The sequence below is a fragment of the Crocodylus siamensis genome, chromosome 15, assembly GCF_052110815.1.
Source record: "Crocodylus siamensis isolate JL-2025a chromosome 15, ASM5211081v1, whole genome shotgun sequence".
Classification (NCBI taxonomy): domain Eukaryota; kingdom Metazoa; phylum Chordata; order Crocodylia; family Crocodylidae; genus Crocodylus; species Crocodylus siamensis.
In genome coordinates this window covers 27,480,556-27,541,503 of record NC_143409.1, presented here as the reverse complement: position 1 = coordinate 27,541,503, position 60,948 = coordinate 27,480,556, and the positions used below count along the sequence as shown (strand labels likewise).

Here is a 60,948-nt window from a genome sequence, read left to right as displayed (position 1 = left end):
TGATCTTATTTACAAAAATGCATTCATTCTTGTTTCTCTGAACACAGTCAAAACAAATGTGAGCAAGTAGTTTCTTTGTTCAGAAATCTGGAGTCTGCCATGCCTGTGAGCTCAGTGCCCAAGCAGCCCTGTTCCTCTGTTTCCTTTGAGGGTCACTCTCACACTTCTGTTATTGTGCTCTCACAGTTTGCAGCCTATATCTTAACCCCTGCATTTGCACCTAGGAAACTATTAATTTATGCAGGGTGGCTCTTGGGTTATCTATTCTCATTGTCTATAACTGTACAAAGGAAAAATATTGTGCCTTACATAGGGCCCAAATGGGTGCTTGACACAGGTGTTTGTTCTGTGGAGATCTATGAGTGTCCCTGAGCGGCCATAAACTGTTTACAGCATTACAGTACTGCTGTTGACATTACGGAAGCCCTTTGGAAAACAGGGTCCCAGTTGTGCTTGGAAAGTATCTGACAAGCCACACGCTCCTTCTCTAAGAATAAAGGGAGAGGGAGTGTTTCCATCTGAAGCAAAAGGACAGACCAGCCTTCAGAAGAGGAAAGGGACTGAATGACCCAAGAAATGCTACATAGAGGTGTCTCTTATTCCATAGTAGTATGCATTTCTTAAAATCACTGGTCTTGAAAAACTCTGCGTGTGAAGTGACCTCATCGAGGCTTCAGAGGTATTAGACGGGTGCTAGCTAACTGGTGGAGTTCACACTTTTTTGTTGCTAGGATCATATGGCTGCAACCCATTTCCTGCTTGGTAGGGTTAACCATGAAGCCACACCTTGGTTCACGCTGTGCAATCTATCTTTGAAACAGAAAAAGATTAGGAGACAAGTCCCAGTTTCAATTCTGTTGAGTTATATATAACACTGCAGCTGGAGGTAAGACTGCAGCCTAGGTAGAGGTACCCCAGTGGCCTTAATTTTGCTAGGGCAAGTGTGAACTGCAATAATCCCACTTTTAGGATTATGCTTTACACCTGGCTATAGTGGCTGGATGTTCCAGTTTCTCAATAGCCAGTATAATTAATACAGCTAAAGAACTGGTTAGTTACACTTGCATTTATCAGACAAGCACATATTTTAGCTGTAACACTAATGAACAGGAGCCATTTCAAATGTTACCTGTAATGCCTAACCATCAGTACTAGCTCCTCATATCCTGAGTCTCTGTGAAGGTTAGGAAAAGCCTCGGTACATCCCCCTGGGTTCTTATAGGTCCCTCCACTGCTTGCTGTGGTTCCTGCTGAATTCTGCAGCCACTCTTATGAAAAAAAAAAAGCATGTTGCTTCCTGTTGCAAAGAGCTTTCGAAGATGCAAACCGCATTGCTTCCCCTGTTCCTTTGCCTTGCAGAGGTGTCCCAGCCAAACAGCTGCACAAGGTGTGAACCTCGCTGCACGCTACCCTGTTTGCATCAGTCAGGTGTTAACTCTGCAGCCTACGTGCACAAGCTCCAAGGCACTTCTCACAAGTTACTGTGGGAACCAAAGCCCTAAGAAAGAGGAGGGGGTAGGAGCAATTGGGGGATGACAATCTTCACTGGTAACTGTACCAGGTACCCCGGCTGATGCACAGATTAACGCTCAATCCCTATCTAACCCGCAAAGGGAGAAAAGGATTTGTGCTTTTTGTTGTTGTTGTTGATTCATGTTATAATGAAAGGAAGTTTGAATAACAGGGTTTTATTCTTGACTTTTTTTACCTTAGTTGATCCAGAATTATTACCCCCTGTATTACTTGTAATTTCGATGGACTCTCCCTGGAGGGCTTAAGCCCAGTGATTCTCAGCCAGTGTGCTGTAGCACTCTGGGGTACCTCGAGATCCTTTCAAGGATGCTACAGGGTGCCATACAATGTTAGCACTGTTAGGTGAGCAAACATGATTCACAAGAAACAAAGATTTCAAGCAGAAATCCATTGTACTGAAACCATTCAGACTTGTTTGGTCTTTCTGAATTCTTTGTGACAGAAGAATTGCTCTATTATCTTTCTGTAGTAAAAAAAATGAGTGAAAGCTAAAGACCTGGCATTTTCTGAGGCATACCTCAAGTCTAAATAGGTTGAGAACTACTGTCTGAAACCCTGTCAAGAGTAGGATTTAGAGGTTGTTACCTAACCAGTGTTAATTGCCTAGTGCAGACAAAGCAATGGACCTGTGGCCTTGTCTTTATTGCAAGATGGAGTACAGACTTAAATTCAAAACTGGCACCTTTCTTCAGCTGATAACATGACTACATGGTTAGCTCTACCTGAGTGCAACAGATCCTCCAAAGCCTTCCTATACTTCCCTTCCATATGCCTAGAAAGACCAGAGTAGTTCTCCCACAATTCACTGGGAAAGATTTCATAGATTATTTTACTGAAGCATGAAAAACCTGGGATGAGGCTCCAGAGGTATCAGCATTATGTGTGAATGAATACAGTGCCAGAACAGAATCAGAAACTCAGGTATAATTTTACAACATAGTTTCTCTCTCAAGCTAGGCTAATTTAAGAGAAGTAACGTTAGGATACATAACTTGGGTCCACTCTACAGTGAAGATACCCTTTAACACCTACTAAACTGACCAAGTTCCTAGGCTTTCCCTCCACCAGTATAACTACCCTGTCAAAGCCTCATGGAATTAACATGTTTTCAGTAGGCTAATTAGCTGATAATTAATTTGTTCCAAATCATAGTCTAAATTATGCTCTTAGCATGGAACCAGGGTTTTCTTAGCTTTAAACTAGGACCCCCAATCTTTAACAAAGAGAACTTTAGTTTCAGGCATGAATTAAACAACTGCTCAAAAATAATTCTTAACAAAGGAGCGTTAACAAAAATATTGTCAATTAACCAGGGTTATCTTACATGCTGTCTATGATGTCATAATTGTACTAATCCCCGTGCACATAGATATTTCAGGAAACACAGGATAGACTGAATCAGAATTTATAAATGTCAGCAAAAAATAAATGACATAAAAAACAGCAATTTGAAAAATCACAGCAAATGTTTCAGCCCCAGTGTCTTCATATACTTGGCAGAAGAGAATAAAAGGGACAGACATCTAATTTACTTCACTCATTTAACTCTTACAAGTGACTTTCTGAGAGATCCATCAATTGCTGTCTAACATACAGTATGTTACCTTTCTCTGATCTGAGTTGTTAGCCAAAAAGTTTTGGCTAGGAAGAGAACTTGAGGACAGAGATCGTGTTCTCTGATGCAATCCTCTTTGCTTACAAAAACTGTACAAAGGCCTCTTTGCCTGAACATAGCAGGAAACAGTTCGTTTGCTCACAGCTCTGGGGCCCTTTCTAGCCAGCACTCCACCCAAAAGCTTTCCCTCAGAGCCGGGCTGCCAATGTTTCTGTGGCTGGCTGCTTGCGGGGTTTCCTTTCTGCCTACTCCTTCTGCTGCTCTTGCTATTTTTGCCTCTCTTCTAACCATAACAAAATGATACCCAATATCCATATGTACCTTGCCTGTGTTTTTATTTTGGTCAGTTTATTATGTGTTGGGAAGAAGCTGTTGTTTCAGCTAGATGGTTCATAAAGGAACTTAACTGTTGTTTATAGTTATCCAAATGAAGTGTGGCTTTACTCCATCAGTTTTAAGAGGCTTAACTTGACCCATAATATCATGTTCTGTATGTAATAAACAGCTACCTTTAAAAAGCATTTATTAAAGCTACCAAGCAACAATTACACAAAGGATCATGCACTGGCACACTGATGTCTAATTTTGTAACAGCCATAAGACAGGGCGGGATTTTATCACTTAGAAATAAATGTCAGCCTGAATTGTTTTAGGCATTTCTTCTTTACATATTGCTAATCATCCCACTGTCTGCTCGTGTTTTCCCCTTCCTCCCTCCCCTGTGCTGTGCATTAAGCTCTACTTTAATGTATAATTAATTCCTTTGATTTGAGGATTTGCAAGTGCTTTACAAGCATTAACTAATTAGTCCTCTCAACAAATACCCTCTTAAAGTAATTTTGTAATCTGTCATTTTTGATGAGGAAATTGAAGCAGCGAGAGGGTAAGTGACTTATTGTATGGGATTGGAAGTCAGTAATTGAAACCAGAAGTCCTGACTCCTACTGTAACCATTAGACACTTTTTCTTTAAAGGATGCTGACACCTAATGCATTTTCTATAGAGTAAATTGTCCTTACTCAACAATAAGAGGTAAATTTGGCTCTCAGAAAGTGAGTAACTGTGTATCAGTATAAATGACTACGGTATGTGTTCACTTCCTTAGTGGGTTCACTGCAACTAGTCTTTTGTTCAATGCAAACTGGCTTTCTGCCACCTAGTGGCCACACATTGCAATAAACCTGATACAGACAGCCAGCTAGGGGGAGTAAAAAGTGGGGTAAAATACTCTGTAGCAATCATGTGTCATATCTGCACCCAAAGATCCTGTAATGCATGGTGAAGACCTGATCCAAGTCTTCCCAGGTGATGTCAGTGAGCTTTGGCTCTGATCCTATGTCAGTATCATAAAAGCTTTATAACAATCTAACAGTATAAAGACATGTTTCATAAACATAAGCATCGCTCTACAGTCATTCACCAGCATGAGAAAACACTGCCAGCCTTATGCTACTGCTGGTGGCAGGAGACAGGATTAGAAGCCATCTGACCACCCCTTTGCCAGCAAAATTCCTACTGCTACAATGGAGCACGCTACCAGGATATTCCTGCTACTTGTAAGGCTGCAATGCTCCCTCCTGCCCTTATCCCCAGCAGCTCTGGACTCCGCAGGGTCTGATCCTCAGGAAAGAAGTGAATGTGGGAAAGTTCAGAAGTTTTAGCGTGGAATCGATAAGGAAACCACACATTTGGAGATAACCTTTCCCTCAGGCTACACCATGTGAAGGTTGCTCCGAATGCAGGAAACACACTCTATGCTGACAGCCTTAGATTTGACTGACATTAGTTAAAAATAAACTCAAACTCTAGGATCTGTAAACAAACTCCATGGAGTGTACAAGGAAGGGCACTAACCATACCCCCTCCCCAGGTCATTCCCAACTCCCTCAGGTGACAGGTTCATGTTTCATAGGAGCAGGTTGAACTGTAGGGCCCCGACTAACATCACCCCAGGTGTTAGCGTCAGGATTTCCCAACTTCCTTGTACCATGCAGTTAATTTTCCATCTGAAGAGGGGTGTCAAAGTTAAGTGCAACTTTAGTTTCCCCCAAACAGCTATCCCATACTTTCCACAATGGCCAAATGTGTTGATCCCAAGCTCTGGTGCACCCACAGGGTGATGCCAAGAGTTCACTTTGGTTTCCATTTGGTGTTTAAATCCTTAGCCATCAATAGATACCAAATGGCAAAGACGCATTCAGGGCCATGAATTCTCTCTCTTTCGGTCACATATTTTCCTCCAGTGGCATTAAACATACATTCAAATAAATTTAGAGATTGCAAATCAGGCACTAAGATCAGATCCAAAGAAAAAGACAAACAGCTCCTTGGATGTACATTAGGAAGTGTCTCACTATATGCCAGTACAGAAATATAAAATTCTTTAAGACGATGACTCTTAACAAAAAGGGAAGGTGGGAGCAGCTGCTGTAGAAGGTTTTCAACAACAGTGCCCTTCTTTTAGTTCTTAAAAGATCTCTTCCAGAAAGAAGCTGGGACCATTCCCATCAATTGCGATTTTATACCAGGCCTTCTCTGACTCCTATGTGAAGATGCTAAGCCTGGAGCAGATGGGAGAATCTTTATCCAGTGTCTTTAAAATTATTCTATAGAAAATAACCCAGGACTACTGGCTTTGTACTATATAACTTCCTTTGTTTATGAAAACCCATATATATACATGGATGGCACAGGGCTCTAGCACACTCTTATATATATACTTGGCTTCAGTTCCAGAAGGTCCTGATACCAATGCATCAGGTTTTGGAACCACAGCTGGGGGCACCAAGATACATACAAACACTCATTCTCTCAGCTGAAGGCAGCGCTTTGAAAGTTCATGCCATCCCATGTGAGCTCTTGCTGGTTTCACACTGAAAAAGCTATCAAGGAGGAGGAAGATATGCAACTGACATCAAGGGATCATCTCTGTGTTGGCAACTCCCTCTCTGAAAAGATCATCTTCACCTTCTCCACAATGGTCCACACTTCTGCCATGGCACCTCGACCTGGAGAGCAAAATTACACATACAGTGAAACCCTGGTACCAAGGACACTGCACAACTGTAACACCTAATGAAATCCAGCACCACAGCAATAGAGTGGGCCAATGCATTTTCCAAGAAGTTTTTTGTAGTGAGTTGCATCAAAAGCACTGGCAGAGCACTGCAAGGTCAAGTTCCATTGTCAAGTCCAACAGGCCAGTCACTACCTTAAACCGTGGGCATCAGGAATGGCTCAAGATTCCTAAAATGGCCTCATTATCACAAAGCAACTGTGTTCCTTCCCACATCCTGAGTAATTTCTATGGAATAACATGAAAAATACTGCCTCACTGGTCCTACAGAGTATGTATGCCCTTACCCAAAGGAAGGATGTTGTGAGAATAATACATTAAAATGGGAGGCATTCAGGAACTACAGCAATAAGTACCTTTGATAGCTAGATGAAGGAAAAGATGAGAAAAGGAAGGCATAGTGATCCAAACAGCTTTTTGCCTTCTCCCAAAATGCCTTTGGTTTTAGCTTCTCTGGGTTGTTCCCATTTAGAGTAATCACAGATATGCAAGACACCTGATGTAATACACTGTAAGAATTCCAGTGGAAATGCTATTGTCCAGTATGTTTTAACCAAGCTGGAAGTGATTTAAATGTATTTAGCCAACCATAAACACTTATTGGAACTCGATTCCAAAAAATGCTTTTGTTTTGTAGAGGTGAATTGTATTCCTGAAAGATCAGGAGCAGTGGAAGCAGTCCCTAGTGAGGAAGCATAAAGACAGTTTCTGAACATCTTATTTTCCTCATAAACTGTGCTTGTTATTGACAGTTGTAAAAATATTACTATACCTATGCTTGCTTAAACAAATTATATTTATAAACATTGCATTACAGGAGCTGATTTCCTATTATGAATAGAACTGGATTAAATTTTTCAGCTGCAATTATTTTAGCAAAAATAACCAATTTTCAGGTACTAAAACTTTCTGCGAATTCATGCTGGTTTTGCCTACCTGTTCCTATCAGAAAAAAAATTAAAAAGTTGATGCATTTCAGTGTGAAACAACTCATTTAGAAAGTATACTGCTATTACATCAAAAATGCTTGAAAATAAAATGAAACATTTTTGTTTCAGGTCAAAAGAAATCCTTCATTTGCTTGCAATGAATTTTTATTCAACTCCTCAATATGCCAAAATTTTAAATATTTTTCATTGAGGGTTGAGCTAAAATAGATTTTCTGTTCTTGGAAGAACAAAACAAAATTGTTATTCACACAAGTCTAATTAAGGATAACTCAAAAGTATTTAAAATACACACAAAACAAGCTTTCTTCCTCCATTGATACAACTGGCTCCACTGCTATAGTATATGAGCATCTCAGTCTTCAGTGCAGTTAGCCTAATGCACAGACACTGTGCAATAGGAATTTGATTCACATTTTACAGATTGGGAATTTGAGTCCTAGTTAGACTAGCCCCAGGGCACAAGGGAAGGCTGTGGGAACTCAAGCTAAGGAAGTACGGGCAGGATGAATGGACTTCAAGGTGGATAGAAAACTGGCTGGAGCATTGGGTTAAGAGGGTAGTAATCGATGGCTCAGTGTCTAGTTGGCAGCTGGTATCAAGTGGAGTGCCCCAGGGATTGGTCCTCAGCCCAGTTTTGTTCAATGTCTTCATCACAACCTGGAAGATGGCATAGAGTGTACGCTCAGCAAGTTTACAGATGACATCAAGCTGGGGGGAGTAGTAGATATGTTGGAGGGTAGAGCTAGAATTCAGAATGACCTTGACAAATTGGAGGATTGGGCCAAAAGGAATCTCATGAGGTTCAACAAGGATAAATGGAGAGTCCTTAGGATGGAACAATCCCATGCAATTAGCTGGGGACTGCCTAGCTGGGCAGCAGCTCTGCAGAAAAGGACCTGGGGGTTACAGTGGACAATAAACTGACCATGAGCCAGCAGTGTGCCCTTGTTGCAAAGGCTAACAGCATACTCGGCTGCACTGGTAGGGGTGTTGCCAGCGGGTCTAGGGAAGTGATTAGTCCCCTCTGTTCAGCACTGGTGAAGCCACATCTGGAGTTCTGTGTCTAGTTTTGAGCCCCCCACTACAGAAAGGATGTGGACAAAATGGAGAGTCCAGAGGAGGGCAACAAAAATGGTTAGGGGCCTGGAGTACATTGCTTCTAAGGACAGGCTGAGGGAACTGGTGTTATTTAGTCTAGAGAAGAAGACTGAGAGGGGATTTAATAGCAGCCTTCAACTACCTGAACGGGGGTTCAAAAGAGAATGGAGCTAGACTGTTCTCAGTGGTGCAGATAACAGATCAAGGAGCAACAGACTCAAGTTGCAGGAAGGGAAGTTTAGGTTAGATATTAGGAATAATTTTCTCCTAGGAGGATGTAAAGCACTGCAACAGGTTATCAGAGAGGCTGCAGAATCTCCATCTTTGGAGGTTTTTAAGACCTGGCTAGCTTTGCCTGGGATGATCTAGTTGGGGATGCTCCTGTTTTAAGCAAGAGACTGGACTAGATGACCTCCTGAGGTCCCTTCCAAGCCTAATTTTCTATGATTCTTTGAACTCAGCAGAACATGGAACAGAATCCTGGCTGAACCATAGAACCATTCTTCTTGTCCATCCTCCTATCCTACACTATGAGCGTGGTTATGTGCTGGAACAGGCAACCTAGAGAGGTTGTGGGATGTCCATTGCCAGGAATTTTTAACTGGTTAGAAGGTTAGAACAATGTTTGTGTTGGATGGTTTAGACAGGAGCAATTCTGCTTTGAGTAAGAGGTTGGATTAGATGACCTCTTGAAGTCCCTTTTGGCCTTTCTTTTCTATGAATCTATGGGCAATGGTTAGTAACATTTACTTTTCGTATATTAGGCGGATTTGAGTTTAGGAGGCTACGCCAACTTCTTGACCAGTAATCCTGACTCCTGGTTCTGGTTCAGACTCTTTATCACTGAGAAATATCTACATGGATTTTAAAAATTGGTAAAATATTGTTAAGTATTTCTTCCTGGTTTCTATCAGAACTTCTTTCCAATACGTTTTACTAAACTTTGGCAATGGCACTTCTTTACATAATGCAGCACTCTTAAGTTCATAGGGCAAGAAGGTTTTCTCACCCTGAGAGTATCAACTACACCATGAACTTCATGGGAGAAAAAGCAGCTAAGGACTGACCTTCATCCCCACATACCAGCTTCTTTACCACACAAGGGATCTCTGTGTAGCCAAAGCCCTTCAGTCGCTCTATCTGCTCAGCTGTGATAGGATGTTCCCACATCGCTGTGTTCATCGCAGGGCAGAACAGCAAAGGTTTGGTCATGTCCCATGCACGGATGACACAGGTCTGCAAAAAGAAGCCAGGACTTTAAATGCTGGTGTCTTTGCTGCCTTCCCTAGTTTTCTCTCTTCACCGTATTGCTGGATTAACCCCTTTCCAAGGCTCACCTTCATTTGGGCTGTGGTGCTCAAATCTAGCCTAGTCACACTGGCAATGTGTTGGCAGCCTCCATGGATTTGCATTAGATGAAGTGAGACTGCAACAGCTTCAACTCTAATAGGAAAAGACTGGCTGGAGAGCTGCAGAGAGAACGGGTCCCAGATGAATCCATCTGAAGCCAAGGGAGCAGCTCGATCACTATGCACATGAAACATCTGCCTGTGTGGGCTACCTCTTCACAGTAAATGTAAAGGTGGCCACAGACCATGTTACAGAACTCCGCGGACTGCATTTCAGCTACACCCACCATAGAGTGTAATATCAAGAAAAGGCAAGTGAGTCATTTTGCCGAAGTCAGGGCTGTTCAGTTCCTTAGAGGCCAGGGGACCATGTGCCCTGTGGGTCATACCAGCAGGAATCGTGTGTTGTGGGCTCCAAGAGACACTACCAGTGCAGGCCACAGGGCCCCACAGCACACCTCTGATTCACTGACCGCACAAGTGCTCCCTGCTGCACTCGACATGTGAGTGCTTCCCTACTTCTACCTGCTGCACTCTCTGTGCCAGTGTAAAGAGCCAGGGGACTGAGATGGATCAAGGGCAATGGACTCCTCCACTGCACCACACCCTGCTAGGACCCCATGCATGAGTTTCCCTGGCACCATGGGCTGTGCTGTGCTGCTCCACCCTGCCCTCTGGGGCAAGGCAGAAAGAAGCCAGACGGAGACAAAGATTAGAGCTTCTGACCATTACTACTGCAGCCAGAGCAATGGGGTAAGTGACAGTTGGGCGGCATGCGGCCCATGGGCTACCAGTTAGGTAGCCCTTGCCTAAGGGGAGCATTACCTGGATGTGTAACTCTTGTCAATGAATGAAGTATCGCATCTTTTACTAATATAACTAGCGCAGAGTATGATAAATATATCTGGCCTGTTAGAAAACACGTCAAGTATCAGGTAGCTGCTCTGTACTACAAGGAAACCTACAGCAATACACAATTTGGAAATTACTGAACATTAATCCAGTCTGAAAGAGATAGCTGATGGTCATTTCCAAACATGCTTGTCAAAATAGGGCTCAGCCAGTTCTATGTCTGGCTTTCAGAGCTGACAGAATGTAATGAGACTCAAGCTGGTCAAGTTTGCTATAGCATCCTTCCAGGTATTTACACTTGAAATAGGATCTCTGTTGGAGTTGCATCTTGCTCAGTCAACTTCCTGCCTGTTGTTTTGTGCTGTGCACCATGCATTTTTGCCAGAACAATTAAGGTTTTATCTGCTTAACTTGGATTCCCAGCTATCAATATTTTGTCTTATTCCTCTATAATGTCCCACAAAAAGACTAACAGTTGTGGAAATGTAACCGCTCTTTGCCTCTAATGCACAGGGAGATCTTCATGGGCTTTACACTGTTACTAGTGTTTATGTTTCTATAGTAACATAACCAGACTCCACAAACACTGAACAAGAAACCAACCTGGGCCAGCTCCTACTCCACCAATTAAGTGCCTGAGTGCACTTCGATGCCTAAGTGCAATTCTATCCCACACTACTCAAGTCCTTAATAGTAAATACTGAAGATGGACGAACTCCCTTTCCCTCTCTCTGCTGTTCTGTGACTTGCTCTTATGGCTAAGATGAAGGCATGTTACAAAAGTAGGAAAACAGATGGATTTTCAGGGACTTGAGCAGGGTGAAATAGGATTGTACTTGAGTGCTTAGGTCTACTTAAGTGCCTAGGAAGGAGTCTGGCTCTCCTGTCCTTCCTAAGGCTTCCTGTTGCTCTGAAATAGCTGGAAATATTTTACCTCCTCACTTAGGTGAAAACCACCCCTGCAGCTTTATTTTAATCATTTATGGTGGCTTTGTTTTTTCTTAACAGTGGAGCTCAGCCAGTGAGAGCTTGGAAATGCTTCTCACGTTTCTTTAGACGTATACCTGATTTCACCCACTCTCCACTCATTACAGGGATTTGACGGAATGGTTTGCATTACTGGCTACACATGCAGATCTCTATGCTCTTCAAAGAGTCCTAAAAAACGTGCGACTCTTCCTATTTAATGACAACCTGTCCCTGGTCCCCAGGCACTTGGGTACACAGGAGTTCCTGATCAGCCTGTCTTTACCACATGAAGAAGATGACTCCCTTTTTCCACCCTCTCTGACCAGTCTCTTTTCCACACCTTCAGCTTAATCTACTCTAAGTAGCAGAAAAACAACATTGCACAAAACCCTCTGTGGCTGAAACTGGGAGGTAAATACATGTGCAAGTGTGCTGATTTGGATGTCTGTGTTATGCATTTAGGTAAAGAAGGGAGGGCTGGCAGGAAGTAAACAAACTTATCTGATCTCATGGGTGTCTTTCCAGGCTGTGTCTAAAATGACAAGAGGAAGGGCAAACTGACAAAAGAATGTATGTGCATGCAGGGAAGGGGGAGTGTAAAGGGCATGGAGAGGATGTAGATGTAAGGGAGGCTGGGGGGTTGGAAATCAGCCAACAGAACAAAGAGGAGGGGTACAAGATTGTAAGATGGGCCAGAGGGATGTGCATTGGAGAGTAAAAGTGTCTGGAAAGAGACTGACATGAAGCCATGGGAAGAGAGAGAAGCATATAGAGAGGGCAAAAGTAATCAGTTTATTATTACTTCTTATTAGGGCTGTGCAAAATGGTACCGTTCCATTTTGACTTGCATTTCAATGTCTTGACGGAACAGCATTTTGTTTTGAATTTTGTTTCGATTCGAAACTGTTGTTCCATTTTGTTTCTTCGAAACAATTTCGTTGTTTCACCCATAGGCTACAACGGGGAAGCTCGAAACAGCCTATAACTTTGTCATTTCTAGCCTGATTTGAATGAACCTTGCAGGAATGGTAGCACCTTCCGAGGGCATGAGCTTGCCAAGTTTCAAGGTGATAGGTGCAGGGGTTTCAGGGAAACTGCACCACAAAGTCTTGAAAGCAAAAAACTCATGTCACGTGTATGTGTTAAGCCAGAGTGGGTTCAAAACTGCAGGCACGCTAGCCACTGCTGAGGCCACAAATCCTGCCATGTTTCAAGGAGATAGGTGCAGGGTTTTGGGGAAAAACTGCACCTCAAGTTGCGGACAAGCAAAACTTGTGACATGGGTGACACTGTGTGCATGTTAAGGTGCAGCAGAGTGAAAACTGCAGGCTTGCTAGCCCCTGCTGAGGACACAAAGCCTGCCAGCTGTGAAGGAGGTAGGTGCAGGTGGAGTCTGGGTTCTGGGGCCCTGCACCTCTAGATGCTGACAGTCAAAACTCATGACATGGGTGTGTGACGCTGTGTGTGTGTGTTAAGGTGCGCCCTCACTCAACTGACACCAAGGGAGAAAGCAGGGCAGTCCAAATAATGCTGCTTTTTATGCAGTTTTTCCAGCCCTCCCCCAGAGTACTGGGATTGGAAGAGACCTCAGGAAAGGATGACAGTCACTGGCCAGCTACACAGTCAATAATGAGAGCACTCCTTCCCCACCCCGCTTCCTTCCCCTTCCTTTAGTTTCAGTTTCCCTGCAGGCAAGCCCAGCCTGAGCTTCAAAACTTGAAACGTTTTAAAAATTTCATAATGTTTTGACTTGCCTCGTTTCATTTTGAGGCTGTTTCGAAACTCTGTTTCGTTTCGATTTTGCTGTTTCAAGCTTGAAACGAGTCAAAACAGCGTCGAAACAGAACTGTCGGCAAAATTTTGCACAGCCCTACTTATTATGGAAATTGTGATCGCAACTAGGAGTTCCACTGCCAGGGGTCTTAACAGGCAGCACAGCCTGGGCTAATTGTCTAGTTGGCCACACATGCCTGGGGCTTTGAAGCCCTAACCCAGCTAATGACCCCAGCTGGTCACTGTCTGCGCCTCCTGACTGGCTGCTTGTACAACAGCTTTCCCATTTAACTGTGGCAGCAGGCTCCAGGCCCCCCCCAAATTTTTTGCTGAAGGTCTGCCCTTGCAAGCCTTTGTGATCTAATACTCCTAGTTTCCTGACTCAGCTTGCTCTATTCCTGGACTCTGGCTTCTGGATTTTCCCTTGGATTTGCTAATTCAGTCTCTGACTCCTGAACTTCAACTTGGCTTGTGATTTGGACCCTGCCCCTGAATCTCCCCTAGATCTGGTAACTTTGTATCTATTTCTCAAGTCCAAACTGACCTGTGTTTCTGACTGACCATCCTACGGTGGCCTAACCACTAGGTCAGATTACCTACAACTTGGTCCATCACATCCACTGTGCTAGGTGCCATACAAATGCAGAGCCAGTCCCTTCCCCATGACGGTAAGGAAAGCACATCGGGGAGAAACTGGGAAGCAGGGGCAGAACAGATGTCTGTAGCCTGGACTCAGTACGATGAGAGGCCCAGTCACAGGCGCACTTACCAGTAAGTTGTCACAGATGCCATTTGCTATCTTCGCCAGTGTATTTGCATCCAGAGGAGCCACCAGCATCAGGTCAGCCCAGCGCCTCAGGTCAATGTGGAGGACTGGGTCTGAGCGGTCTTTCCACAGCTGCGAGTAACAGAGATGGATGGATCACTGAGCCCTCTAACTACACACAATACAACAATGGGCACCATATGGCTCCTCATGCTTAATAGAGCTGGGTGAAATTTTTCAGGTACAACTATTTTAGCAATAATAACCAATCTGCAGGCACTAAACCAAGAAGAAAACTGGTGCCAGTAGAAAGAGGCACACACATATGGAGCAAAGCCTAATAATGCTGGAGAAAAGAGAGCACAGTGCTACTACCCTGAATGTCACACACCTACTACTGTTCTCTTTCAACAGATGCTATTATATTAAAGGCAGCACTGAGGAATCCCAATCAAGGAGCAAGGCTTCACCATGCTAGGTGAAAGGAAGTCCTCTTTCCCCAGCTGGGACAAAGGGAGCTTACTTTGTCAGACAAGGCCCCTGGAATTGAGAGATAGGATGCCTGTCTTTTCTCAAGGGAACTGCTTTACTGGAAAGCTAAACATACATTTAACTATTATTCACATCAGTCAATGGAAATACAAAAAACATCCTCATGCCTGGGAGGATGGGTGTAGGCTGGTCCAAAGGATCTCTGAGTTCTTATTAGTTGTTTAATTTTCCCAATAACTTGGGTCAATTATTCCCCAATGCTCCCCATGTTTACAACCATAGATGTACAATAATTAATAATACGCATTTATCTACACTTTGATTGGATATACTCGAATCTCTTTGTTTCACTGAAACTTTTGGAACTGGACTGAACCAGTTCTCTTCTTGATGTAGAAGATGCCAATTAGTTGGGATTTATGTTTCTGTGACAGTTATACTTCTGGAAGGAAGGATTCCTTAATCGCCTTCCTTCACCAGGATGGAATGTTAAGTGCCACCAGTTTGCTTTGGTTATTTATGGTTTTCACTGATAAGGCTGCCCTAAGAAACCTAACATAAATAAATCTATTAACACTAAGCTGTATCTAATACATTTGGTTGCATCAATTATTCCTACATTTATGGATAAGCTATGATACAATGTGCTTGGACTATCTAATTTAAAGCCTTGTGCTCTGTTTAATCTGATTCAGTTCAGCAGGACATGTTAACTGCTTGCTTTCTTTTGCTGACCAAGCTTACTGACTGAAAAGGTTCATGTTGTGGTCACTCAGAAACAGGCTTTTGGGGCTTTCTGCTTTAGCCACACTTCTGCAGCTTAACCCAGAATTTATATTACTTACACATTTAAAGCAACAACATATAGCTCCTATCTTTATATAATGGATGATGCACACAAAATGGAGGCACTTATGTCAAGGCCTCAAATGTGTTCCTTGCACTAGGTGCTGTACAGACAAGTAACAAATAATCTTGCCTCTATTGCTCTCAGATCTGTATGTCAGACCACTATAGTTCCCATAGCACAGAAAAGGGCATTTGTTGCAGAGCACTCCTAAAGCTCACACATTCAGAACAAAATTCTCTCAGAATAAGAAATATCCACCCAAATGAAATAGCAGAAGCTCCATTATAATAATTTCCAATGTGCCTCAACGACGTAGGAGACTAAATTCCCTTTCTGAATATGAACTAAAGTCATCTTCATTACAGGGCTGCTGTTACCACAGCTGTGCCCCATGGAGATGCAGCATAGTAACAGAAGGGTTTTTTCTGCCTGCTTAGCTATGCCACTTCCTAGCTTGTAGAAGCCTTCTTCTGTCAGCAGAGCTACATCCACTCAGATGACTTTGCTGCCACAGCTTTGTTGGCTGGAAGGCATGATATCTCTCCATACCTGTAAACCTTTGTAGAGTAGATCAAATTATTGACTTCAAAGCCTATTCATATGCAACAAGCCATAGAGTCAGGGGCATTTTAGAAGTGGGATTTTGGCAGGTTAGAAAACATTAGCCTTATGATTGCAACATGGGGAACAAGCCTGCCCAGTTTTCTGTAGGATCACCAGATGGAGTCAAGTCAGCCTCTCTCAGCTCTGACTTCTCTAGGTGATCATTCTAGTTTGCATAGAAGTTTCATGCTGCCAGGGGAATTCTCCGATTTTGGAGCTAGAGCACATGAGCTGGTAAATGTCAGGAGTAGAAGTGAACAAGATCAGGTGCCTTAAACCCTAAAGGACACACACAACCACAGGCCAATAAGAAGTGTGCCTCAGGGCCACAGACTGCTCACACTATGAGTCACCCAAAGCCACAACAGAGGCAGCATCCAGAATAGATTGTTTTCCCCACCACCTTTCCAGGGCAGGGCCCTTTCACTTGTAAAAGAAAAAAAAAAAGATGAAAACTCAAGTTTTCTTCTAAAATAGTACTTTTTTGTTTAACTGGAGCCAGGCCTAACACAAGCAGGCTCTATTCGCAGGCATCCTGACCTGCAACATCCATTTTCCCAGTTTGGCCAATGTCCTGCTCTGACCATTCCAAGGTTGGGTCCCCTGCCCTCAGCCCTGTCAATATGCCTCAGAGTCTTGAACTATGGCACTTCAAGGAGGCCGTGCCTGGCCTCTGCCCATGCACCTCACTGAAAGGCCTGGAAAGCTTTTGGGTCACTTTCACTGGAATGCAATGCATACTGGTGGGTGCTTATGTGAGAAAGGGTGGGTCTCCCTGCACTCACTCGGGGCAGGAGACCTGCAAAGCTGTGAAAACGCAGACACAGAAGATGGAACGTGTGTTTATATCATGATCCCCATTGTACTTACAGTATTTCAAAGTAGACATCAAACAGCAGTTATTCCACATGCAGCAATGGTTCTGTAAGATCCATGTTTGTGTGGTATGCTTACTCTTTCAGGAAGTGGTACTGCTTATCACACTTTAACTCCTAAGACAGGAGCAGCAGAGCCACAATTGGTTTGGGGGCGGGCTAGTTGGAACTAGCACTCAACAAGGCTAAACAGCCCATCTGGAGCTCTGTATGGGCATGGCAATGCTGCTCATGGTTTAGGAGGTAGCTTGTGAAAAGCAGTACAAAGCTCTTGAGTACCCCACTGCCTGGCAGGGAAAGATTGCCATGTATGCCCTTGCAGCCTTGAACCACAGAAGGCAGGCAAGAAAGCAAGGGAGCATTAGCAGGTGTGAGCACAGCCAGACTATCCCCTACTTTGACGCAGAAGTACTTCAGGAGAGCTAACTCATGTTGGAAAATTCAGCAGAGATAAGCCAAAGAGATATGAGTTAACTGTCTCTTTCAAAGGACTGTGCTTCTGGAAAACACCCCTCTCCCCTGCTGCTGCACTGCACCAGCACTGCTATGGTAAAAGCCCTGATCCTGGAATGGGACTTCAGTTCACAACTCACTATTTGACTTGACTCTTCTCTACTGACTTCCATCTGAAGATCTCAGATTACTATGCAAATGACAATAAACAATGGGCTCTCTTCCCTTTCCACGAGATGCTAACAAATAGCAAAGAATAACTCATTCATACAGGACAAACTCCTGTTCCACACCGCCAGAAAAAACAAATTGTTTGCAGGACTGACAATTTCAATCTGCTTGGAGTAACTGGGCTTCGTGATAGGATCTGTGCTTAAGAAAAAAAGACTCTTCAAGTGCTAGAAGTCTCCAGTTAGGAATCATAATTAGCAGTAAAATGACAAGAGGAAAACAAATGGGAGGGACCCATCTCACATAGCAAAGCCATAAAGAAGTGAATAAGGTAAGACTTTGCAACAAGACTGGGCACAGACAGACCTTTTCCTAAGGCCCATGCATTGCAGCTGGGGAGGAAGAACCTATATTACACCTATGCAATGAACAGTCAGCTGGGGAAATCCACTGATGTTGGAGTTTACAGAGTCAAATACTGGGGCTGGATTTTGAGGAGAAATGGATAATTCTGCAATTATTCATAATGTCTGCAAGCAAGGATTAACAATAATGGTAATTAAGCAGAAGCTGTTTAAATTGGGTGAGGCACACCAAGCACATGCCTGCACCCATTGCTCTGCAGTGGCTTTTAGCCATTTCTGGCTTCTATTCAGAAAGGTAGAAACAGCCATTGAGTCCTGACTGGTCAGAGAATTCTCACTTGATGGCCTGTTCCAAGACTACAGAGACAGCATATGATTCTCTGGCTCAGTTTATACTGTAGTTCAGTGGTCAACAACCAGTGGATCTTGATCCACCGGTAGATCTAGGAGCCTCCTGGAGTTGATCTGAGGCTGGGGTGGGGTGCCAAGTGCCCACATGCATGCACACGTGCACCCTAGCCCAGCAGGTCAGTCCATGGGGGAGGGAAGGCATCGGGGTTAGATCAAGGCCAACACAGTGAGGGGCAGTGCCACAGAGGCAGGAGCAGCGGTACATTGAGTGGGGCCCTGGCTGGGTAGGACTTACCTGCTGGGGTGGCATGCCCCCAAATAATTTTTTCTCCCTCTGACTCCATCTGTCCCCCCCTTCCCTCCCCACAGATTTGCCTGCTGGGCAAGGGCAGGGAGAGGAGGAAGGGAGGTGGCAGTGGCGCACACTACATCTTGGGTTGCTTTTAAATGCCAAAGGTGATCTCCTACTTAAAGAGGATGGAGACCACTGTCGTAGTTGGAACCACAGACTTTGGGAGTCCCATTACAAGTGGAAGCATGTAGTATCCTCGATCAATGCCACAGAACTGTGCCCTGGCAGAATGGAACCTGGAGCACACACATTCTCAGACTACTGGGATGCTCTTGCTTTTTTTTAGTTCATGGAGGTGAATTGCCTGGGGACAATTAGGAATGGCTGTTTGATGATCCATAAAAGTGAAAATGCAGAGATCTTTGGTGTATTTATTTGGTTTACTGTTTGTTTAAAGTGTGAGGTTTGTTCTAACAGGGTAATGGCTTGCAGGTTTCTGTTTGTGGTACTGGCCACAACTTCTGTAATCTACAACATACTGGGTGTGTGTCTATGTCAAATTGAGAAAACCACATTGCGTCTTCCATCCCATTTTTGATTGTAACTTTCACTGTCACTTTCATTTTGGACTGCAACTTTCATTGTGAAGTAGAGCATCTATTTGTAGGAAACCAAAACAGGAATCAAAGGGCTAGACATTTTTAAATCTGTAGGTCCAGGTGCCCTCCCCACCCAAGGGTGTTGAGGGAGCTCGCAGGGGTCATCACGGAGCCCTTGGCCCAGCTGTATGAGCATTCGTGGTCATCTGGCCAGGTGCCACGGGACTGGAAATGGGCTAATGTGGTCCCAATTTTCAAGAAAGAGAGGAGGGAGGACCCAGGTAACTGTAGGCCTGTAAGCCTCATCTTGGTGCTCGGGAAGATCTTGGAGAGAATCAACAAGGAGCACATCTGTGGGGGGCCAGCACGGGAGATGATGCTCAGGGGCAATCAGCACGGGAGATGATGCTCAGGGGCAATCAGCATGGGTTCATCAAAGGCAGGTCCTGCCTGACCAACCTGGTTGCCTTTTATGACCAGGTGACTAAATCCTTGGATGACAGTGTCACTGTGGACGTAGTCTTTCTAGACTTTAAGAAGGCCTTTGACACTGTGTTTCACCCCATCCTCATCAATAAATTAAGCAACTGTGACATTGATGGGTAAAAAATTGGCAGACGGGGTGCACCTGGAGAGTAGTGGTGGACGGGTTGTACTCAACCTGGCGAGATGTGAGCAATGGGGTACCCCACGGCTCAGTCCTCGGGTCCGCACTATTTAACATCTTCATCAGCGACTTGGACAAGGGGGTGGAAAGCACGCTGTCCAAGTTTGCTGATGACACCAAGATGTGGGGCGAGGTGGACACACTTGAAGGGAGAGAGAGGGTGTAAATAGATTTAGACAGACTACAAAAGTGGCAGATGAGGATAGGATGGGGTTCAACGTAGACAAATGCAGGGTGCTACACCTTGGGAGAAGGAATCCACAGCATACATACAGGCTGGGGAGTTCCCCTCTTGAAAGCAGAGGCAGAACAGGATCTTGGAGTCATTATTGACTCCAAGATGAACATAAGCTGCCAATGCCAGACCGCAGCCAGTAAGGCCAGCTATACCTTGTCATGCATCCAAAGATGCATCTCAAGCTGGTCCAGAGAGGTGATACTCTCCCTCTATGCGACTTTGGTCAGGCTGCAGTTGGAGTACTGTGTCCAGTACTGGGTGCCGCACTTCAAAAGGGATGTGGCCAGCCTGGAGAGGGTTCAGAGGAGAGCCACCCACTTAGTGAGAGGGCAGCGGGACAAGCCCTATGAGGAGAGATTGAGGGACCTGAACCTGTTTAGCCTCAGCAAGAGGAGGCTGAGGGGGGACCTGGTGGCTGCCTACAAACTCATCAGGGGAGATCAACAGCAAGTAGGTAGAGCCCTTTTCTCCCCAGCACCACCTGGGGTGACGGGGAAACAATGGCAATAAGCTGATGGAGAACAGGTTTAGGTTAGAGATCAGAAGGCAATTTTTTACAGTTAGGGTAGCCAAAATCTGGAACCAACTTCCCAGGGAAGTGGTCCTTGCCCCTACCTGGGGAAATTCAAGAGGAGGTTGGATGATCACCTGTCTGGGGTCTTGTGAACCCAGAATTCATTCCTGCCTGTGGCAGGGGGTCAGGCTAGATGATCTGTTCAGGTCCCTCCTGACCCTAGCTACTATGAAACTATGAAAGGATCAGAGTATTCAAAAGGAATTGCTGTGTGGAGCTGTATCCATTGCAATAGGCTGGTAGAGAGAAGGCAAGAAAAAAGGCTGCCCATCTATGAATGCCTATCAAATGCAAATTAACAGAAGGGCTGAGATCAGACTTGAAGTTGTGTCTCAGGACAAAGTGTTCTTTTCCCAAAGATCTGTATCTATCTAGTGCCATTTAAGGGTAAAGTTGGGACATTTGTTTGCTAACTCTGTGTTCTTTGCCCTTTTATCTTGTTGCTCTTGACAGGGTTAACTGAGAAACCAGAGCTAGATGGATCTGGAGAACATGTTTGTGCAACTAAGGCATCAAGAGAGTCCAGGCCCACATTCCAGGGTACAGGTTGGCAAGACTGCACTATACAGGAAAGGTATCAGACATGGGCACCATACCTTGGAATGTGCCTAAGTGACAGAGAGCAAGGGACACTGCCCACTCAACCAACTATGAGTAGTTTAGGAACCCTAGAATCCAATGGCTGGATCCCCTCACAATAAGCTGGTGTCTTTTCCAAGAGGTGACTGGGTTAGGTTGCAGCACCACCTACTAATAACACTCTTTTCCTTCCATGATTTGTTTCTCTTGTCTATTTAGACTGTAAACTCTAACACCAAGGACTGCCTCTTACATTGTGTTTGTATAGCACTGCACAATACAGATCTGATATTGGCCAGGACCTCTAAGCATCTGTGTAATAAAAATAAAAACCACCATCATCCATGGAGAGCAATATTTTAGTTGTGTGTTTTTAATTACTTTGGGCTTGGATTCAAAGACTCTAAGTGAATAAAATCAATTTGCCAGGCTCATACTTCAGGAAAAATTGATCATTTGCATAGGATCATCAAACAATTATTTTGTCTCACATGCAGGATCTGCATGAATGACTAAGCAGATTACTGAGGGATAGGGTTTGCCTTGATCTGAACTATCAGCAGCTACTAGCCATGTCTGGAAAAAGGATCCACACATTCATGAACAAACTGCTTGATCTGAAATGGCGACTCCTATATAAAACATGGAGCTAGCAAAGAAATTCCTCAGCAACTATTGACAGCAGACTGAGGTGAGAAAAGGAGAGATACTGACCTGCCATTCATCAGCATCACTGTAGAGAGTTACAGGAATCTCTTGGGGGTTGTAAAAATGCTTTGCCCTCTCTGTAGTGACCACCTGCACTTCCACCTAAAGAGAAGAGGGCAGATAGATAATTACAGCTTAATGTAAAAGCCAGGATTAGATATTGAGTAAAAGCAGGAGGACATGGGTGGCAAAGCATTTGGGATCCAGCTCCGATATGAAGAAAACTTACCTCTGCTGCTCACATCTGCATTTACTCCTTCCACACACTGAGGAAAAGATGAGGCTCAAGCAAGTGCTGACACTCACTCCAGTTCCTCAGAGGAGTAGACAGGTGTTTAGTCATTTGGTCCCTTGTGTATATAAACCACTGCATAACAGTGGTTGGACCAGTGAAGATGACTAAAGTTAGTTATGTAGATGGAAGAGAGCCGTGATTCCGAGCAGAAAACCTTCAAGATGACGAAAAATGAAGCTCCATAAAAGGTGCTATTTGATCATGAGATATGTATGGAGAAGGTGTGTGAGATGGCCTGGCTCTGGAAGCACCCCTAGACCATGGCACCAAGGGCTGCAGGTTGGAAGAAATCACAGCATGTACCTATTGGGGCATATGTACAGGTAGCACAATGGCAGTGCTTTGTGGAGATACTCAAGTTAGCTAACCTAGCCTGACTTCCGGAAGAAGCATGACCACATCAGTGTGGCACCCTGCCAAAATCTAATTTACCCTGCTGAGTGCAGCATTGCACTGACATGGCTAACCTGCTTCTGATGCTCAAGCAGGCTCATTTAGTGCTAACTCAGGAACCTCTATTCAGCACAGCATTGTTCTGTGTAACTCAATCTTTGTTTCCTAGGGCTACTGCTGATTGGCAAGAATTTTATTTAGCTGACTGTATCTAATTGAACCTCCTGCATATGAGATTGAATTGCATTCAGCAGCCTATCAGCCTTGGTGTAACTGCATGGTTTTATCTACAAGGAGATAAACTGTACCACTTTTCCCCTAACATCTGATGCATATCCACACATATTTCCAGCAGTCACGATGCAGGTATAGGCATTTTTATTACCATGTCATCTACTCCAAGCCAGGAATGATGGTGGTGGCCAGTGGAAACCAGTACTTCTCACCATAGCTTCTACCTGAGGAGATGCAGCCATGAGAGAATTTGAAGAATGTTCATAGCAATATACTTCTTCATGGAATTTAGAAGATTTACGCACTGTGAAAGAAACTGTGTGCACTCCTGTTGTTCGCATAGGCTGATGCAACTTCCGAGCCTCACGGTGGTATCTCTTATAACCAGGGTTGCAGTGAGGAAACAGGTTTACCAATCTCAACACCACCATCTGTTTTACAGCCAGGCTCTTCCTAACAGACTAAGATCTTCATTGTTATCTCCATCCTTGCTAATGAAAATAACCAAAAGAGTGGAAAACTCTAGCTCTAAAATGTCAGCGTTTTTTGGTAATTTTTTCCTGTTAACTGCAGAATCTAATCTCCACACAGGAAGATTTACTAGCATCACTACACCGGTATAATTATGTCACTGTTAATATATTCATGTGGCTACCATGTAGACCTTCCTCCTCCACACAGGAAGATTTACTAGCATCACTACACCGGTATAATTATGTCACTGTAGATGTTAATCTGTCCAGCACACCTCAATTACTATTAACAGTACTGAAACTGAGTTATTTTTTCAAGGCTGCTGTTAAAGTATGGCCCTCTAAATAACAAGGCAACTAGGTTTAATATAGAATGGAAAAGCTCTGAATAACAGGCTTTGAGCAAGAATGTAAGGAGCATTAATCAAGTGCCAAAAACTGAGAGCATGATGTTCTTGAACTAAGTAGAGGCAGGTTTAAATTGGAATAAACAGTGCCTTTAAATAATGAAGTCAAAGGGATACAGCAAATAGCTAGTTCCATTTGTACTAGTTAAGTGACTGCCCATAATGCCCACAGGTATCTTAAGTAGCTTATACAGTACAGTATATTCCTGTCCTTCCTTCTTCCCTGGACATATTTTTCACAAGAGGACCTTACCCTAGGTATCCTGCATCATCAGGCTCTTTCCAAACATTTTTGCTCATTTTCAGAGCGCTTATGTGAAATTTCATACAAGTTTTTAGCCTTTTCCATCATTTCCCTCTTAACCTCACATTGTCAATAATTAGTTTCTAACCCAACAGTAGCAGCAAAGGTGTTAACTCCACTACCAACTATTACATTTCTTCAATGAGATGTGAAACTCAAAGTCTACAGGTTATTATATAAAGGTCACCTGATACAGAATTTGCAATCTATAGGACAGATCTCCACTTTAAAATGTTACTAGTATTACTATAGCCAGGTCTACACTAGAAAACGTTGCCAGTAAGTCTATGATTATTATACTAGCTTTCTATATTGGCAAAAATGCTAGTGTAGTGACACTTTTGCTTTGCACCTCATTTAGTTCATGGAACTGGTACAACTTGTGTTCTGCTGGTATAAACTGTGCCTACATTCAGAGTGTTTGCTAATAAAACTATACTCACAAGCTCTTTTAAATGTGAACAACGCTTAGGTGGATAGGGATGTCATTTTTTTTGCAATACAGCTATATTGTTAAGGGCCTAGTGAAGAGGCATTTAAATCGGTATAACAGTACCTTGTATCCACTTAGTTTATTTCTATTCATGAGCCAGAATAAGGTATACTGGTACCAGAATTTTCTTATGATGTAAGTTGGCATATCTACATGAGATGTTTACTGTAGAGCTGACTCATTAGCTCTGCAGTAAAAGTCTCAGCGTCTACAAGTGTGCCCCCATCAGGGCGCAGGAAATTAGGGTAAATACAAGTGCTGCCTTATTGCAGAGTTTTTACATGTGAGGCAACACACATGTAGAAGCTATCTGGGGCACAAGGGTGCTTCAGTACAGGCTGCCATGCTGAAGCACCCTCATGTCCCAGCCAGTCCCACCACAACACCCTGAACCCCTGCCAGTCAGGGCTGCTCTGACTGGGTTCCATGTGCTGTGCATGAATTGCCCTGGAATTAATTAATCCCAGGAGCATGTTCAAACAGCAGAGTGCATGGGAGCAAAAAACTCCCAAGCGATAAACTCTGGAGTTTATTCATGTTGTAGAAACAAATTGATCCAGGCCTCTAACTTGACTAAGAAAAAGACAGTGAAGAAAAAAAAAATTGAAAAAGATGCTGATGCTGTATGTTTAAGAATATTCTAAGATAAGAATAACCCTTCTGCTTTATTATGTCTTTTACAGTTCTTTGGGAACAAATGTTTCTCCCTTTCCTAAAATCAACAAGATGATAACAGTTCTCAAAACAAAATGTGTTGCTGAGCAAGCAACTGTTATGTGTGACAACTGAATGATCTACCTCTTACTGTCATTCAAAGTTGCTTTGTTTAAATCATGCGTCTGTTCTCACAGTCTTAGGTATAAAAAGGTACGTGAACTTGTAGAAGGGAGGAGTTCTGTTTAGAACCCTCCCTGTGATTGCTTGTATGAGCTCCAATAAACTCAGACTGGGTCTGTTAATTCTATACCAAAACACAACACGAAGTTTGATTTCTTCCACAACGTGCACTACTTGCACACGTAGACATGCCCACTGGGTCCACATTAGAAGTATTTTGCTGCTTTGATACTGGTACAGTTAAATTGTCTAGTGTTTCTAAAGGCTTGTTTACAAGCACTTTGCTGGAATTAAGGTATATTAAATCAAAGACCAGCCTAACCTTCTGCATAACACCAGCCACAAAATTTCACCTAGCAAGTCTTGTATCTACCCCAGTATGAACAAGAGCATATCCTTCTGAAGGACAGCTTATCTTGATTTATAGATTCCAAGTGATAGAGACTTCACCATGTCCCTAGATAACCTGTTCTAATGATTAATTATTCTTGCTGTTACACATGTTTCTGCTGGGATGGGCTCATTACTTACCTGTTCTGAACAGGTCTTTCATGTCCTTCCCTCTTAGGCTGGAAAGAAATCAGTATTCCCATTGTTGCTTTCCCCTGAGTATTTTTCCTTTCTGTTTATCTGTTACAGTCTCTGGGCATGTCTAGGTTTAAAGAGGTTTGCTGGCATAGTTATATTGACAAACTCTTCTAATAAAGATGTAGCTTAGCCTGGCAAGGGAGTCCTCCTGTTTAAACCAGTTTCCTGAACAGAATAAGCTGTACAGGTAAAAGGAATGTGTTGCCAGTATCACTGTGTCTACATATTGGTATCTGTTGGCTTTCCCATGTCAGTTAACTATACAACTTTCTCATACTCCTAACCAATATAGTTGTGCCAGAAAAATAAAACGTGTATACTGAGCCTCTATGATAGCTGCAATAAGCACGTGGCTCTTTTGCTAAAGTGCTACCATAAGCTGACATAGCTGTCACCTAATAGAGAGGAGTGTGATGGAGTCATGTGGTATGTTCTTCATGCTTGAAGGCTCAGTGAATACCCAGAGGTGTGTAGAGTGGCAATCTGCATACAGAGCTAATTCTGGCTTACATGTTGTTTCACTGTCTCCCCCAGCTGATGCTCTGCCTCTGAGCTTATCTGTCGGTGACAGCAACGATTTGGTGTACACAAGCAATGTATGAACATGTCGGTAACCACCAGACCTCCCCAACAGCCGCACTATTCCTTTCTACTTCAGCAGACCTTATGGTACTGATAACCTTAAACATGTTAACTGATACAGTGTTCAACTTCCAAGGTTCTTGGAAGATCTAAGTCAGTGCCTAGGAGAGGTGTTAATTTCTGCATTCATCTGAAGGGGGTTCTAAATCTGAAACGTAACAAATCTACATCTGTAACTATTCCCCTGCTCATGCTTTCAAAAGAAACTTTGTCCTAACATGTTTATCCTACAGTCCCAGACCTCCAATCACATTTCCTTGGGTACCAAATACTTCGCTTACTCCCTAAACAGTTTCCACTGACAACTTCTTGAAGATAATTTTACAATGTCAATACAAAAATCTTCAGACAGCTGAAAACAGAGGATGCGATTCAGGACCACTGATGTCACTGAAAGACTCTTATTGACTTCAGAAGCCCTAAAATTGTGTAGACAGTACAAATAAATAGAACTTATTATCAAGAAAAATGCAGGGACTCCTGAGTTATCTGGATCTTCATTATTTCATTCACTGAAAACCCCATTTTATTTTAAGAGAAGCTGATACAAAACTTCTCAGCTTCTGCACTGAAGCATCATGAGGTTGTTGGTTGTAGCTGTGTTGGTCTAAGGACACAGGTAGACAAGGTTCTTTAGGTAGATTTGATCTTTTATTAGACCAACTAAATAGTTGGAAAAATTGTTATTCACAAGCTTTCGGGCACAAACATCCTTCTTCAGGCATTCTCTGTTGCTCTCTCTCTATATATATGCAGACTCTCTATATGCTTAAGAAGGGCATTGTGCCTGCAAGCTTGCAAAGAACAATTTTTCCAACTATTTAGTTGGTCTAATAAAAGATATCACATTTACCCAAAGAACCTTGTCTGCCTTGAAGCATCATAGAATTACACTAAAATGAAGCTGGAAGAAACCTCAAGCTGTCATCTAGTCCAACCTCCTGCTCAAGGTAGGATTCCTTTTAAGTCATCCCACACAAATGTCTGTGCAGCCTGCAGCCTTCCCGAAAGTTTACCTTAGAATTTAAAACCAGGTTTCTGTAAAATGTATTTATTTATCAAATATTCATGCAAAAGGGATATACTTTGATCAAGGCCCCACAGAGCATAAAATTCTCTTTCTTCCTTTTACTTTCACAGTTGAGGTGCTCCACATACCAACAGGGGATGGGAGCAACAGGGCAGGGAGCACAGTATTATGGCGTCTGGGATCCACATCTCCTAGAGATGGAAACCCAGGTGACTAGGAATAAGTGTACAAGTGTGTACAGAAGTTGCTTTTTTCACTATTTAAAATGTTTTATTGCCATGACTTAACAGAACTGCATGGCATTACAGCACTTTAAATTAACCCTTGTTATATGAGCTATTAAATTTGAAGTGCTATATTATATAGCACTTTAGCAACCTACAGGGCTTTAAATAACTTCTGGACACTGGTCAAATTTCTGACCAGTGGAGAAGCATCAGGAAGCTGTGGAACACCCCCTGTCTCCCAGCCTTGAAAGTGCAGGGAGGCTTAGAGGTCCCCTTCCCCACCAAACACTGTACTTCTGTCATGATTAAGAGTGTTGTAAATTTACAGTGCTATAAAAATGGTCTAATTTACGGCACTGTAAAATGTGAACAGAGCACTTCTGTACACACCGAAGGATTGAGGGAACCAGGTGATCCCTGTACACTCTACATTCCAAGCATGCAGAAATGCATAAAGGTTGGAACTATTCAGATCTGACCTCTTCCTATCTCTGCATCATTTGTCATTGGTCCTCTCTAGGCTACTCTGGAATCTTGAGATACATTCAGAAATTACTGGAGCTAGAAAGATTAACTAGGATCCATTCCTGCCTTCCACACTGCCAGTTGAATTTTGTATACAACAGCTAGCAAGGATGGAAAACCAAATACCTGAAGAGCTCTCTACACCTTCACCAACTTTTCTAGATTTGCTATTACCACCAATTGATTAGTTTCATAGTGGCATTTAAAATATTAAACCCTGTTTCTGAATCTCATTGGAAGCTGGGAGTCTGAAGTTAAGGATAATACTTAATGCAAAGGGTATTAAAAAGGCCAACCAGCAATCCAGGCAGTAGAAAGGGATTATTTATGTGGCCTGTATTTAAAGAGCACAATTTCTCTCTCATTCTCCCCATCCCTCCATGTTCTGCAAGGAATTGGCTTGTTTCCAGAATGTAAGGCCTCCCTGAATAGTCTTTTAACTTTAATCTAAAGTAATGACTATTATCCTTCCCCCTCTTGTTTCTGGCATCAAAGTCTCTTCATTTCTGGCCAAGACTAGCATCTGCTGGGTAAATGTGTTACTGCAGGCACTAAGACGTGTGCATGTAGATGCCCCTATTTTGTATTTTCTACCATCTCCTCTTGTTTGCCATTAGTTTCTACCTTTGAAATTGCATGCGTCAATGACTTGGCATATGTAGACTGTAAGATCTGAACTACTGACCTGAGGTTTTAGGGAGCATGTAGCACCTATTCTCTCCACAGATCTCAAAGCCAAATCTGTTTAACTGACACCATAGGGCATTTATACACATACTTTTGTGTCCTGCAACACATCGCAGATCTGCCGCTTCGATGCAGACTCGATTGAGTCTGTTCTACATGTCAGTTGAGACAAACTATGCTATGCCGTGCGCAGCTGTATTAGCAGCAAAATGCGCATCAGCGCACAAAAATTGGCAGTTTTGGGCTTTTGAACCAAAGCACCTCCGATGTGTTTTAGTTCAAAAGTGCGTCACCACCATTTTTTCAGCAATGACATACATTTCACCACTTAGACAACTGTAAACATCACAGCACCAAGTGCTTGTCAAAGTGAGTGGCACGGTGGCACTCGCATGTATAAAAATGCCCATAGTTTTTACGCCAGTTAGCTGTGCAAAGCCTACAAAAGGCCTGTCTTTCCACAGAGTTAATGCAGATTAGTTGAATAATAACTTTCAAATAGATTGAGCTAACCAGGAGTGGTGCACTTTTTTCCCCAGAATAAAAGTATCCACACCCACAGTTATTCAGGAATAGCTTCCGCACTTTAAATTAGAAGAGACAGTAAAATGCCCAGACTTTAGGGCTGTTTCCAGAGTCAGCTTTTCACTGCTAACTGACCCATCTATTCTGTACCAAGAAAAAAGAAACAGGCAGCAAGATAACATCATTTTTATAGCGTGCTAATGACCTGCAATAAGGCTTGCTTACCCCTGGAACCTCCAGCAATCCTGAGACAAGAAGTGGCAACTTCAGGGCAGCCACACTTCCGGTAACTCCCACCAGAACATGAAATTTCTTTGCTGATGTGGACAAGTTGTTTTGTAAGGGGGGCTGCGGTTCTGAAAGGGTTACAGGCTCCATCATGCATCCTGGCAACAGTCAATATCTATACAAAGAGAGAAACAAAGTTTACCAACTTTATTTCAAACTTGGCTGCATTTATCCAGCAGACGTGCAGAGAAATAACCTACTTGCTTCCTTTCCAAGAACACAAACACTGTGGCCATAGTACACTCCAGAGTCCAATTATAAATCCATCACCTAACCATCTAGGTTTTTGTATTGTACAGGGGAAAAGTCAACAGAAAGTTCCATGCCAAGGCAGATGTCAGTGCATTTAAAGTTTACGTCATGGCTAACTGAAATGAACATGTCTACACCGTAACTGAACAAGCCCTTGCGGTGCACCTAGACATACCTGGAATTCTAATAGCAGCATAGTCACAGCGCCATAACTGTACAAGGCCACCCAAGCCCCAAAGCACTCCCTCAGACAAGTAACCTGACCTGATGTCTTTGCTGCAAAGTGTTCACTGCTACTGTTATCTGAGCTTGCTAAATTAAAGCTGGCTTGAGTATGTCTATCCCTGTTTTATTTACATGTTGGTGGCATGGAGATATAGCCCCAAAGCCCTTTAAAAATATTGGGTCTCATAGCTCAAGGCATTTAGTGCACATGTATCAGGAGTTACTTGTGATCAAGGTGTATGTGTGTGACAACTGCCATCCTGACAAACACCTGACAATGAACCAAGCCCAATGACAAGAGCTGCTATAGCTTGAACTAAACAGGCAGACTCTATAGCAACTAAGTGGATGTAACAAACTCTAAGACTGTGGATTGGGCATAGTGAATGTACTCATCAGTGGGTTATGTTTGCAAAATGAAAATCTGCAGTCAGGAGCCCTTCACATTGAAAACAATTGTGGTTTAGCCAATATCTAGAATAACCCAATTGCAGAATTGAGATAGCAGAAGTGATTCCAGATCATCAAATGGTAAAATCACTGGTCTTGAGGGAACATTTTAAAATACTGAGTAAGCCCCTATTATTGTTAATGAACAGAGGCGTCATAAGGGATTCTTCCAGTGCTATGAAGGGATACAAAATGATCAACATTACTGAAAAGTGGGTGGATTCTAGCAGATCCTAAATATAATTATTCAATTTCAGGATCAGTCTTGAGATGCAAGGCATTGAGCACTTTGTTACATGCACAAAATCCTTTTCAGCACTTGTTGGACTTTAAGTGTGTATACCCTGTGGTTCCCATGGTTTGGAGGTGGTGGTGTAGAAGCCATACAGGATGTTTGCTGCTAAATAATGACGATAAGATTTTAATAGCAATTTTGTCTAAGAGCCTAGAAAAAACTGCCTAAAAACATGCATGAAGACATCATGGCTTTGTTCTGGGAAGGTCAAAAGTGACAATATAAAGAGGTCATATTTCATATGACTGAGAGCATGCTTCTCCCACCCAATGTAGAAAAGGCAGGTGACTCAGGCAAGTTTGAAGAGATGAGTGCAGGTTCCTTCCTTCCAGCCACTCCTCTTCTCCCCACTCACTGCAGCACAGGCACTTCCCTGCCAGCTGCTTCTCCTCCCCACCAGCTCCTCTTCAAGCAGATAATCACTATAAGTAAATTAGTTTTTGAAGTGGTGTGTGCTCAACTCATAAAACTTATTGAGGGGTGCCTCGAGCCTAAAAATGGCTGAGAATCACTAGTAAAAGATTAGCACAGTTCTTTTGATGGGCAGTCATGGGGATATTGTCAAGAGAGTGCTAAAGAGGCAAAATACAGAATTAACTGAATTATTAACTATAATTAACTAAACAAATCTTGAAGAAAATTATAAAAAAAATTATAAAAAAGTGTAATAACAAATATTCTATACAGGATGACATTTAATTTTCAAGACCTATATAATAAACTGAGAAAAACGAATATCTACAGTTTACATACTGGTATCACAAGTACAAGCTGTAATGTAGATAATATAAAACTTGCATAAGAAACATCAAAGACTGGGGATTTCTGGTTCTAATACAAAGCTAATGGAAGCCTTTCCATCGACTTAAGGGGTTTGGACAGAATTCTTTAGGCCAGGGACTGGTAAAATGCAGCCCACCAGGCCATTCTATCTGGCCCATGGGGCCCCTAAAAAATTTAAAAAATTAATATTTATCTGTCCCTGGCTGCCTGTCATGCGGCCCTCGATGGCTTGCAAAACTCAGTAAGCAGCCCTCTGCCCGAAATCATTGCCCACCCCTGCTTTAGGTAAACACTTTGAAATGTAGAATGGTGCAACACTGTGTTTGGAAATATATACAAGATTTGCTATACATGTTTGGCATCTTTAATCCAAATCCTTAAAATATATTAACAATTCAAAAGTTATCAAAGATATGTTAAACATCTATGATCAGGGGATTTGGTAACGACAACTCTATTTAAGGCTGCCTAATGCTTTTTATTATCCTGCTCTCAAGAGAATTTTGCCAGAGTTTAAACATTTGGGCTGAAATGTCTGGGTTTTTCTTCTTATGTTTTAATGTAAAAAATTTCAGTTTTTGCACGTGCTCAGAACAGTTCAGAGAGTCTTGCTACTAAAATCTCTGAAGAGCCTCTCTGCATTTACTATGCTACCTGGTTTCACAGAGCTAGACCTTCTGACAGAACTCTCTCATTTGCCCTAGGAGAGATTATGGTAAGCTGAGCGCCAGAAGAAACCAAGAGTTGGGATCTCAGTTTTTCCACTGAAATAATTCTGTGTTCCTCACAGCTCTGATGACTGAGCAAGGCCTCGTTCCTCTCTGCTAGAAGGCAGGTGAAGCAGGCCACACTGTCATAGCTGGACAACTTGCACAAGTTCACTTATGCCAGACTTAGAGAATGCTTTCTCTATAGCGGTTGGCTGAAGTCTCATGCACTGAGCCACGCCATCTTTTAGAACAAAGCTGCCATGTCTACATGCTCAGAGAACAAAATTAGATCTCCTTTCATCTCTAAAAACAACCTTGGCAGTCTACATTTCACTACCATTTTGATAACAACTGTGAAACTCACTGACAAACTGTCATATCTCCCCATCTCCAGTGGAAAAAGGTCCACACAGAAGATAAGTTACTTATAGCAGCAAGAAACCATTATCTAATTCAAGTGGCAAATGTCTGACTAGAAATGATGGGATTTCCCTATAGAGACATCTACTTAAATTGAGATTTCACAGTTTTCGCAGAAACAGTGAAAAAGGGTGATCTCCGCAAAAAAATGGCATTGGTGGCCATTTCCCAGGAAATCAATTAGAAAAAAAATTGATAAAAAGAAAATGCTGGCTTCCCAGAGGAAACCACTGGTCCTTGATGCTGCTGCCACCCACCTGGGAGGGGAAGGTACCAGCTGGTAGAACAGCACAAAGGGCAGCTGCCTGCTCCTGCCTCTCTGCCAATCAGTGCCGAGGGGTAGGGCCTCTTGGACAATTAGCACAAAGGGGCAGGGCTATCATGAAACAACCCTGAAATCAACTCTTCAGGCTGTGACCAAGCCATGAAAATTGTTCTCTCACCATGAATTAGGTAAGTCCCTAATTAGATACAAAAGTAATTTTAACATTTATTAAATATTATAAAGTCAAGCGAGATTAGAGTAGGAAGAGACACATCTCTCAACACATATCTCTGTGCAAAATGTGCATGCACATGCTCCTTTTTACAAGGGTGTCAGGGTAATGTCAGTAGCCTGGTGACTTGGCCATGCAACATCTTAACAAGTCAGCTGGACTGCACCCGTACAGCCTGGATCTAGAAAATGGAACTTGTATATGGTCCTCAGAGTCAGTGCTGCCTAACCCTGTCCAGTTGTAATCACTGATATGTGCCCTGGGTAGGCACGTGCTCTGGAACACAGGCATCCAGAGTCCCACCTGCAACATGAATCAATCAGCACAGGGAGGTCAATGTTTTTGGCAGGTGTGTCACAAATGAGAACTGCACCCTCCTGAAAGCCACTTGGATCCTTTTCCTCTGCTACTTCTCCTGCTTCATTTTCTGTTTCCTGCTCAATCTGCTGTCATATTGTCTGCCCCCTCCCTGATCTGCCACATCCCCCACAGAGAGGCTGCCTGTACCACTTGGGGCACATGATACAGGCTGGTCACCCCCTCCCTGAGTGAGCTATAAATCAAACCAGATGATGAAGAGCTTTCACTTTCTGTCAGACCACAATATGACCCTGATCCAGGAACCCACACACAGCTCCAACCACCTCAACAGGGCTCCAGTGACAAAAGGGATCTGTTCAAACTCAGCTCCCTGCACACCAGGACCCAGGTTTCTACAGAAAACACATCAGGCCTTCGGCAGCGTTCAAGACCACAGCATTACTAGGCAACGGCAGTTTTTAACAGCAGGAATGTTTTCAAAGGCAAGCACAGAGACTTCAAAGAGGAAGGAGAACTGGGTGCAAACACTTTGCCCTTTTAAGTCATTTTTATTTGGGGTCAGCAGCTCTCAAGGGAAGCACAAATCACTCCTGCCTGCCCTCTTCTTCTCTGCGGGGTTATCAACCTACCAGACACAGAACAGCAGCACCAGCCAGAGCCGGCGGAAGCCGCCCCCGAGCTCCTGTGCTGAGGGAGGCAACACCTTCCACCACAGCGGGGCCAACTTGCCGTCAGGCGGTCCAACCCCGCCACGCGCTGCCACAACACCCCAGCAACCCAGCTCACCCCTCGCTGTCTCCCCGCCCCGCCGGAAGTGCGCGCTGCTCCGGAAGCGGGCGAGCAGGCCCCGCCCACACGCACCCCTGCGGGGCACGTGCGCCGGTGGTCCCTCGCGACCGCGCTCCGCGGGCTGCCGGGCGCTCGCTAGGGGTGCAGCTGCCGCCCGCCCCCCGCGTTTGCACGGACCTAGTTCGGCTCGACAGCGAGCGCGTTGCTTCAAAGCGGCGCTGATGGATTGCGGCTGGAGCCTCCATTAGTGATCCCAATACAAGAAAACAGTCTTTCCTCGTGTTTGTTTCCTCTAGGGTCGGGGTTTTTTTTGTGTGTTTTTTTTTAAGAAAGATGCGTAGAGAGGGTCGCCAACCCTCCAGGATTGCCCTAGGGTCTCTAGGAGTTAGGTATAAATATCCAGGAGACTACTAAAACTCACCCAGGAGATAAATAATAGGGCATTCATTAAAATAACTATTAAACGTTGAATCTAATTTATAGAATAGTCCGGTGGGTTTTTAAAATATAATAGTAATGTGCATTTCCTTTCCTGACGTAAAGTCATTTATGTCATTATGTCATGTAATGAAACCTGGAATAGATTCAGAGTTGGCAACTCTGCTGGTAGATAAATCAAGCAGATAACATACAGCATCAGGCCTGTGCTGACCCATGGTGAAACATGCTAGGGCAGAGACCTTCCTTGGCTGCCTGCAAACAGCTCAGGCTAGGGCATGGCTGGGTGGTTATTTTAGCTGGCAGGCCACTTAGGCTAGGGACAGAAATTAGACACAAACCAGCAGGCTGCTCCCATCTGCCTTCTACCCACTTGGGAGCTGGAGCCCAGTGCTGGCACTGGCACAGGCTGCAGCTTCCCCCCTCCCCACCTGGCTGAGCGTACAGTGCCCAGCATGTTCCCACAGCCACCAACATGGCTTCCCTGCACTACCTGGTGCACAGAGCAGAGCAGCAGAAGGCAGGGGGAATGGAGCAGTACCTGGGTGGCTGAAGCCACAAACTGGGTACAATCAATTAGCAGACTGCATCTGGCCCATAGGCCACTTACTGCCCATTCCTGTGCTATGGGTTGCAGTACAGCATCCTTTCCTTTTTGTCATAGAGCTAGAATAAAAAAGTTCAGTGCAGATGTCTTTAAAAAAAAAGACCCAAAAACATATCTTTCCTTATCTTCCAAGGAGATGAGACCACTTCAGCCAAGGGTTAACTGTTGTCAGATGTTATCACTCAAAATCACAGTTTGCCTCCCCCAACAAAATTAAGCTATGCATGATGGAAGAGTCCAGCCAAAGTTTCAAGTGAGGGAAATCACATGTCCATGAGCTTTGAAAGATGCTGGGTTGTACTTTAATTTGAAAATTTTAGTCCACCCCTCTGATTCAGGACTGGGGTTGAATAGAAAAAAGTGAAAGGGGCCAGAAAATTGTTCTGAGAGGAGCTGGCCAGGTTTCAGTGGCACACAAGTCACAAGCCTAGTTCAGCATCAAACATTTATCTGACTCAAAGCCAAACATTCCCCTCCCCAGTCTCTCTTTACTTTAAATACAGAGCCAGATCCTCGTCCAGCACCCAAAGAACTTTTGCTCAGAATGTTAAAACATGTATTCTCATATCATTATGGAGATCCACTCCCCTTTTACTAACTGCCTGGCCCATTATATTTATATTTTGTCCTTACATCACAGAATTGATGCTGCACTTTGGTTTTAGCTTGGAATATCTGCTTACAGACAGCATCACCCTCAATCATTTTGGTCAGCTGGAACACCAAACTAGCTCATTTCAAGTTCTGCCTGGACAGAATTTGTTAAAAAAAAGTTTCTATTTTGTAGCCCAAGGCAGCACCTAATAAAACTGAAGTTAGCTCACTAGGTAACTAATCAGGCTCTTTCCAGTGAAATACTGCAGAAGTCCTTCAACACTGGTCTCTGATCATAAGAATGCTGGACTCTGAAAGGTGCTATACCTCAATCTATAAAGGTGCAAGCAGAGCAAAAATATTAATGAGCAACTCCTTTAAAAAAAAAAAAAGTGTACAGTGTGCAGCAATTGTAAGTCTGCATAAAAATCTTCAACAAAGATTCCATTTACATTTACGTTTCAACAGGACTTTTAAGGCAGCAGGAAATTTGCTGATGGGAGGTCAGTCAAGAAAAATGGGGTGAGGGAAGGAAGTTGCAAGAAGATGAGAGCACCAGTCATAAAAGTAAGCTTCCAAAGAACCAGTCTATGCTGCAGACTGATCCAGCTTTTATTAGGTCTACACAAAAGGCAAATAGATTGCTCCCAGTAGCAGATAAGTAGACAACATAGGTTAACCAAGGGAAGAGAATTAAAAAGGGGGAAATCTGTTCCATATAATACAGAATTTAGAACAAGGGCACACCTCTGGCAAGAGAAGGTGGTTCCCATGAGAAGCAGAAATAGCATATATAGCTTAGTATGTAATAAAAGGTTGGCCACAGACACCTAGAAGGTATAGACAAACAGACCATGCACACAGAAGCTGTATTTTTTTCCTCAGCAGTTTAGTAGATATAATTTAAAAGGAACATTTTCCCTCTACATAGTGTGATTTCTTGAACAATATATTTATAGGTACAAAACACTCCCAACTGTCTTCACATCAAAGAATCTAAAAGCTAATGTTAGCAAGGCAACAAGAAGCCTGTGCCCATAAGAATGGAAGTTGGGCCTCTTATGCATCTAGCCAACTCCAGTACTGTGATGCATGTAAAACAAACTCAGGACAGAGCAGGGAATCGCTAGACAGGAAGAAGGTAGAAAACCAGTGTTACAGATGTAAACAGAATTTTACTGTGTGAATTTATGGTCAAAACCCCATTCTAACTCCCCTCCAGTACTTATATTGGCATTCAACTGCCACTGGAAGTGCTGACTCCACCAATGGAGATATCAGGTCAGATTCTAATTTTTCTGCAAGATGAAACCTGTAAAAAAATCTGCTGATTTTAGGAGTGACTTCCAGTGTGGGTCACTGCTAAGGGCTTTGTACCACTTGGCTAGCAGTCACAGATTACAGTAATTAAAACCAGGTACTACATCCTGCACTGCTTGTCAGCTATGGCAGGCATGCAGATGAATTCAGTTAAATTTCACTGACAGTCTGCCATATTCACACATTTTGGAAATATAAATGGAGGGGAGGACTCCATTGCTACAGCCGTGTCCATTACACCTTGTTTTTAATAAGGTTACATTTCTTACTGTAAATGCAAAAAGAAGCTGAAATCACTGTTAATTTGTAATTTCTCAGCCAACAGATTAACAGACCATAAAAGTTTGGCATAGTAAATTTTTTTACTTATGTTTGGCTACCTATAGTAATCTGCACCCCAGATTTAAAACCCCATCTTAAATACATAATAGATTCAAAGAATGTTTACTTTCTTTTTTTTTAAAGTTTTATACATTATATACATAAACACATTTTTATTGTAACTGCATTTTGCAGTCTTGTCAAAAGACAGATGGTTGCTGCAGAATGACTGAAATTGTACTTTTAAAAAACAGTTAACTTCCTTATTCTTGGTTGGCTTTGCTGGAAAAAAAAAGATTAATTTGTATTTGGTGGATTTTTGCATATATGTTTTATATACAGGCATCATTAGGCAACTACAGGGATTGGCAGGGCTACTAGAAAAGTAACAAGCTATGGAATGTCAAGTTGCTAGAGGGCTACTTTTTGCCTGTCATTAGTTTAAGACTTGAGGGCATTTAGCAGGGGCAGGAAAAGAAATCTGAACAAAAAGTGTTCAGATTAGATTAGCTTTACGCTGCTTTCAGTTTACAATTTGGAAAAAAATCTGGCCTCTATTTAAAGTGCATTCAGAATCTGAAAAGTGTCTAGAAGTCCTGCTTATTTTTCCTATTCCTTCCCAATGAGATGTTGGCTCCATTTAGGGAGTCAAAATACTTCATTGCCAGGGCTGTGCACTCCACCTGGGATCCAAAATCTCTGCATCTTGCACCATAAGAAGTGCAGACCAATGTTAGCTGCCTACTGCACTGAAGACATACAAGACATCTGAATACAGCTTGCTCTCCCACAACTGTGTGGGTTTTTCCAAGGCTAAAAGGAATAAAAAGACTTTTTTGACCAGTAAGGTTCGAATCTGCAAGGAAGCCTACAGGAATTAAGACTCAAATCCCCCTGGCATTCAGGGGAAGTTGGGCACCCTTTTCTTTAGGCAGACTCTTAAGACAGCAGATGACTCTCACGTCAAATCTTGCTTACTTTACCCACACACAATCCCACTGCAGCAACGGGACTAGTAGCAAGCACATGTGACTGTATATAAAGCCAGCAAGCTATGGTCCTTCTGTTACCAAAGACAACATATCTGTTGAGAACCAATGTGTCAATTTTATAGTCACTTTTCCAGCCATAAACACCTTTAAAATGTAGGGCTCAGAAGGTGGGATTCAGAATGTGGCTTTTGGAATGTGCCAAAGTTTCACATTAAAGGGAAGGTCCACCACAGTGCAAACAGGGCGGCTTCCCACACTGCCCTGAGGCTCTCACTGTACAGTCACACACTAATACTGTCTTCCTAACAATACAATACATCAAAGAGTAAATGATTCTGTTTACAATGTCATGTGTTCAGAGAAACTGTAGGCTCCGAAGCCAGGAGGGATATGACTAGATGTCTCCTGACTACCAGAGTATAACAGCACAGTTTTTGAGTGCTAAAAATCAGCCAGTCACCTGCAATAGGAAAAAAAGAAAGGAGAATTCCTGGTAGTGGATGGGCTGATACTTCCCCTTGCTAGAGGCAGCCCACAACTGGCCACACATTAGCAAATAAAAAAAAGTGAAGATTCCCCATGTTTTCAGGGATCTTCAGTTCAGCTCTTGATATTTTGGTGAGGGATTTTTTTTTGGCTGATGTAGTTATAACATACACCTATCACCATAGTTATTTAAAAAAAAAAAAAATCACCACCATACACTATTTCACAGGGAAACACAAACACACAGCTACTATCACACAGCACAAGTGTCCTGCAGGGCAACTCACAGCTTCTTCAAAATGAAAACCTCAAAAGAAACAAGAATTAAGAAGAAAAAAAAAAAGACAACAAAGAGAAAAATCTGGTTACAGAGTGGGGTGGGGAGGAGGGAGGAAATCAATTATCTTATACTCCTGCTTGCCTGACTCAGCCTCACTCTCCCTCCCCTGCCCTTCCTGCTCAGGACAGTCTTCTCACATCTCATTGGAATAGGTGTAGTTTGGGGTGGCAGAATATTGCGATTCATGCTGCATCACAGCCCCCTGTGCAGCACCAACTGCTGCATTCTGAGCTGCCTGTTGTACGTGCGGGTTCTTCCAGGCTCCTGTGGTCCACTCCTCCTGGGCTTTGCTGAAACTCCCTCCACTCCCCCGGTAAAATTTATGCACCTGTGTTGAGAGCAGGAGATCGAGAAAAAAAAAGGAGAGGATGTACAAGCTGACAACTGGGAGATCACTTTTGTAATTTTTTGGATAACCCTGATTCGCCTAACCTGCAGAACCCAATGCAAAGTGTCTCAATCCCGAAAGCACCTCCAGCTCCCACTGACAGCTACAAGTATACTCTCCCCACATGATTCAGGCCTAAATCTGGAAGGCCCTAGGGATAGCCCTGAAGAATGGGATGCTGGGACTGTTAGTACAACAGTAACTGCAGTGGCTCGACCCTCAAATGCATTCCCTTTCAAGAATGAAAGCAGTCTGTGCTCCACCTTCATTTCATTGTTGCTCTTTCTACCTCAACTGCTAACAAAAGAAGCAGTTTTACCCATTGGCATAGTAGCTTGTGATGCAGGTACCTATTCCCTGGACTGAAAGGAATCTTCTGGTCTTATCCCCTGTGTTTGCAGGTGATTATTAACCAAAGGAATCCCCAAAACTGCTGCTTTGAACCCTCCATCAGAACCACCACTCATTTCATCAGCAGTCACCAAAAGGTTAGGTACTTTAATTACTGCCCATTCAGGCCAGAGCAGAACCAGTTAAGTCTCTCCCACTAAGGCTATTCCACAGGCTAATAAGGGAGATTAGAAAATGAATGGGGTATGAGTAAAAATAAGGTTGTCTGCAGTCTAATCTTATGATTCCAGAATTGGCCCCACACCCCAGAAAATACACATTTGTGTTTCTGAGGGAAATGGAAGCAGTAATTAAGACCAACGCATCCATATATAGGTGGAGGAAATGGGTAAAAGAGGGGGGAGGGGGAAGCTGTAAAGAGTCAACAGTTCCTAGCACTAAAGCACACAGTACATCAAAGAACCAGTCACAGGGACTGGACCCCTCAGTGGGCATGAGCAGGGGTTCCCAACCTTTTTAGATCACGGATTGGCAAACCATGGACCGGAAGTGACCACAAACTGGTCCGTGGACCAGAAGTAACTGTGGACCGCAAACTGAGGACTGGTAAACTGCAGTCTGGAAGTGACCAGCATACTGCAGAGCAGCAGCCAACCCTTTTTTTATACAGTATAAAAAAAGGGTTGGCTGCTGCTCCACAGTATGCCACCAATTCCAGACTTCCAGTCCAGCAGTCAACCCTTTGTGGCCCAGTATCAGGCTGCGCCCTGGGGGCTGGGAACCTCTGGGCATGAGGACTAGAAAAACAAGAATATGGCTAAATTTGGGCTCTTAGAGAGACTTAAGGGATTTTATTTCTGGTTTTTACTCAGCTTAACATTTCTTTCCTTAAATGTTAAGCATCAAAACATATCTAGGGTTTTGTTTGTTTGTTTTAAGTCTTAGAAGCCCAGAGCTTGCCTCTTGTCAAACCAAAGGGAATTCAAGTACCAAGGTTTCCAGATCTCATAGCCATGGATTTGGTGGAGGCTACATCTCACAAAAACAGCACTTCCAACCCTAAATGCAAGTGACACCAGACACAGAACTGCTCCTAGCAAAGGCAAAGAAAGGATGTCAAGTACTGAAAAACACCAGGAGTAGTGAACATCCTAGCTGGATCCCTTGGCCAGAAACACACCCAGAAACCACCCCAACATTTGATCTCTAATCCAGAAATCATACCATACTGAGTGCGATGAAGGAAAAGACTGCCACAAGTGTAAACATGATGGTGGGGATAAGCATCACCACAGCTGCACCCACATTGGTCCCAAAGAAGGATATCGCAGCAATCCAACCACTGCAAGGAGACCATAAAAAGGGCTTTGGTTAAATGACTTGAGCAATGCAGGCAACAGATTCAGTTGATTGGGGGGCTTCTGCATTGGGTTTGTAGTTTGTGAGCTACAAATCTACTCTGAATTGATGGTCCTTTTTCAAACCTTTCAGTCACCTGGAACCCCCTAAGTAACAAATCCCACCCTTTCTCTAGGTGAAAAAATTCCACAAATCAGTTAAAAGTGGCAATGTTTGTTTGATATGCAAGTAGCTCAACAAGCACCCACAGGACCACTACAGTGCTGCACCATCTCTCTACATTCTTCTCCACACTCTCAACTCCACCCAGCTGCTGTCCTGAATTACCCAAGCCACTGTACTTTAAAAGGATTTCTTTCCCTCCCTTGCTTCCCCCTTAATGTTTTGCTTCATCAGGCATCAGAGTCAGAACAGCTGTAGTTAACTTAGCACCTGAACTGGAACCTCCCCCCCAAACAAAAACAGCTTGATACAACAGAGTCTCCTCTCCTTACCAGACTCCCCAGCCAGGGATTCCTATTGCCTGGATAATGCTGATCACCAGATGAGCCATGAAGGTGAAAAAGAAAGCCATGTAGCTGAAGGAGCTGTCTGTCCTACAAGAGAAAGAGCTGACAGTCATCCTCCCCACCACTCTGAACCTCTCATTCACCACTATTCCAGGTGCACTCCAAGGGCAAGTGAGGAAGCTCTTCATTTGAACCTCTAAGGTCTTTGCCACCAGCTCAGCTAAATAATGCCTTTTTTCTGCATGAGAGATTTTTTTGTTTTGGTAAAGTGTGGTGAATCAGAATAGGAAACTGACAGTCCAGTGCAAATAGCTGCCCACAAAAAATAGTCAAGATAGTGTTTCTTTGCAAAAGGAAGGAAAAAAAAAAAAGGAAGCTGTGAGGTGCTGAAGTTAGGTGGATGTAGCAGTTGAGAGACAGGGCAAAAGTCAGATGATGGGGCCTAGATAGCAATAAGAATTTCACAGCTCTCATTTAGACATGTGAAGTAGCCTATAACTAGTCACAGGGCAGAGTCTCTTCAACACTCTCTATCTACTTAGAAGGCCCTATTGCATGAACACCTCACAGGAAATGGATTACATCCTCAACATCCCTGTGAGGAGAGGAAGTGATACCTCCATTTTGCTGATGGGAAGCTGAGGTATTGGGAGTAGAGTAATTGACTGCCCCCAAATCATGTGGGAAGTCTATGACAGAGTAGGGAACTGAACCCAGGAAGACCAGTGCCCTCTTTACCATGCCAGCCTTCTACCCCCATCCTACCCATGGGGTATATGGAAGTATTCGCTGAGCTGGAGAATAAAAGGTAGAACACCACAAAGCACTGCAATGAAGGAACTGCTCTGATCTGCCTTTATAATCAATGCTAACACCTGCTAGCCACCCCCAAAAGGTTTATAGGGCAAAAGAAAACCACCACCAGAAGCTTTGAAGATTCGAAGTTCTGGAGCAAAAGCCTAAACCATTTTAGCTGGATAGGAACAGAGCTGGGATGTTTCTACTCATTACACACTACTTGTGAATCACTTCAAGCTGCAACACACCAGAACACGGCATCTCAAGTCTCCTGTTAATGTATACTTCTAGGTCTCTCATGACTCACTCTCAGGGAGGGAGTGGAATATGCTTTATACGGGGGTGGGGGCGGGGGTATGGAGACCTGTGATCTTAAATCCTGATATTTGGAAGCTAAGGAATAACAGTGAAAGGTTGGGTGGGAAGGGCGGAATTCCCAAACACATAGGTGGTGACCCAATCGGAGCACTGATTATTTGTGAGGAGAAAGGCAGCAAGAAGCCAAGATCAGCTGTGATCACTTACTTGAAGGCTTTGTATATAGGTCTAAACCAGCAGACATAGGAGCAGGGTGTAAAGAGAATGAGCCAGAGAATTGCCAGTCCAAAATTAACAGCTCCACCGCCTCCAATCAGCCATGCGAGGCAGCCAATCAGATTCACTGCCAAGGTGATGCTGTTCACTGCAAACATATACACACAGACACACAGAGGAAGCAAAGTAGCACATACACTGAAAGAAAGTATGCTGTGACTGGAGAACCCTTTCAGGTGATTGCTATCACAGGGTGCAGAAACCCTTACACAGACAGGACCTCCTTAATGCAAAAGTCAGAGTTTTGTCCCCAGTTTAATTGCCTGTCTTCCCCTCTTCAATGTTCCCTCTGACAGTAGCTCCAAAGAAGCTGGGACATGGAGGCATCAACAAGTCATGGTCCAAGTAGGGCTACCCTGCATGCTTTACCCTATAACAAGACATGCGAAACCCTGAACTCTAGGAGTGGGAAAACTGAAGTAAAATCAAAATATTCTCTTTCCACCTTATTATGGAAGAGGGAGAATGGAACTAAGCCCCTCACCAGCGTCCAGCAAATATATTCTCCACTGAGGTGTTCCAAGACACCAAGGTTTTTTCCCCCCTGGTGACCAACCTGTATAAGATGTTTAATACTAATTGTCACAAGTTTTTGAACTGCATTAGTGTGATAAATTTGAGGGGTGTGTGTGTGTGTGTGTGTGTGTGTGTGTGTGTGTGTGTGTGTGTGTGTGTGTGTGTGTGAGTATATATATTATATATACACGCACGCACACATTTTTCTATTCTGCTCCTTTGAGGTTAAGCAATGAAAAGGTTAGAGCAGTGAAGGGCAGCCTAGCAGACTAGAGAATCTCATCAGTACTCTTATGCCTGAGTACTTAAGAACCGCTTTTTATTCCAACATCCTCTTTCCAAGCTGTATAATGAAGCAGTCACTCAGGATGCTCTGTTGTATGAGAGACAGGTGTTCAGGCAACCAAGTGAACCAATATAGTGCATTACAATCACACAGCAGTCCCAGAGGTTCTACTAGGACTCCTTATTAATACTGTGCCTTTTTTTTTTTTTTTTGGAGCTCCTTCCAGCAGTATCTTCTTTCCAAGGTACAGGCTCACCTGAAGCATCTCTTTGGATAGTGAGTTAATAGAAACAAATCTCAGTGAATCTACAGATATGGCGTTTGTGCTGATAATCTTTGGGGATCAAGGGCCAAAAGGAATCAATTAAAAACACAAGAACAGCCAAATCAAGGGAGAGGCATCAAAATAGCCATACATCTCCTTCCTATCACCTGGACAAATACACCTATGGGAATTATTTTTTAGGCTGAACACACAAACAGGCTCTCTGAGCAAAGGAAGGGAAAATTATCCTATTTCTAGTTCCTAATACAACATAGTGCAAGCTGAAAATTGGGACCAGGCTGGGTCAGTGAGCATAGTGGGCAGCTCCCTGAAAGAGCTAGATCCATGAGTGAGAAGCACAAACACACAGTCTCTTGGAGCCGATTCAGCTGCTTCTAACCTTCACCTCAAGCACAAACCTGTCCTCAGGCAAAGTTACTTCAGTGTCATTCCTTTTAGCTTTCAACCTTCAACAAAACCACCTAACAAAGGAACAAAGGTCATCTGAAAGGCAAGTGGTGCCAGCTCACTTGCTCTGTCCATGCCAAGAAAGTCATGTCTGGTGCCTGGGGATGGAAATGTTCGTGAACAAATCCACTTTCCTCCACCTTATACTGGATGCTCAAAGCTTCTACATAAAAATTCTATAGATACGAAAGGCTTAGTCTATCTGTCTGTGTTTCCGTCTGTCTGCCTCTAACACTCTTGGGGGGCATGGCTCCAGCCATGGGGTGAACTGCCCATCAAGAACAACGGCAGGGATGGAGTACCACCATGATGGAAGGGACAGGGGGACAGGGAGTGAGGCCAGCGCTGCTGGCCTCCCCACCACAGCCCTGCTCCTTGGAGGCAGCAGTGGCACAGTGGTGGCAGCATGACACTGGCCTCATCCCCCACCAGCCCATGCTCCATCCCTGCCATCATTCTTGACGGGCAATTTGCTAGTAAGTAAATAAGCTCTGTTCCAGCTCACTCAGCTGTCAGCTCAGAAGTACTGCTTCAGTAACAGAAATCTTTTTCCATCTGTCCCCCAACTAAAGAGGGCAGTCTTTTTTCACCATGGCTGTGGTGTCTACATAGAAGTTTTTCATATAGTAACAGTTCAGGTGAACAGTCAATAGCAGCCCTGAAGACTTCCCCATGGTGTCCTACCACCGCACTGTCACCACAACCTGGAGACAGATCTGGGCAGAAAGTTAGCAGGGCCAACAAGGAGGCTATTATTGCCAGTGGCAGCAATGGTTTCTATATCCACGTCCAGTGCACTCCAGGCTTGGCCATTCACTGGGACACATGGAAGTGCACCCTGAGAGGACCTGTATGTCTGGTTTAACACAGTTAAAAGCTGGGAAGGAGCCCTCCAGAAGCTAAGGAAGGCGAGACCCTAATGCCCAGAGATTAGAACCTGAACTCAAATTTGGCAATTTGAGCCTCTGTTTTGCCCAAATCAGCAAAGGCCAGAGTTTCTCATCCAGCTAGAAAGCAAACATCACATGGATAGGTACTTATTTAGAGGTACTCTCTTGTAAAGTTACATAACCATGCAGTCTTGCCACCCCAAGTGCCCTTGGTTCAGGAAGCCTGGAACAAAGAGATGGCAAGCTCTATGCCAAGCCACAGAAGGAAAGCAAAAGAACACAGAGGAAGAACCAGAGAGGGTGTAAACCTCAGCCTTTCCTCCTTGGAAAACATCCTGCCACTGCCTGCTTTAGCAGCATAGAAAATAAACAAGTGATGGGACCAATTGGCACTTGAGATCTCTTCCTTCATGTAGGGTTCACTTCCTGTTTATCTTCTATTAGCTTTGAGAACAGCACATCTTTTACACAGATGAGAGAGGCAGGTAAGACCTGACTATGAGGAAACCCCCAGACTGCTACACTATGGAGGGCAGGGTACTGTGGAGGTTACACCCCGCCTGCATCAAGTAGGCTTCCTGCTACATCAATGAGGCCCTCTAGATACTAATTTAAAGTGGTACTTCTGCCTCAGAGGCAGCTATGAGTCCAGCTCAGCCATGCAGCTCTGTCGAGTTTTCAGACCAGGATGTATGGGGAGGGTGGCAGAGATAGAAAACAGCTCCATGGCAACACCATCAGCTGGTCTCAGATTCTTGACTAGGAGGGCCCTAACTGAAATTGGGATGAACCAAGTGAGAGAGGAAGAGGGGAACCCTTTTATGAGATCATGGCTGGGATATAAAGGCAGGGAAGAGAGAGCCTTAATTCAGATACTGCTGTAATGTAAAAATAGGAAGAGTGTTGATGGGGTCTTGCAGCTCCCACATGATGAGCTCTCCAGCAGAGTGAATAAAACAAAGAGAATCAAGGCAGTAAACATTTCAGCTACAGGAAACTGTTTTGCTGATTTGCTTCCTTAAAAAGCAAGCTCTGGTAGGGAACAGAGGGTCTAAACAGTCCTTAGCTTGTGAAGCACAGTCACCAAGGGGGTTGGGAGAGAGGACACCCTAAAAAAGAATTGTACATTTGGCTGCAGCAGAGGTAAAGCTAGAGACAGGTTAAAGCCTGGAAAGATGGAATCCTGCTCCGTATTTACTGCATAAACCCAGTCCCAAACCTAGAAAAGTTGATGTCTCAGTCAAATACTGGGGTCACTGGTAGTTTAAACCACTCCATAAATAGACAAGAGACAAAAAATAGCCCCTGGATTGGAAGGCAGAATGAGGTTTCCCCACCCTGTGCTGCTCTGCCTTTTACATCAGCAGCTTCTGGAGAGGCAGCATTCAGAGGGATTGCCATGACCCACCCAGTGCCTCTCCCTTCTACAGATACAAGGTACTTGACCCAGTAACTCACGCATCCAGAGGTAGTAAAGACGCTTGACCATGCTGCGGTGCTGTGGGGGGATCTCGGCATCGAAATCCTGATAGAAACATGGCTTCAACGGGATGAACTTGGGGAGGGGAGGAAAATTGTTCACTTTTTCTGCAAGAAGAGATTTCAAATATTGATTAATGGACAGGCCTAATACAAGGCCAGGTTCCTCCTAACTGATCAGATATAATTTGTGCGAGTACATCTGCTCTTGAAGTGGCACTGAAAGTAGTACAGCCGTATTTTGTGCCTGTGTTTCATGGATCTTCTGCACAATTTTTAATAAAAAACACAAAACCAAACATGCCCCCCCCCCACACACACACCTTCTCACTTCAGCCCAGGCTACAGGCCACATCTGTGACTCTACATCAGAGTAACTCATCTGCAAGGGACAGCATATTTATTACATGCAGGAAAGCACCAAGCCCCTTCATGAAAAAAAACATCCAAGAGCTCTTGAGGAGAGATTCATCCTTACCTGCCATGGTCTCTCTCAGCTTCTAGTCCAGAGAGAAACTAGGCAGAAGGCAGGGCAGGGCAGCACCAGAGAACAACTCAGAATTGCCAGAACTGGAAGGAAACAAGAGATAGGAGTGACATTAAGGGAGCAGATAGAGGGAACAAAAAGAAATAGTCCTCCCCCCATATTCAAGCATCTACTGGCATTGATGCTGTTACTGGAAAGGAACATGTCCTATACCATAGTACATCATCACAGCCTTCCCCTCCCCCCCAACCAAATCACAAGCAAATTCTTGTAGCTTTTTGGTGTTTTCCCAGTTCCCAGCGTATATCCTTCCCAAGTTCAGAATCAAATCCAGCCCTCTCCAACCTTTTTCAAGCAGCCGGGTATATTCCATCATTCTCTGAAATGATTTGCAGACAGAGATCCTAACTACTTCCAATCTCCTTTGGCGGGGAGGGGGGGGGGGGCATGACACGGAAATCACCTCTGGTAAAACAAACACTCCTCAGATGCCCAAAATAACTCACCTTCAAGGACAGTGCTATAATAAGGCATGGTTATATTTCTCTGTATGCCTTCTACCAGGCACACACCCCTGCAGCATTTATACACAGACTTGTAATCACAACACCTGGTGACATCAGTACAGAGTAAGCCCACTAGCTCCAAAGGCCTAAAGCATGTGCAGCAGTTAAAGTGCTGGCTGGAGTCTGATGACCAAAAGAAGATTCAGCAATATGGGACAGGGATAGGCTTAGTCTTAGCTCCTACTCAAGTGACCTACATCTATACTGCAGTCTATTTCAAGGAGAGGAGATCAGGCTGGAGTGCACGAGAGAGGCATGCCTGAAACACTGACCCAACTGCGCTGTAATCTACAGAAGAGAACACGCTGCTCAGCAAGGAGCAAAGGAAGGGCTTGATAAAAACAGCTAGCTCTGTTGTGTGGCATGTAGCTATACTGCAGACCCATGTTTGCATTTTCCTAAAGAAGAGTCAAACCCAACCCCAAACAGATTGAAACCTTGATCTGGATCCAATGTGGCACACAGCCCTATCTGTCAGCCTTTCCTAGCAACTCAAGGAAACTCCACGCATAATTTAAAAGCAATGATGTCCAACTGGTGGCCCATGGGCCACATGTGGCTCATGATTGGTTATTCTGTGGCGACAGCAGGAACAACTGCCAACAGCTGCTACCCGAGGCTCTGGGCTTCCCCTCACTCTGTACTGATGTCACTGTACCATGCTGTGCCAGAAGCAAAAGCCAGAGTAAGCCCACTAGCTCCAAAGGCCTAAAGCATGTGCACCAATTAAAGTGCTGGCTGGAGTCTGATGAGCAAAAGAAGATTCAGCAATGTGAGACAGGGGTAGGCTTAGTCTTATGTTCCTACTCAAGTGACCTACATCTATACTGAGCCATCAAGTCTGCAGTACCAGCGAAACCAATGGCACGAGACACTGGTGAGGTATAGCAGCAGAGCCCATGTCCAGGGGGCAGGGGCATCTGCATGGGACAGCCATGGAGGAAGGATGGAAAGTGCCCATGTGTTTGGTGCAGAGACAGAGGAGAAGGGTTGCTTGTGGGTCTGGTACAACAGTAGGTCTCATATTGAGATCCTGAGTCAGTAAACTTGGGTCAATTGAGCAGCTGATGTGAAAGAAAGCTTGAGTCACTGTGAATGCAGTGACTTAAATGCATAAGTCTAGGGACTGAGATGGCTTCACTTGCCCAAACCATGCAATTCAAAGTAGCAATCTTTCAGGAAGTCAAAGGGCATTTTAGAACAGTAGGACTACACAGGTATCTAGAAATTTTTAGAAATCAGTATTGCCGCTGTGAATTGCATTTAGGCAAGACAGCATTTACTGGAGCAGTGATGTAATACGATCTTTGTGGCCAACACTGTCAGATAGCGGGTAGCCACATACAGTTTGGGTTTTGTTGATAACTACAGCGCTGTGCATTAACTTCATCCTGGCAGCACCCCAGGTCAAACGGTCCAGCTCCCACAGCCTCCTCATATATACATTAAGAAAAGTATATAAAAGAAAAATATACAGAACCCTACTGAAGCCTGCCTAGGAGCCATCAAGGCTTAAGGAGATCACACCCTAGGGACAGGAAAAACACTAAAAAATAGTACTGTTGTTTACTCCATCTGGAGGTTTTGAACAGGTAACCCAGTTCTTATGATTGATGTTGCCAAAGGCTACTGGCAGGCCTATAAGAGTTAGACCTGTATCTACTCCAGGGGCAGGCAATTATTTCAGCTGGAGAGCTACTTAAGTTTTGGCGAGCTGTCGAGGACGGCAAGAATAGCTCCATTCCTTGACAGGTACCCTTCCCCCTCGTTGCCCTCTTGGAACCAGAAGTCCTGCCCCGCAACCCAACCTTTGCCACTAGAAGTCCCTCCCCCTTGCCCCTGGAAGTACTCCTTTTGGGAAGGGAGTTTGCCACCCTGGAACCAGGAAAAAAAAAATTATACACTAAAAATCAAGTATCCACAATAACATACTTTATTTAAAAAAATATATATATTTTTCTCCTGATTTGTGTGCATTCGCATAGTGCATATAGAGGTGATTGTACAATAGCTAAAAACCAAGTCCTATTCTTATATATTGCATGGGGGTATAGGGCTTGTGGGGGTTTATGGGTACGTGTGTGCGCGCGCACGCACGCACGTGTGGGGTATGCGAGAAAGCGTGGGGGAGAGTTTGTGGTTATAGTGAGGTATACATGGGAGCCCCCTCACATGCACCCCCACCCCACAACAGCCTGGAGCCCACATGCCCTGCGGCACTGCCCTACTGCCACCAACAGTGCGCAGCCCTAGCCTGCCCTGGATTTAATACTGACAATATTGCCCACCCTGAACAACCTGTGCCTCAGATTTGTGCATCAAAAATGAAGAGCAATATGGAATGCATTTAGGAAACAAGGGCCAGAAATAGAAGCATTTGACATCAAGGGCCACATCCAGATAAACACAGACATTTTTTTTCCCAGGGGAATGCCTGTACCATGCGCACTCTAGTGCATAGCAGGTTACCTCAGATGGGGTAGGAGAGGCTGGGGCCAGCTACTGTGCTGGCCCCAGTAGCCCCACCTGGGGTTCTGGGGGCCTTCCAGGACTGCAGCTGCGACAGGAAACCTGGCCACCAGTCAGAGCATGGTTCTGGCCAGCCAGGCTCCGCGTTGGGCAGCACATGTTGCTGCCACGTGCGCCACCCCGCTTTTTTTTTTTTGGTGTGGGTTTTTTTTTTTTTTTTACCCCGGGATGGGTCTGCAGCACCACATACAGGCAACCCACACTTAACACTCCCTGAAAAACTGAGCATTAAGCAAAACCAAAAGTATATGGCAACCCAAGATGGCGGCTGCAATTGTTTTTAATGACTCAAGATGGTGCACATTATAACAAAACTTGCTGAGCACCAAGTGAAATCAGGTATCAATTTAAAACGAGCATTATAGCAAAACAGTGTTAAGCAGGGGTTGCCTGTACTGCACATCTGAGCTCATCTGGACATGGCTCAGGAGGGTAAATGGAAAGGTTGGAGACTGGAGATACATGCAGTGGCTGGGCATTTTTGCCAAGATATGCAGGGGAGACTTTGCTATGTGCCCAATTTGGAAGACATCAAACAGCTGAGCACATTTGTCATCAGTAAGATCTGGGATTGCTCAGCAACTCTTAAAATCAGCCCCCAAGATGGCTCAAATGGAGCACCCAATCACTGAAGAACAAAGGATTAACATGCACATGTTTGCAAGATTACAGCCAAATTAAAGACATTACAAAAATCTTTAATGATCAAATACAACTTTTGGGCCTAATCTATCAGTGCTACTTTAATGGAGACGAAGCCAGCCATTGAAGCAGCCACTCAAACCAGGTCTATTATCCTTTCACTTGAATGCCCAGGATAACCATGAAAGTACCACTCAGCTTGATTAACTGGTCAATTACTTCATCAAAGCTTATTGCTTCTGGTGGAGATGTGTGATGTATTCTTTACTTTCCACTGTTTATATTACTAGTCATCAGGTGAAACCCTGGTCCTAACAGAATCACAAGGTGCATTGCCATTGATTTCATTGGAAACATCTGGCCTCTTAAAAAGAGAAAGAATAGACACTCTTTATGCAAAAAAAAATCACCTACTTCTGCCTGCAGATCAACTGCATGTGCCCTCCACATTCCTGGTGTCAAGGCCATGATTTTTTCCTATATAGCTGGTTAAGGCCATGATTTTTTCCTGTATAGCTGATGCCCTAAATAAAAAAGAGCATCCTGCCTGGATCATTAATATTTCTCTGACATGACTAATACAAAACAAAAAAACAACAGAACACCAGCTTACGTAGGGTCTTACTAGGGCTTGGTTTTTATACAGTGTCATTTTTAGCCATTTCTCCCAGCTGAGGAAACAAATGTAAGCAAGCAGAAGACAGTGAGCAAAAAGCACCAAGGGAAAAGGAGAATACCACTCTCCGCACACCCACCCCTTTACACACGGGTTATAGGATCCATTTTTCACAGGAATACTCAGCTCCTCTCTCTCCTGCAGGAACAAAGTGTAAATCACTGGGCTCCAACCCTGGCTCCCACATGCCACAGGCACAGACAGCCCCAGTGTGCTCCCACTGCAGGGAGCCCATTCACTCGCCTACCACTTTGGGCAGGAATTCTCCCTTGCATATTCATCACAGCTGGGGCCAAGGGCCGGTACTCCAGCAGCCACGAGCACTGTCTGTCACCCAAGCTTTGAACACATCTCCTTAGAAAGAGAGGGATCCTGAACAAGAACTGTTCTTCTGAACCCACCGCACTTGCGTCGGAGAGGCAGGATCTCAGCTGGCACCCATCTCCCCTGGGCGAACACAGGCCACACAGGGCCGGCCTAAGGCGCCGGCCAGCAGTGCTGGGCACGGCCGTGTCACTGGGGGGAGCAACCAGGCCTCCCCGAGGACACCCCTGCATGCACACGCGCATACACTCCGGGAGGGAGCAGTCCCCCGTGCACACGCAGGGCCCCGGCAGGCTCCCCTCACACGCACCGCCGCGGGCCGGGAGGCCTGTGGCGGCCGCCGCAAGGCCCCAGGTGGGACTCACCTCCCGGCGGCGCAAAGGCCCGAAGGCCCCGTGGCTCCCACTCGGCTCCGCGCCCGGCACCTCCTGCTGCAACGGCCACCGCTCTCGCGAGACTCTGCACTTGCCTGCCCCCGCTATGGGCGGTGCCCGCGCTCTCGCGAGAGGCGGAGCCGCCGGCCGCTGGCCGTGGTGCTGCGGCCGGGGCGGCGCGAAGCAGAGCCGCTGTCCACCCGGTAGCGGAGCTCCCGCCGCCCCCAGGGCACGTGCCTGCCCCTGGCCCTCGCGCCCCAAGCAGGGGCCGCCGGCTCCGCTTGTCCATCGGCACAAAGGCTTCCAAGGACTTGGGAGCAACGTGACCGTAGACATAGCACCCATCGCTCACAGTCGAACACCCACCTTGCGCTGTGAGGCCTGGCATCGTCCTTTCGGCCTGACTTAGCACTGCCGGTGACACCCTGGGAGCAGGGACGGTGCATGCACCACCATTCCTGGCGGGCCCTGCCTGGTGGCTTTTATGCGAGGAGTTGTCTGGACGCAGAGAAGAACAGATGGAACCGGAGGGCATTTGATAATCCCCCCTCGCCCCCGCACACACGCCTGATAGGGACGCCTGCCATCCCAAGTGCTGCAATGCACAATTTGACTCATTTCCAACACAGTTAAAAATCCTTGGCTGAGAGAAAAAAATAGTAGGCTTGACAAATAACACACCCAGAATGAGAGACTGTGCAAACATGGTACTTCCTGCCTTATTGCTAGTTTATCATCTGGATGCAATAAAGGAAAATGTACTGAAGAAGTGCTTATGCTCTGCAAAGGCTATTGGTAAAATAATAGGCTGCATGGGTGTTATGTTTCCACTGTCACAGGCCAGGGTGCATGCTATTTACCATTTTACATAAGCTAGGTCAGATGAGGTCAGTACTTCACTGAGAAACAGCCTACGAAAAGGCAGGGTGATGGTAATGCAGTCAGCAGCCTTTTCCTTCTGAATTAATACCAAAGCTGTGCCTGTGTCTAACTCTAGAAACTACAGCTCTGTTAATTTTGCAACATTTGCAATGAAAGGTAGCAATTAAGACCTCACTTCTCACAGTCATTAAAGATCCCATGGGAGTTCTTGCAAGAGCAGAGTGTTAGCCTCTGTCCTTGCCAGCTCCTAACCTAGCCTCTGCTATGATCATCATCTACTTATTTATTGTATAGGAACCTGTTGTTCAAGTCACTGAACATACATATAATGTAAAGTTGGTCCCTGCTCAAAGGAGTTTATAATCTAGATGCAGGATGCAAGGCAATGGGAGGATACAATGCACAGAACAGGAGGAGCACAAAGTAACACTGACCTAAGTAGCTTCTTCTGAGCAGAGGATTCTTCTCCATTTTAAAGTCCAAGGCTGGTCTTGGGTACACTGATATAAATATGGAGTAAACTTGACTGTCTTCAGTGAAGCTACTCTGGATTTCCAGTACTGTGAGGAGTATGCTCCTACTTCACCTACTAAGGACAAAAAAAATAAACTTTAGCCAAACACAGCTCTTCTTATGCCCAGTTCTGTCCCCACTGGCACAGAAGCAACCAGACCTCCCTGGTTTGTAAAAGAAGCTGTTGTGCAGTTGTTGGGGAGGTAGCTACTGCTGGCCAAGCAACAGTTGGAAACCAAGGGAGTTGGTTGGGCATTTGCAGGAAGTTCTCAATGTGTAGGAGCTACTCAATAAATCTAGAGGACAAGATGAATATATATCAGAGTAAGAGATCATACAGAGGTTCATGTGTATGTAGGAAAAGGAGAATGGCACTCTGGGATAGGCACTTGTCTGAGGTGGTTAGGAATAGTGTGTTCTATAATTGTACAGGAGGTTGAACTAGGTAATACTTGAGGTCCTTTCCAACCATTAGATCCTATGATTCCTGACTAGGACCCTAGATTTTAATTTGGGATTGCCCCCAGTTGGAGAAAACTTGCTAGAAGGCATCACTTCAGAGACATGACCATTACTGCAGTGCAATTAGGAATATTTCAGCAGACTTTGATACTTAGTGAGAACAGGGCTAGGTTCATTGACAGAATATGTGAGATTTCACATTGCAGGTCCTGCAACAACTCCTCTAGAATGGGAGGGGAGGAAAAGCTTATTGGGTTTTCTTCCCTCCAAGGGACCTGGAGTCTCTAGTTGTGTATGCTTATCCTTGGAGTTTATGGAATAAAGCAGTAGTCATAGCATGAAATTCTAGCCCTGTTGAAATATTTGGGCTATTGACTACTGACTATAATGGGACTAGCATATCACTCATTGTTGCCTATTTCATCTTTGGTTGATTAACAGGTTATATTGCTGTAAATGGAAGAAGGATTTTCTTTCCTTTAAGTAGACCAAACTTGGAAAAAGAGATTAATGTCTTAAATTATTTGCAAGCTACAAAAATGGCAACAAAAGTCTTAAAAATAGACAGCATCCTCCCCTGTGTATCTACAGCTCAGTTTTAAAAAGAAGTATCTTGTTCATCTCAGGAACAACCCTCATGAGTTTAGCTCAGCATCATCTTTTCTTTCCTCCTTTTGCAATGAAAGCTTTTTTCCTAAAATTGAATTAGCCTAGTGAAGTTGGTAAATAAAATATTATTACACATATACTATCCATTTAGGTCAGATCATACAGCACTGATCAATTCAGTTTAATTACCCTTCCTTATATCACTGACAGCTCTACAGATCATGAATCTACAAAGAAAGTTGCCTTGCTCTCACTGCTTGTCTTACTGAAATTAGAAGGGACTGTTTCATTTTTTTAATGCCCCCTCTTCAAATCTGAGATCCAAGATTCTTGGACAGCCCAGAAATGTTTAAATCCTATAAGCTGATTTACAAAATATTATCAATTTGGATCAGGGTTGTCATAGGCGCTGTGAGTGTATCAGCCGTTAGGCTGCTGGGTTTGGGATTGAGGAAGCAAGTCGGGAGTAAAGTAAAGGCAAATTTACTTATATCTTAGCATACAACAGTTAACAGAAATGTTAATGCAACAAACAAATAGTACAATAATAAAGAGCTAATAGTAAATAATAAAAACAGATAGACAAAATGACAAAGAGTTCCCACATGGGGTTGGCAACTTATCGGCAGTCCCTCTATGCCAGGTGCACGCCAAGTTGTTCCAGCGAAGTCAGGCATCCCCGATCAACGCTGTCTGAGGGGTCACCAGGAAGGTCCCTTGGTCAGGATCTGGTCCTTGCTCACACTGGGAGTACAGTGATGGTCCTTCTGTCCCGTCCTTCAAAATGGTTACTTGACATGAGCATTCCTTTATGCATTATTTTATGCTAATCTGTTGGCTTTAGAGCCACTCACAATCTTGCCCTGTAGCCGTTACCCTATGGGATTAAAAGGTGTTAGAAATTATCATGAAAGGTTACCACCCGAACTCGGGTTCACCCAGTAAGCAAATTACACCACATTACTTTGAGGTTTGAAATTAGCATTACTCTGTGCAAGCTTAATCCCTTGGTTTCTTATTCCTTGGAATGTGCTAAATAGGTGGTCAGATCTTGTTATGGCTGACCTTTAAAAAAACTGTTAGATCAGCTAATCTTGCAGTTTTGCTTATTTTTGGGGCCCAGTCATTCCCATGATCAGTGCAAACAGATTCAACACTTTGGTTAAATTGCGACAGACAAATTCCACTTGTGGGTTGCAAACTTGCAAGCTTTGCATTAGCTAATCTTAACTGCTAGACAATTTCCTGGATGTCTCCAAGAGCATATATTTATTGCTTATGATAGTAACCCTTCTGGTTCTGGCCACTACACAGGGTGAGCTACACTTGTCCACACACTCTTTGTGGCTTTAACTTTCTACCCTATATTTTTCTTAAGTTCCCATAGGTAAATTATGGACATCCCAGAGCACTGGAGGTTGAGAAGGATTCAAACAACATAAACCTGAGTCAAACCATTACTGCGGTGTGACACATCCCTGTCTCCATGGTGGATTTGAGACACACTAGGACTGTACTGCAGGCTATCTGCAGAAGCCCCACCCCACTCCAAAGCCACATGAAATGGGCTTGGAAGTCTCCACGTGGTTTCAAGCAGACAAGTGTGTACCTTCTCATGACACCCTCATAGTTGGAACTAATTGGCATCCCTGCTATCAGTCAAACAGAGCATCTAACACATCTGAGAGGCCTGTAGGAGAAATTTCCTCCTCAGTCTTTCAGGACAGAGACTGGCAAATGCATTGATGAAGGGGAAAGATGAACTTGACAGTGTTGTACCCATTCTGTGTATACACAGAGACCTTCAACATCCAGTGCTGTTCATTAGTAGCATACGGTGTTTTTTTTAGTAAATTGAAAGTAACTGCTCCAGAGTCAGGAGTGTATATCTGCTAAGGCTCATATATAATCAACAGAGAGACAGATGGATTCAATACTCACAGCACTTTGCAGCTAGAGAGAAAGAACATGATAGCAAAATGTCTGTTTCAATGCTCTTCACTCGTGTCAGCCAATGCTATGCAAATAGAAACAAATAATAATACATATTCATATTTTTTTTCTATATCAGTTATTAACTTAATGAGGTTTCACCTCCTTTATACCTCCTCATACTCTTTTCCACACTGGTATGCTCTGAATCCCATCTCTTCCTAGCAAGAACTCCTGCCATCTGGCACATGTAAAGAGCAGCAAAGTACAGGATGAGGGGAAAAATAAAGAATTAATTAATATTTTATATTCACTTTCATTCAGAGAACCTAAAATAGGACCATTTGCATTATTTTGTGGTGAAAGTGGCTATGAAGTATTATTCCCATTCAACAGATGGACAGAGAAAATTACTGAATTGCCCAAAGTCAGCTGATCTGAGAGCCAAGTCATCTGCAATGGCCATCAGACTTTAAAGCTAATCTCTTTAACAGATTCTTTGCTTCCATTTTCTGAGCAGGGACAGGGACATCCCCCCCACTGGGAATCCGGACAGACTCAGGGGAGGCGCAGCCAGGCCCAGGGTTAGTGAGGACCTAGTCAGGGAACTTCTGGAGGGACTAGACATGCTCAAATCAGGGGTCCTGACGATCTCCACCCCAGATTGCTGAGGGAATTGGTAGAAGTCATTGTGGGACCCCTGGCACAGCTTTACAAGCGCTCGTGGTGTTCTGGTGAGGTGCCAGAGGACTGGAAAAGGGCCAATGTGGTTCCCATTTTCAAAAAAGGGAGGAAGGAGGACCCAGGAAGCTATAGGCCCATTAATCTTACCTTGGTCCTGGGAAAGCTCTTTGAGAAAATTATCCAGGAGCACATCTCCAAGGGACCATCAGGGGAGATTATGCTTAGGGGCAATCAACATGGTTCACTAGGAGCAGGTTCTGTCAGACCAACCTGGTTGCCTTCTACGACCAGGTCACAAAAGCCTTGGATGCAGGTGTTGTGGTGGACGTAGTCTTCCTGGACTTTAGGAAGGCCTTCGACACTGTCTCTCGCCCCATCCTCATTAAAATATTAGGCAACTGTGGTGTTGATGCCTACACAGTCAGATGGGTTGCAAATTGGCTGGAGGGCTGTACTCAGAGAGTGGTGGTGGATGGGTCATTTTCGACCTGAAGGGAAGTGGGCAGTGGGGTCCCCCAGGGCTCAGTCCTCGGGCCTTCACTGTTCAATATCTTCATTGGTGACTTGGACAAGAGGGTGAAAAGTACCTTGTTGAAGTTTGCAGATGACACTAAGATATGGGGAGAAGTGAGCACACTAGAAGGACAGGCTACAACTAGATCTGGACAGGTTACAGAGGCGGGTGGATGAGAATAGGATGGGTTTCACCACTGACAAGTGCAAGGTGCTGCACCTCGGGAGGAAGAACCAGCAGCATACCTACAGGCTGGAGAACTCCCTTCTTGTCAGCACAGAGGCAGAAAAGGATCTTGGAGTCACTATTGATTCCAAGATGAACATGGGCCACCAATGTGGGGACACAGGAAGGCTAAATGCACCTTGTCATACATCCATAGATGCATCACGAGCAGGTCCAAGGAGATGATCCTCCCCCTCTATGCAAGATTGGTCAGGCCACAGTTGTAGTGCTGCATCCAGTTCTGGGCGCTGCACTTCAGGAGGGATGTGGATAGCATTGAGATAGTCCAGAGGACTCGCATGATTGGGGGCAGCAGGGCAGGCCCTATGAGGAGAGGGTATGGGACCTGAACCTGTACAGCTTCCACAAAAGAAGGCTAAGAGGGGATCTGGTGGCCGCCTATAAACTTGCCAAGGGGGACCAGCAGGCAATGGGAGAGTCCCTGCTCCCCTGAGCACTCCTGGGAGTAAGGAAGAACGAAGTTGACCAAGAGTAGATTCAGGCTAGACATCAAGAGGCACTACTTCACAGTCAGGGAAGCTAGGAGATGGAACCAACTTCTAAAGGAAGTGGTGCTTGCCCCTACCCTGGGGGTCTTCAAAAGGAGGTTAGATAGACACCTTGCTGGGGTCATTTGACCCCAGCATTCTTTCCTGCCCATGGCAGGGGGTCGGACTTGATGATCTGCTCAGGTCCCTTCTGACCCTGCCAACTATTAAACAATGAAACTATGAAATATTCAAATTCTGAAGTCCTGCTCCAAACCCCTTCAAAGTCAGTGGGAGACCCATAGATTTGCATTAGGTAATGCAGAAGGGAAAACAGAGACAGAAAGAGTTTTAAAAACCCAACAACAACAAACCAAACCAAGGTCTTTTTTTAAATCTTAAATCTATTGAAAAGCAGGATGCCCTTCCTGACTATACTAGCAAACTGGTCAGTGCATGCAGTGTCGTAATAGTGGCCTCAAGGTGGTGCTCTGACACTTCCTGTACATCACACTTGCTCAACATACCTGTTTCTCCACCCTGAATGCAAGTTAGAATAAGTTCTGTCTGAAGTGATGGGTGTTTGCATTAATTGCAGTCCAGGTAGTGAGACAGAGCTCACCTGTCAGAGGAAGGCCAAGGTACAAATGGTTGCCAGCATCATTGCCAGGGAAGGATGTAGCCAGTAGTAGTGTGGAAAGTGCCTCCTCCTCAGTTCAGAATATCCTCTGAGGGATCCACTATTTAGACCGTGTACCTAGAAAACAGCTCCTTCACCCTCTCTTCTCCTTCTCTTGTCCTGTCTCTTCCTCTCCATCTTTCTCTGCTACTCATTCTGTCCTTACCTCTCTGCTTCCTTCCCACCGTCTTGTCCATCTGCTTCTATTCTATATGCTAATCGTTTCTCCAGAACTCCAGTTAGATTTTAATACAACTGTTCTTGCAATGTTATTCCTTCTAAATTTCCATCTGTTCACATATTTGACAGAAAATGACGCTCTGAAAACAGATGGACATTAATGCAGACCACCTGTGGCCAAAAATAGCACTCCTATCCATTTTAGGCAAATTCTTTATCTACCTCCTGTGAATTTAGTGCTTGATCAACAGCCTGAAAACCTTGGATCTAATACACTATGGGTGAAAGGTATGCCTGCTTTTTGCAATGCTTTGTTGTTGGGCATCCAAACTGGTCTCAATGGGTGAAGGGCAGGGACTGAACATTCATGGAGACTAAACAGTGTTCACAAGCCTAGAAGTGATACCCACAAAGCAAAGACACGTGGTATGCCCACACTTGGGAAGCTTGCTGTGCTGTTAGTGATGTGTAGAGCTTCAGTCTCCAGGACACTCAGTCCAGCACTTCTTATCAGAGTACTGTTACTGTAGCAGGCTGCTGGCTTGTAGAGGCTGGTACCAGGCTGTGCACATCAGGCTGTGGCAGTGATTGCAGATCTGCCCAGAAGGACCTGATCAGCTGATAGGAATATGAAGCTAGTACAAAGGGAAGTCAAAAAGCTCCCAGGCAAAGGAGTTAGGGAGAGAGATCTGA

The 60,948-nt window shown here is 44.3% G+C and overlaps 2 protein-coding genes across 5 annotated transcripts; both read right to left on the bottom strand.

The window, feature by feature from the left end:
- Positions 1–1,562: 1,562 nt before the first annotated feature.
- On the bottom strand, positions 1,563–47,597 carry PPCDC (phosphopantothenoylcysteine decarboxylase). Of its 3 annotated transcripts, none has more exons than XM_090028613.1 (7): positions 47,469–47,597; positions 29,684–29,861; positions 21,805–21,900; positions 13,985–14,113; positions 9,610–9,741; positions 9,340–9,508; positions 1,563–6,156 (listed from the first exon to the last, which is right to left on the bottom strand). In XM_090028613.1, the coding sequence occupies exons 2-7, from the start codon at positions 29,837–29,839 to the stop codon at positions 6,071–6,073; spliced, it is 768 nt and encodes a 255-aa protein (XP_089884739.1). In that variant the 5' UTR covers positions 29,840–29,861; positions 47,469–47,597; the 3' UTR covers positions 1,563–6,070. The 3 variants fall into 3 exon arrangements, with proteins under 3 accessions (XP_089884739.1, XP_089884738.1, XP_089884740.1); XM_090028612.1 differs by lacking the exon at positions 47,469–47,597 and adding an exon at positions 34,329–34,530 and having other exon boundaries at positions 1,569–6,156; XM_090028614.1 differs by lacking the exons at positions 9,610–9,741; positions 47,469–47,597 and adding an exon at positions 34,329–34,518 and having other exon boundaries at positions 1,793–6,156.
- Positions 36,696–53,200, bottom strand: SCAMP5 (secretory carrier membrane protein 5). 2 transcript variants are annotated; one of them, XM_090028616.1, is made up of 8 exons: positions 53,079–53,152; positions 52,128–52,237; positions 47,968–48,059; positions 47,469–47,597; positions 43,517–43,673; positions 42,179–42,280; positions 41,550–41,667; positions 36,696–39,914 (listed from the first exon to the last, which is right to left on the bottom strand). In XM_090028616.1, exons 3-8 carry the CDS (start codon positions 47,972–47,974, stop codon positions 39,720–39,722), a joined length of 708 nt encoding a protein of 235 aa, XP_089884742.1. In that variant the 5' UTR covers positions 47,975–48,059; positions 52,128–52,237; positions 53,079–53,152; the 3' UTR covers positions 36,696–39,719. The 2 variants fall into 2 exon arrangements, with proteins under 2 accessions (XP_089884742.1, XP_089884741.1); XM_090028615.1 differs by lacking the exon at positions 52,128–52,237 and having other exon boundaries at positions 53,079–53,200.
- Between the last annotated feature and the right edge of the window lie 7,748 nt (positions 53,201–60,948).

What these genes read in the sequence shown, in the direction of transcription:
- PPCDC (XM_090028613.1), bottom strand. Translation starts at nt 29,839, where the DNA reads ATGATGGAGCCTGTAACCCTTTCAGAACCGCAGCCCCCCTTACAAAAC. An exon ending in GATTGCTGGAGGTTCCAGGG is followed by an intron (nt 21,901 to 29,683) that starts GTAAGCAAGCCT and finishes TCTTCTCTTTAG; the next exon opens with GTGGAAGTGCAGGTGGTCAC. An exon ending in GTGATGCTGATGAATGGCAG is followed by an intron (nt 14,114 to 21,804) that starts GTCAGTATCTCT and finishes TGTTACTCGCAG; the next exon opens with CTGTGGAAAGACCGCTCAGA.
- SCAMP5 (XM_090028615.1), bottom strand. An exon ending in ATCCCTGGCTGGGGAGTCTG is followed by an intron (nt 41,668 to 42,178) that starts GTAAGGAGAGGA and finishes GTCTCCTTGCAG; the next exon opens with TGGTTGGATTGCTGCGATAT. An exon ending in CCTTCATCGCACTCAGTATG is followed by an intron (nt 39,915 to 41,549) that starts GTATGATTTCTG and finishes CTCTCAACACAG; the next exon opens with GTGCATAAATTTTACCGGGG.